General features: G+C 34.7%; 2 protein-coding genes across 2 annotated transcripts; both read right to left on the bottom strand.

The window, feature by feature from the left end:
* Positions 1–27,600: 27,600 nt before the first annotated feature.
* Positions 27,601–29,510, bottom strand: LOC141697904 (berberine bridge enzyme-like 2). Its single transcript, XM_074502458.1, has one exon. It carries the CDS (start codon positions 29,419–29,421, stop codon positions 27,835–27,837), a length of 1,587 nt encoding a protein of 528 aa, XP_074358559.1. The 5' UTR covers positions 29,422–29,510; the 3' UTR covers positions 27,601–27,834.
* An 8,190-nt stretch (positions 29,511–37,700) lies between these two features.
* LOC141698116 (uncharacterized) lies at positions 37,701–39,257 on the bottom strand. The gene is made up of 3 exons (XM_074502733.1): positions 39,035–39,257; positions 38,595–38,929; positions 37,701–38,218 (listed from the first exon to the last, which is right to left on the bottom strand). Exons 1-3 carry the CDS (start codon positions 39,108–39,110, stop codon positions 38,183–38,185), a joined length of 447 nt encoding a protein of 148 aa, XP_074358834.1. The 5' UTR covers positions 39,111–39,257; the 3' UTR covers positions 37,701–38,182.
* Positions 39,258–72,089: the final 32,832 nt, after the last annotated feature.

The following is a 72,089-nucleotide window of genomic DNA, read 5'->3' as shown; positions in this document are numbered from 1 at the left end:
TTAGCGTCTTTATTAAGATACTCATTTTATTTCAATTTATGCGCGATTGAATGTATTTTAGGTGTTTCCGGGTTTTTCTGGTAATTTAGGGATCGTTTCTGTTTTGTAAAAATCAACGGACCGGGACCCCACCGGGACGTCAAACCCCACAAAATCCGTGTTTTTATTTTTATAAAATCATTCGTATTTCAAATACCCTTTATTTTTGTATTTTCGAATTATTCACAATTTTTGGGAAATTTTAACATTAATTTTGTATTTTATCGATTTTAAAATTATTCCCCGTAATTATTATTATAGGGCCCTAATTATTATAATTAGGGGATAAAAATACCCTAATTTGATTTTAGGGATATAATTTTTAGGTTAATATAAATAGCTGATTAAAATTAGTTTTATTCATTTTATTTTAATAAAATTTCAGAAAATAAGATTATTCAAGAATAAGGTTCTTTGAGGTAAGATTTCTTTCTCAACTTCAATCACTGATTTCGATCGATTTAGCAAACCAAATCGGACACTCGAGTAGTCAAATTGAAGCTTGATTTGCGGCCGATCTTTCGGTATAACTATTTTGATTTAAGATTGAGTAATTTGTAAAATCGAAGTTTATGTAGTTTGATTCGATTCTTGAACTTTCTGGATTATTGGTTGATTGTTAGGTGATTTTGATGATTCCAATAGATTCACGGCCTTGTTTATAGTCGATTAGCATATAAATATATGATTTTAGTATTCAGATTCGTGCTCGTCGGAAAAAAATGTTATCGCCGCCGTGTTCTTAATTGATTGTTGGATTTTTGACCTTGGTTTTAATTATCTGTACAAACTATAGATATGGGTAGATTGTATATACCATTACCTTCAATTTCGTACCAATATGATTGAATTTGGCGTGGATTTTGTGCGTATCGGATTTTCGCTGGAAAATCACCTCTCGTTCTTCATTTTTGAACGGAGCTTTTGATTCCGGTGTTAAATCGAGATTATCACGTTATTATTTGGACTGCAGAATCTATGATGGTTGTGTTTGGGTTGAGAAACGAAGGGGAAAGAGTGTTTCGGGGGGGTGTTATGGTTCGCCGGAGTCTGGCGAAGGCCCGCCGGAATCTGGGGATTTCCCAGAAACCGGTCGGAGTTCTTCCGGACCCGGTTGAACCCTTTTAACCCGATTTCGACCCGGTCTCTTGACCCGGGTTCGATCTTTCCCCAGCCTGTTTTCTATTCTGAAACATGTTTATGTTTTTATTTCATTTTTAAAATCAAAATTCATTTTTTGTTTTTTTAAAATCATTTATTTTATTTTATTTTCAAAAATTAATTACTTATTATTTTAAATCCTAAAAAAAATTATTTATTTAATTATTTTAAATTTCTAAAATTATTTTCTTTTATTATATTCAGAAATATAATTTGATTTAATTATTTATAATTTATTTTAGTTAATTATTTATGAGTTTAATTAATTGATTAATTCATTTAATCAATTAATTTTATTTATAAATAGTTAAATAAATGTAAATTATTTATAATTAATTCAAATAATTCCTAAAAATTATTTTTAGGCTTTTAAAAATTATATTTTGGTATTTAAAAATCAATTAATATTATTATTAATTGATTTATTTCCATTTATTTCTTATTTTATTCATAATAATTAAACCGTTCGTCCGTTTAATACGAAATGAACGTGTACAGACTCAGAAAAACATTACGCTTCCAATAAAAATATTTTTGAGTCCTAATTTCTTTTGTATTGCAATGTCATTTAATTTGTGTATCCGTCTGAGTCGGTATTTGATCGGTAAATGCTAATATTGACCTGATTTTAATTCTGAACGCCCTAGGACGTATCTTTTAATGAGCTGACTTATGTGTTACATGAAATATGTGATTATGTGTTATACAAATACCATGATTACGTGCGATATGATATGCATGCTATCTGCTTACAATTTTAAAATGCCATGCTTAGTTATAAACGATCGGGTAGATGTCAAGACGTATATTTACGTCGATTGAGTTTGGTTCTGTCAATTAAGATAGTCCTTTTATTTATAGAATCGAGTAGCAAGGAGTGCGGTCAAGTGTTAGCCGGAGATAGTAGCCAGCAGCTATAAGCAAAGTTATAATAAGAGGTTATCGAGCATACCAGGCAAGTACCCCTAACTTCACTTATCGTTCAAGTGACGTTTAATTCGAATCATATTATGCAAATATCTCTATCTTTACTTATCATTCAAGTGATATTGACTCTGAACTTTATTCTTTCAATTTCCATACTATTCTAAGTTCAGAATAGTTAAACGTTTATATTTCGCTATAAATCACTCTATACAGTGGAACGTTGAATTGAGATTAGCGAATAACTAATTGTTCTAGTTATTTCGCCATTGATTGATGAGATAGCTCTGGACCATGAGAAATGGGGAGTTATATAGATAAGGATGTCCTTTGATTCGGCTCCTTTGATCAAAATGTTTTTTTGGATTGGATGAATTCGTAAGTGACCGGGACGGACGGTCCAGCGCAGGTCTATTTCCACGTGCTATATGAAATATTATGACACAGGCATATATATATCACCTTTTTATTTGAGTACTCATGTTTTGGGGACATGTTTCTATGAATCACGACCTTGTGCTATCACACGGGCTGATCAACATGTGATAGTACGTCCGTCGGAGTTAGATTCCAATCTAAAAAATTATCATTTATTGTTGATAGCTTGTGAAGCTTTTATCAGAATGTGGTTTATCATTTCAAGCACATTTTATACTACTTGCTGAGCATTTCTTTCGCTCATACTTATTTATCAATCTAATCTTTCAGCTAAGCTAGAGCAGGCTTGAGTTCCAGGTTTGATCAGAAGTCGAGTGTTTGTAAATAGTTTGGTGTGTATTCTAGGTAGACTGTTTTACGACGCTTGGATAGTCTAGAGGTTTGTAATAAAATTCGAAAAACTCATTAGACATTTGGTTTGTAATAATAGTTGATTTGTATTAGTGCCTGTTCCATATTATAACCTGTGATCGATCCGTGCATGCAAGGGGTCATATTTACTATATTATTCCGATGTCATTAGTTTATTATGGTTTATTGGCTAGTGACCCCTAAATCTAGACCCCGGGTTTGGAGGGCGTCACACGCGCTGCCCCTGAATCTGAAAATATATATACAGCTGGGAACAAGAGAAAATCGGGTGCTTATTCTAAAAATCAATTTCTACTTGAATTTTACTCTTCCACATCCCAAATTTCCCTCTCTAAATCAAACCCAGTATTCCCATTATTCCCATAATCAATTCCCACTCCTTTTCCATAACTAAATCTCTCCCAACCTCCTATATATACATACACTTATACACAAACTTCTCCATCACTTCTCAAAACTCTCAAACACACAATCTCTCTTACAAACTCATATTCTCTCAATCTCTTTCAATGTCAATGGCACTGAAAAGATAGCGAACTCAAGTAAGCAGCAGCACCACTGATTCTTCGAGTGCAGGTGGTGTGAGGCCAAGGTTTTCAACTCCTGAGGCTAAGGCTGAGTATACGAGGCTTCTCTCGAAGCCTATATCCAAGGAGCGTGGTTTTCAGCCATCAGGGAAAGATGGTAAGTTGTTGGAGATGATCTTAGAGATGGGTTGGGTAGCTTTTTGAGAGGCACCCGCTGCTATGCCCATAAGTGTGGTTCGTGAGTTTTATGCTAATGCTAAGGTGGAGAAGAATGGTTTCACGGTGATGAGGGGGATGACGGTGGAGTACAGTGTCGCGATGATAAGGAGGGTGATTGATCAGCCTGAGAGGAGGGTCGGGAAGGATATCTGGAATGAGAAGACTCCGAAGGAGTTTGATTTGGATTTGATAGTTTCTACTCTGTGTGTGCCTGAGACTCACTGGAAGTTCAAGAGGGGCATGACTGATTATTCCACATTTCCGACATCGTGCATGAACAGGTTTGCACGTGCATGGAATGCTTTTATTTTTGCTAACATCATGCCATCTTCTCATGTGCATGATATTACTGTGGAGCGTGCACGGTTGTTGTGGGGTATTCTTCAGGGTGATTATGTGGACCTTGGTATGGTTATTCATCAAGGGATATTGATATTTTTACGAGGGAGTACTACGGGTTCGATACCCGATGCGTCCATTGTGACAAAGTTGTGTGTGGTAGTTGATGATCATTGGCCAGTACACGAGCAACTCTAGATTCCGAGTGCTCCGATTGATAGTACCACTTTATTGATAATGCAAGAGTGGGATGGAGGCAAGCCTGATTTGAGAGGACTTGGGTATTCTTTTGATCTTGTGTGTGGTAGTTGATGTTCATTGGCCAGCACACGAGTAACTCTAGATTTCGAGTGCTCCAATTGATAGTACCACTTTGTTGATAATGTAAGAGTGGGATGGAGGCAAGCCTGATTTGAGAGGACTTGTGTATTCTTTTGATCATCTGCCAGGTGGGAGGCCAGCTGTTGGGGAAGCTCAGACGAGCAGAACCGCTTAGAGATCTCAGTTAAGTGAAGAGGCTGGTCCATCGCAGGAGCAGGACGAAGCAAGAGCAGATGTTGGAGTTGGTATGAGCATGGCACAGTATAGGCGTCTAGCTAGGAGGATGGATGCTATGCATGACATCCATAGTCGATTTGTACGTGATCTCACCCAGGCATTGGGGACTGCTTTCAGAGCCACAAGAGTTGACATCCAGTGGCCAGTATTCGGTGAGGACTCCGTGTATCCACCTCCAGACACGCCTGACACTCCACCCCTTGAGGGTGATGATCCTGGTTCGGATTAGGTATGCCTGATTCCTTGCTATTACCTTCACTGAGGACAGTGAATATTTTAAGTTTAGGGGTAGTAGCTAAGGAGTATGTGTTTTGTATGTGTCGCATATAGTTTGCATATTCATGATAGTTTAGTGCATATAGTTGCATTTTTCCATGTAGTAGTTTTTTCTTATTTTTTTGTAGTTTTTATGATAGTTGTTCATATAGTTTCATGCATTTGCATTATAACATGATCCCTTAGATAATTTTTCCGATTGATTTGTGATATTGATGCTAGTGTAGTGATATCGTATTTAGTGATGTTAAGTCGTATCGAATTGATTTGCATTGTAGAGACAATTGTATTTCACTAAGTCTTATACGTTGCTTGAGTGCTAGATCATGATCATGGTTTATTTGTTTGTCGAGGTTTAATCGCTTGTTTATATTTAGAATTTAGGATATTCTCTTAATGATAAATTAACATGGATATTTTAAAAATTGGAGAAAATTGGATTTCATTGCTAGTTGTTGTGGCTAGGTGTGAAGTGGCTAGTAGCTGACTCATAATTATATGAGTAGTCTAGGGTTGACCGAGATGGAGCGAAACGCACTCGTTCAGAAATTTGAGAAAAAAGAATAAAAAAAGGAAAAAAAAGAGAAAAAGAAAAAAATAAGTGTTATGTATAATTGATCACGAGTGGGCTCTTTAGTACTCGAGTTATTAAGTTCTTAGGGGACTTTGTGCCTAGTTACATAAGGCTTTTATAGTCTGGGATCCGCTAACTTAACGCTCGCTACATGGGTACTATTGTATAAGTCTTTTTTGGACCTCACTCATTGCACGGTCAAATAAGCATACTTTTGTTTTGTTGTGAATAAAAGCATGAATCCATATAAAACTCCAATATAAGAATTGAAGTGTTATAAGTTATTTTGAGTCTAGCTTTTATTTTATTTATAATCTTGCGATTTCTTTGAAGAGTAGTGAGTCATAATTATTGATCTAGTTGCGATGGTATATCTGTAAGTATTTGCACACATGCACGTCTCTAGTTTGTAAGTTAATTTGTGGGATTTGATTGATCTTTGTGCGAATAACTGCATTTGTGAGATGTTGCTTGTTGATTGGTTTAGTTATTCTATGGGGATCATTGCATTCATATAGTTGCATTCATGCATTTTTTATTTCTTGTTCTTTGAGTTTGTTTATGCTTGAGGACAAGCATCGATTCAAGTTTGGGGGTATGTTGAATGACATTTATAACACTTTATAACGCTCCGTAAAGCTTTGAATTGGTGTCTTTGTACTCAAGTTGTTGGTGTTTTAATGTGTTTTTTAGTGTTTTTGCATTTCAGGCATTAATCCGGAATTCAGGTAAATTAGCATTGATTTGATGCTAATATGGTGTTAGGATGGTGTATTAGAATAAAGGCTCATGAAGACCAACTCATTGCAGCAAGAAAAGAAGAAAAAAGAGTTTTTTTTCCAGAAGATCGGCGCACCCGTGCTGTCATAGTGCGCGCCCGCGCTCGAGTAACAGAAACACAGCGCACCCGCGCTGGTCAAGCGCGCGGCCGCATCGGGTCTGGATTTCAGAATCCTGATTCTTGTGGACTTTTGATTGGTGGATTTCTATTATGCATGGGCTGCTATATATACATAAATAAAGGTCGTTTTTTAAGTGGAGACGTACCAGAGCTAAGGAGAAGGCGTAAGAAGACCGTATAGCATAATTCAACCAAGGCGAAGAAAATCTAGTTTAATCTTTTGATTCTTTATTTTAAGTTGTAACTTTGGATGCTAGTTTTCTTATTCGTGAACCTATACTTTTGTTTCATACTTGGTTTTATTAAGTATAAAGACTACATTTATTATACCATGCTTTCATCGGAACCCACGTTGATGATGAGTCCGATTATGGGCTAATCATTATCGTGGGGTTCTAACGGATTTATTTATGGATTTCTTTAGTTAAATTGTTTCGATGTCTTAGTGTGTGGTGATTGTATGATAACCTAGTTTTGATTGCACTTATTCGTCTTATGAGCGTCACGAACTTATAAGATAGTATGTTAATCTTTAATGAAGCGAAAGTGAATTTAAAGGTTTAAAACTTGCCATGCTAGCATAGGTTCATCTATTCATTATCCATGATTTGTAGGTAATTTTAACCATCTTACTTGCCCTATGTAATCATGATAGATAACTTGTGCATTAAGCCATTATGTTGTCAAATTCTATAGACATATAGGGTCTCAATATAATTGGTGTCTATTCAGCTTCTATCTCTTTTGTTGATGTCTGGTAGTATGTTATTCATGCAATGAAAGTTGGCGATTAGCAGTTTTGTGTTGTCTGATTAGTGTCATCGCCATTACATGCTAAGGTTAAGAACAATAAGGCTATTGAATAAAGTATTTAATGAAGTTAGAATTCCATGTTTGTATAATACATTATTCAACTATCTTTAATCTCTTAGTTAATGTTCTTTAGTATAAATTCTCAGTAGTTAATTATAGTTATAATCAAAATCCAATTTGTTATTCGTCTTAGCATTGAATAATAGCCATATCATTGTTCCATAAGTGCATAAATCACAAAGTTAACCTAAACCAGTCTTTGTGGGAACGAACTAGAAATAATTCTATATTACTTGTGATCACGTATACTTGCGTGACTTATTAGCGCGTGTTTATCCCTAACACATCACTTGAAAAAATTTAAGTGTATGAAAGAAGGTATGAAAGAAGGAATAAGGATGGCACACACATAGAGAGAAAATCTTTTGAAGCTTCCTCATCTATTCCTCTTGAAGGAACAACTCCCCTCAAAACCCTAGCTGAAATTACACTTACAATTGAAGCTAGGAGTTCAATTACCAATGATCCTGTTATGAGGGAGTCAAGTACATCACATTCAAGTGACAGTACTTTGAAAGAAGTACAAGAGTTTGAGGCCATGGTACATGACAGTAACCTGGTCAAATCCCCTCCAATTCCAAATGGAGGTTCCCACCACAAGTGGAGAACAACACACTGTCATAACCATAGTTCAACCTGTGAGTCAAATTGTGGCATCTGTCACAGGTGATTCTGTTAATTCTCTACCCTTCACCTTTAATCCAAATGACCAACCTTCCACCTCTAACCCTACTCAACCACAACCTCATTTGCTCTCTCAGTGGCTGAAGGAAGGAGAAGCTCAACCAACAACAATGAATGATCTATTGGTTGATCAGCTGTCTGGACTTGCTCAAATTTCTCAACAGCTTCTCACATCAGATATGTCAAATTAAGATTATCAAGCTATCATACTTTCCTATCAGACAGATTTTTAAGAACAACAAACAAAAATTGTAAATGAAGCTGAACAAGACGGTAACTGTGATGCCTGGTTTGATAAAGACTTCCATCTTGAGATGGATGAGGTTTTGACCAGATTTAGAGAAGAGTACATCACCATCCTTCGGAGAAATTCCAAAACACTCAGTCCACAAGAAGTTTATGATGCAGTCACAGATGTCTATAAAGCTCAACTTAAAGCCTTTCACCTCATAGGTAAGGCTCTAAAATTGACTCTGATTGATCATCAAGACAAAATAAGAAAAATGGTCAAGGACAAGCTAGATGAGATCATCCCTTCTCAAGTGGACATCAAGCAGAAATTCTTTAGATTTACAGATCAAATGGCCAGGTTTGATTTGTCATCTATGGACAAGAGTATCAAGAATCTAATAGAATCATTTCTAGCCTTACATGAAGTTGTCCAGCAGCAAAATACTAGTAATAATGACATCAGGTTCAAACTGGATCAACTACATTAGACCAGATTTGAACCATCTGCTCTTTTGATGGAAGAAATTAGGGAAGCTGTACAAGAAACATTTGGCACTTCTCTCTCTTCAGCATCTCAACAACCGGTGTCAAATAGCTACTTTTATGGAAGCATACCTACAACCAAGCAAGGGAGTGGTATACATCTGTCCAACCACCAAACATTGCAAACATTTCCAAATTTTGAAGCAATGTGTCATGGAAAATAAGAAGCTGATGATGATCAATGAGACTGGTTTGAAGACTAAGAAGAACAAGACATTTGAGGACATTGAGATGATAAAGATTTTGGGGAGATACTTAAGAAATGTTGAAACTATGTTGCCTAAAAAAATCAACACTAAGGATGATTTGGATGATGATGAGCAGAAAAAAAATGATCAAAAACCTTTTGGCTCAAATCCAAGTCAATCCTCTAAGGCAGCTAGAAGCAAGGTGTATGAAAAGAGGAGAGGTCAAGATGACAAGAAGGGAGATGGGAAAAGAAACAGGAAAGAGGGAGAAGGGGATTCTAAGAAGAAAGGTGTCAAATTCCAACAAATCCTAAATCAAACTAATCAGACCCCTAAACTTAAACACTCAAATATGCAACCATCTTTAACCAGTAAGCCCGAGTTTTTGTACAAGCCAACTGCAAACACCCTACTCAAAATACCTATCACATCTAGCCAATCTACCTTGAAGAAAATATCAAACCTACCTTCATTTAAGCCACCAATCAAAACTCATTACAAGACTGTTGGGAAAAAACCAAAGAAGCTACAAGTTGAGGAAAGGGCTATCTCGAATTGCTTTGATCAGACTAATTTTCTACCATTAAACTGGTGCACTGATGACTAATTTCAATAATTAGCTGAAGAAATAGTCAAAGTCTGGGTTGTATCTGTTAGGTCACACTTTCACTGTAGAGGGGGTGAATACAGTGTTTATTACAATCAAATCAAACTTCAAGAACTTATGTAACAGAAAACAAACTTTATTGAAACAATAAACTCTGTTACAATCTGGAACTGTTATCTCTCAGTGATGAACAAAATATCACGAGAGCTGCTAGGGTTATAGTAAATAATATTCTCGATAATGATAACACTTATAGTGTAAACCCTATGTCTGTGTTTATATACTACACAGTTACAAGATAATCGCTAATTGATATGGAATATAATTCTGCTTCCTAAAATATATCAATCAGATATCTTCTATTCCAAGTATTCCATTCTTTATGGAATTCCTTCTTCATGCATATCTCTTCTTATGTTTATCTTGATCTCCTTAACTTTAATCAGCTACTGTCCTTATCTGATCATCCTTCAACACTTAAGTTCTGATATCTATCTCCTGATGCTTATCTCCTGATAACATAAGTACTGATATCCTTAAGTTCTGACGTCCAGTATAAGTACTGATCAGTTAAGTACTGATTTGTTCTGTTCAAATAAGATCTGAAATCTAAACATAAAACATATTAGCCATGACATTATCAAATATATCTAACAATCTCCCCCAACTTGTAAATTAGCAAAATATACAAGTTTAACAGATATTTGATGATGTCAAAAATATTAAGTACAAATGCATGAGAAATAGACAAGATAACTACAACTTACAGTCCTTAAAGCTTTTACCAATTCAACTTCTGATAACAACTTTAGTCTGTATACACATCAGAATTTAAGTAGTTGTAGATCTTTGACTTGGCTTCATCATTTTCTGATCTCTCTGATGTCAGGAGTTGTTCTGAGATAATTCTTCAACAAACATTTCTCAGCATATCTGAGTTCATCAATCATTCTCCGTTTGACATCTTTAAGCTCTGCAGTATCTTCACCAGTTTGAAATATTGCAGCTCTGAGATCATTAATCTTTGCTCTTCTCAACTCCCGATCTAGTCTTATGACATAAGCTTTGTTAGACTCTAGATTGAATTCAAGCCCCTTAATACCAAGATATGTTCTGATCTGTCCAGTATTAGGCTTCATATCAACAATATCCCCATTGTGATCTCTGTACTTTGGAACATATCTGCTGTCAGACTTAACAGAATAAAGCCTTTTCTGTCTCTGAATCTGTTCTTTTAAGTAGTTTGCAGCAGTCTCTGTTATTCTGTTATCCACTTGAAGTAAGAAAAGTACATGCTCCAATTCTTCAAAATACTTCAAAGGAATGGCATTTTGTCTTATATGATAAACCCTACCATCTGTCATGAAATACAACATGATGTATTCTTTCAAGTAGGTATGGTAAACCATCTGTACAGATTCTAGTTGATTCAATCTCTCAGGAGTTGCTCCAATACCTGGTTCACTCAAGGAAGTTGGATCATCAGTAGTGTTGTGTACTCTTCTTTCATCAGCACTTCCCAATCCAGTTTTATCTCTAGCTTCCTTTCCAGTAACTACTCTTGCTTCAAAACCACTTGGAGTAGTCTTCAAAGATTGAGTCTATTTTGCTTTAGTGAATCCTGGTAGGAGTGTTTTAGATTTATTTTCTGATATCAAGTTAACTTGAGCACTGTCAGAGGTTACTTGCTTCTTCTGAATATCAGAACTTACAATTTCTTGACTCTGAACAACTTGAGCCATTTCAGAGGTTGTTTTAAGAACTTTTCTTGAAGTCAGAGCAAGATCATCTTTTCCATCAGTAATTTCTTCTTCCTCAGGAGGTACATAAGGCTTGATAGGTTCACCAACCTTTTCTTTACCCTTGGATCTTGGATCTATCTGTGGTTGTGATCTAGCCAAAGTTTCTTCAGTATGTATCCTTTCTTTGATCACAATGCCTTTAGGTTTTGGAAGTAACTTTTTACCAGAAGCTTCAGATTTAGATGTGACTTTCTCTTATTTAAGTCTGGCTTCTTCTTCCTTTAAACTTTCCAAGTCCATCCCTGGATTTTCTTGAAGAAATAACTGTCTTGACATTTCCTCATCAAGATCTAGAAGTTCATCAGAACTTATCCTTTTACCAGCAGCAGAACTTATTCTTTTCCCAGTATCAGAACTTGTTCTGTGACTAGCTTGTCTTGATGTAAACCTTCTACCTTGACTATGACCACTACCCATTCCAGAGTTTCCTTGGTCATCTTTTCCATCATCCTTTCCTTGCAGTGACTTGTTGGTTTTGCATTTGGACTTAATTACCTTCTCCCCCTTTTTGGCATCAGCAGGTAATAAAAGAGAGATAAGTAGTTCCACTGAGGTCTGGATTTCAGTAAGTTGCGATTGCTGAGAAGCTTGATTTGTCAGAATTTGATCAATCTGAGCTTGTTGCTTCTCTTGAGTTTTCTCAATATAAGCAACCCTGTCAATGGTAGGTTGGAAGAACTTTTTCTTATCAATTTTCCAAACTTGTTCCTGTTTGATAAAGTTCTCCTGAATCTTGTGTAGCTCTGCATGAGTGTTGGAATGAAGACCTTGTAGATGTTTAGTACTCAATGTAGTGACTCTAAGCTGGGTTTTAAAATCATCAGAATGTAACATTTCATCAGCTTTAGTCAAGTGCTCAGCAAGATGTAAAGCATTTGGAACACATGAAACTGAGTTCCATTCCTTAGTCCACTCCTGACCTGCAGGAGTTTCACTCCAAGGTACTGGTGCATCCCTGATAACAAACTCCTTTACCAGTTCAGACTTAGGAAGAGTCAGTGGAGGAGTATGTCCTGAAGGACCTGCTTCATCAGCATCTACAGTTGTAGCAGCCTCACCAGTATCTCCAACATTTGCAGCATCAGAACTTAGAGAATCAGTATCTTCTGATAAGACAACTGTGTGAGTAGCAATGGAGGCTTCAACATCCTCTAATTGCTGATCTGATACTAAGTTCTGATCAACAGCCATATCCTGATGCTCACCTAAAATCTGATCATCAGCATCTTGATGCAGAGAAGGTGTTAGTGATAACTCAGGAGTTTGAACAGCATCAGTAACAGGTGTTGTGGAAGGATTATTTGCTGTTGGAGCTTCTAAGAAAAGTATTTCAGGCACAACCAGGTTCTGAATATCAATTTCAGCACTTGTGCCTGGATCAACAAGAGATATAGAAGGTGAATTAGCCTTGTCAGATACAGGTTCCTGAGATGGAGTTGATGGAGAAGAAGTGACTAGAGCAAATTCCTTGTCTTGTGAGATCAGAGATTCCTGATCCCCTTCCTTAGCTGCTTCCTCCTCATCATCTGAAACTGGCCTTTGTGCCCTCTGTTTCTTGTACTTCCTTGTTGATTTGGATTCCTTGGGAGTTTCAGGAACCGTCATACGTCTAAGCCTCTTGAGAAGCCTAGAACCCCCAATTGCAGAATCCTTCTGAGAAGTTGCCTTCTCAGCTTCATTTACCACAGGTTCTGAAGAGGGAATCTGATCCTCAGAATCTGATTCATCTCTCAAAGTAATGCTTCTCCTCTTTTGAGGTGTTTGAGGAACAGTCTTTGTTCTCTTTGGCTTAGAGGATGTAGGCTTCACAGTAGGTGTTGAAGAAGAAGGTTGAGCAGTCTGTGAAGTGGAGAGATAGGATTTGAGATAAGTTCTGAGGGTAGGTTGAGTAGAATGAGAGGTAGGTACTGAGGTTGATGGATTTTGGTTATGGTGAGTTGGTTGAACATTTGAGTAAACAGATTTGTAAGTAGCAGGATCAGCATTTACCAGAATCTGTTTCACAGACTGAGGAATCTGTAATTGTCTCACCATTGATTTCTTTGTGTCAGCATTTATCAGGTCGTTAAAGTACCTTTTTGCAACCTTAAACGGTGGGGTTTGAGTGCTGACTAACTGGGGTTCAGCAGTACAATACGTATAAATAAGTTGACAGAATCTAGCAAAATAAACAACATCTCGATCCTCTGTCATCCTATCCCCAATAAAACCAATTATTCCAGTTGCAAAATCAAAATGAGTTTGATGGATAATAGCATAGTTGATGTGCTGACTCAGAATTGGGATGGCATCAAAATTTGAACACTTGTTGCCAAAAGCCTTGGTGATGCAATCGAAGAAGAAACTCCATTCTCTTCTGATATTAGCCCGTTTCAACTGTCCAAGTTTCGTCAGACTCTTTTCATATCCCAAATCAGTCATTAACCCCCGAAGTTCTGATTCCTTTGGTATAGAGAAGGTACAATCTTCTGGAAGATGTAATGCTCTTCGTACTGTACCAGGAGTGACTACATAGGATGAATCACCCACTTGGAAGATAATACTGGGAGTTCCTCGTTTACCACCATCATCAAAAACTCCAGTCCTCCAGAACCGCAGAACTTGTTGACTTGAAAATAATTCAGGCTGAGTTAAGGCGTACCCAACCTCACTATGTGCAAGAAGATCTTGCACAAAATGCAATTCAGATGGAGCTTCAGCATGATCAAGAATTGCAGCATAGTTGTTTGGAACAAACTTTGCTCCATCAATGATTAAATCCTTTGGTGCCATGTGAAAAAATATTGAAATTCAAGTATGCCTGTTAGGTGTTTGAGATAATGTCTGTATGAAAAACCAACGTGAGAAAGAATGAGAAAGAGAGTAAAAGTAAGAAGAGAGGTAAAGTATAAAGAAAATAAAAGATTAAAGAAATCTTCTCTCTGTTGTTCTTATACTCTGAAAAAAATGTTACCATTGGACACCTGTCAGACATGCAGTAATAACGGATAGTTACTGGGCTCGAGAAAACAGGAATGATTACTTACCCAGTTGCCTTGTTTCAAGGAAAAACCATTTCATTTAACAAGAGACACAGTTTTAATTCAAAATTTAAACCGTTAGCACTGATTGAATTATTTTTCACTGCAACATTAATATTCTGAAAATGAATCATGTTAAAAATGACCGAGATAATTTCGATGAATAAGTGCTGACAAAGAATCAGAACTTAAATAAAGACAAAATTTAAATGGTCATCAGAATATCAAGCAGGATTTAACAACACAAGATAAAATAACTCAGAGACAAAATCTTGAAGTAAAAATAGTTTTCATTAATATATCAAGTCAATACATATATGAAATAGAAATTACATCAATACAAGATTTTCCCTAAGCTTCTAATCCTAACATCAACAGCTTTAGTCCTAGCTAAGAAGCCTGAAAAAGCTGAGGATGAAGAAGAACAGGAAGAAGATGAGATTAAGTCATCTTCCTCTTCCTATCTTCGACAAACAAGATAGCGAGTCGAATGATTCGCTCTTGCTGACAGATAGCTTCCCGCCGTTCCGCCTCCAATCGATCAAGATGAAGCTGGTAGTCCATCTCGAAGAACAGAAGTTGGTTCAGCACCGCCTATGGGACAGAGCCCCATATCTCTTCAGGAATGGCAGTTACATGCCACTCCTGCTGCCAGTCGGCGCAGCTAAGCTCCATATGAAAATTTTGGTAATTCAAAAACATGTTATATCGAACCATGATGCTTTTGAAAAAGAATATGAAGTTACGATTGTGAGAAAAATTGATGAAAGGGCTAAAGTGAAGTGGCTGATTATATAGGCAAGAGAATGCCAGGAGACGCGAAGATATTTAATGCTGACAGATAGAGTTAAGTCTACCTCGTCTCCCTAGACTTGAAAAAGAATAACAGTCATTGGAAAGAGGAATCATGGTCTAGACCGCACAAGACACAAGAAACAGTGGACTGTTCAAGTACAAAACCATTAATCCTAATCATAGTGACTATTAATCTTCCACTTCAACATATGCGAGTACAAACTGAGACTGTTATTAAATTTCATTCAAAGATAAGCCAAGTAAAGGATTAGACTGAGAAATCAGAACTTAGACCTATACCAGAACTTAACAGTCATCAGAACATAATTTCTTAACTCGAAAAAGGAATGCTCATCTTAGTAAATACTCATACAAGTTCTTAGTTATGAACGTCAGAACTTAATCATCAGAACGTGTAACTAGAACTTGTCCTCAGAATTTGTGCAAAAATGACACAATGACTGTTTATCTAAAATAACATAGACCACCACAGAAATTTTCATCATTCAGATGGAGTGATTAGTGTGTTCATTAAGCTAAATAACAGACAAAGAGTAAAGTCTGATCTACTTCAGTACATCTTAGAAATAAGTCATAATTAAAATTTTGCTAAAGAGCTGTCATTATCCTGAAACCTACTGATAAATGGGTTCATGCATGAGTCCACCTCAACTATTTTTGTGCTAATTTTATGCATCTTTAAAATTCTCTTTTACAGTGGCTTCTCAGTGTAAGTGAGTCACGACTGCTTATCAGAATTTATGCTATTATCAGAGTATTTCTCCAGTAATCATAGAGTGTGAAAAGTCACCAAAAAAATATTTTGCTTTTCTAATGCATATTTACTTAATACCAGCAATGCACTTGGGTCGTCCCTTTCACATTTTTACTCTAGATCTCAAAGGAGTACCTGATTTTATTATTATTTTTTTTTCTTTTTTTTTCTTTTGATAAGTGAGGTTTATCAGCACTTAGTGCATTCAGCAGTTTTACTAGAATCAGAACTTAAACAGATGAGTAGCATTATTCTAATTTGGGACTTAGTAATAAGATGAATAAAGTAAACTAAACTAAGCTCAAGTATCAGAATTTGCTTGTGTCATAAGATTTCCACAGAAATAATTATTTCTTTCATGGGATCATTTGTTTATTGAAGATTACTAGATCAGTATCTAGCACAGTTATCCTCATAGGATAGAATAGTTACTGAAACAGACATATCACTTATCAGAGTTTAGAAACATATATCAGACAACAGTCAGTACTTAAAGACATTTATCAATTAATGCACAGAATATACAAAGAGATTAATTCTGTAAATACTGATCATAAAGTCTGATAACATAGAACAAGTTTAAGCAGATTTAGAGAAAGAACCTGAAATCATTCCAAGTTCATTTACCAATTTTGTAAAGGTAGCTTCACACAGTGGTTTTGTGAAGATATCTGCTACTTGTTGATCTGTGGGAACAAAATGCAATTCCACTGTACCTTCATCCACATGTTCCCTGATGAAATGGTACCTGATGCTGATGTGCTTTGTCATAGAGTGTTGAACTGGATTACCTGTCATAGCAATAGCACTTTGATTATCACAGTAAATAGGGATTTTGAAATATGTTAACCCATAATCCAGTAACTGATTCTTCATCCAAAGAATCTGTGCACAGCAGCTTCCTGCAGCAATATACTCTGCTTCTGCAGTTGATGTGGAAATTGACTTTTGTTTCTTGTTATACCAAGAAACCAACCTGCCTCCAAGAAATTGGCAGCTACCACTTGTGCTTTTCCTGTCAATTTTGCAACCTGCAAAATCTGCATCTGAGTAACCTATTAATTTAAAATTTGATTCTCTAGGATACCATAATCCTAGATCAGCTGTTCCTTTAAGATACTTAAAGATTCTTTTTACAGCTGTTAAGTGAGGTTCTCTTGGATCTGCTTGAAATCTTGCACAAAGACAGGTAGCAAACATGATATCTGGTCTACTAGCAGTTAGATAGAGAAGTGAGCCAATCATACCTCTGTAATCAGTAATATCTACTGAATTACCAGTATCCTTATCCAGTTTTGTTGCAGTGGCCATGGGAGTGGATGCACTTGAACAGTCTTGCATTCCAAATTTCTTCAGCAAGTTTCTGGTGTACTTAGATTGACAAATAAAAGTTCCTTCTTCACTCTGCTTGACTTGAAGGCCCAGAAAATAACTAAGTTCTCCCATCATACTCATCTGATATCTTGACTGCATTAGGTTGGCAAACTTTTTGTAAAGTTTGTCATTTGGAGACCCAAAAATAATATCATCAACATAAATCTGAATCAAAAGTAAGTCCTTGCCATGGTTGAGATAGAACAGTGTTTTGTCAATAGTTCCTCTGTTGAATCCACTTTCCAGAAGAAACTGAGCTAAAGTCTCATACCATGCTCTAGGAGCTTGCTTGAGTCCATAAAGTGCTTTATCAAGCCTGTAGACATAATCTGGATGTTTGGAATCTACAAAACCTGGAGGTTGTTCAACATATACTTCCTCTTCCAATTCTCCATTGAGAAAAGCACTTTTCACATCCATTTGAAAGACAGTAAACTTTTTGTGAGCAGCATAAGCCATGAATATCCTTATGGCTTCTAACCTAGCAACTGGCGCAAATGTTTCATCATAGTCAATTCCCTCCTGTTGAGAATATCCTTTTGCAACCAGCCTTGCCTTGTTCCTTACAATTATGCCATCACTGTCAGTTTTGTTTCTGAATACCCACTTTGTACCAACAACCGATCTATTCTTAGGTCTTGGCACTAAGGTCCAGACTTTGTTTCTTTCAAATTCATTCAACTCTTCCTGCATTGCTTGCACCCAATCAGCATCTTGAAGAGCTTCTTCCACTTTCTTTGGCTCAGACTGAGAGAGAAAAGAATTGTAAAGACATTCATTCGAAGTACCTGTTCTAGTTCTGACACCTGCCTCAGGATTTCCAATTATCAAATCAGGTGTATGTGATTTTGTCCACTTCCTTGTAGATGGAAGATTTTCTCTAGAACTGGATGCTCCCCCATGATTCATGCTGTCTTCGGTTTCATTTTCTGATGCTCCCCCTGAAAATATGCTCTCTGAGTTGGATCCTTCAGTATTTAGATTTTCAGTACTGTCAGTACTTGGCTTATCAGAACTTGACGAATCAGAATTTGAAGAGCCAGATGTATGTTCTGATGCTTCTTGAGATGTGATAATATCTTGAGTATGCTCCCCCTGCATTGGTGCATCTTCCTTTGACGTAGTCACCACAGTTTCAATAACATCAGAGTTTAATCCATCAGAATTTACAGTATCAGGACTTAGACTGTCAGGACTTGAGGTATCAGAATATGAATCTTCATTTTCAAATCTCAGCTGATCATGATCAATGCAATCTTCAAGTCCAGTGATCTTCTTGTCATCAAAAGAGACATTGATAGATTCCATGACCACTTTTGTTCTCAAATTATAGACTCTGAAGGCTTTTGTAGAAAGTGGATATCCAACAAAGATTCTCTCATCAGCTTTTAGATCAAACTTGGATAGCTGTTCAGGATGAGTCTTGAGAACAAAACACTTACATCCAAATACATGAAAGTATTTGAGATTTGGCTTCTTGATCTTCACCATCTCATATGGTGTTTTTCCATGCTTGTTAATGAGTGTTGCATTTTGAGTAAAACAAGCAGTCTGCACAGCTTCAGCCCAGAAATAGGTTGGAAGCTTTGCTTCTTCAAGCATTGTTCGTGCAGCTTCAATGAAAGTTCTATTCTTCCTTTCAACAACTCCATTTTGCTGTGGAGTTCCAGGAGCAGAAAATTCCTGCTTTATTCCGTGATTTTTGCAGAACTCTTCCATTATCAGATTCTTGAATTCAGTGCCATTATCACTCCTCAAAATTTTCACAGAATCTTTGATCAATTTATCCAGATGTTTGACATGATCAATCATGATAGATGCAGTTTCACTTTTTGTGTGCAAGAAATACACCCATGTGTATCTGGTGAACTCATCTACTATGACCAACGCATATTTCTTCTTTGCAATAGACATGACATTCACTGGACCAAATAGATCAACATGAAGTAGATAATAAGGCTCAAGAATTGATGATTCAGTCTTGCTCTTGAACGAAGATTTTCTTTGTTTAGCCTTCTGACATGAGTCACAAAGACCATCAGGAACAAACACTGATTTTGGCAGTCCTCTCACAAGATCTTTCTTGATCAGTTCATTTATCTCGTTGAAGTTTAAATGAGAGAGTTTCTTGTGTCAATTCCAGCTTTCTTCAGTTGAGGCTCTACTTACTAAACAGATTGCAGAACCATCAGAACTTGTTGAAAGCTTAGCTTCATAAATGTTACCACGCCTGAATCCCTTCAGAACAATTTTTTCTTTAGATTTACTAACTATTTCACAATGTTCTGCAAAGAAATCAACATGATAACCTCTGTCATAGATTTGACTTATACTCAGTAAGTTGTGTTTAAGTCCTGAGACCAGAGCTACATCTTTAATGATGACATTCCCAAGATTGATATTGCCATATCCCAAAGTTTTTCCAATGTTGCCATCTCCATAAGAAACACTTGGGCCAGCTTTCTCCACAAAGTCTGATAGCAGGGCCTTATTTCCAGTCATATGTCCTGAACATCCACTGTCCAGAACTAAAATATTTTTCCTGTTGCCCTGCAATCAAAAGACCACTAATTATTAGTTTTAAGGACCCAGACTTGCTTGGATCCTTTGGCCTTTTTAGGTTTGTTAACATTTGCAGCGGATTTAGCATCAGATTTTATGTTAACAGTTTTCTTATCAGAACTTATACTACCAGACTTTGAATCAGAACTTACACTAGAAGGAACAACAGAAACTTTCTTTAAAGAAGGTTTTATTTGATAATAATCATAGTACAAACTATGATATTCCTTACAAGTATAAATGGAATGCCATAAACTACCACAATGAAAACAAGGATCTTGTGGTTTGTATCTAACAGACTGACTCTTAACTCCTGATTTTGTAGATAAGGAGTTAATATTCTTATTCTTCCTGCAAAAAGAAGTCAGATGGTTAGAACTTCCACAGTTATGACACGCTTTCCTAGGAGCATCAGGAACAGATTTATAGTTATTGCTTTTATTCACACCTTCCTTTCCATTCCTGTTTTTTCTAGGTGATTTTACCTTGTTTGCATTCTTAACATCTTTCAGCTTATGCTTAAGCTGCTTCTTTGTCATTAAGCCTATGTTAACTTCAGCTGTCTTTTCCTGTTTTAGTTTGTCAGAAGCTAATACCTTTTTAACTTCTGATTTCTCATTTTCAGATTTTTCAGTTACAAACTTAACAGGTTTTAACTTCGGCTTTTGCTTATCAACAGGCTTAATTTCTATAGTTCCTTTTTCATTTTTATTTTCTCCATAACCTAAGCCCTCTTTCCAGTTTCCACTGCTTAGCAAATTTTGAGTTGTTTTGCCAGAGTTAGATTAAGTTCTGATAATCTCTCTCTCCTTTTCTAACTCAGTTTTTAGAGATTCATTCATTTTTAGCACTTCATCCCTAACATAAAAAGCATCATCTCTGTCCTGCTGAGTTTGATGGAACATGACTAACTCTTTTTCTAAGAAATCATTTCTTTTCCTAAAAGCAAGATTTTCAGAAGTTAATCTTTCACATGTTAAAGTTTGATCTCTATAACTAACAAACATGGTTTTAAGATATCTTCTCAACTCATTAATATCATCAGTATGAAAAGCATAAGTAGTCTGAGGTACCTTTATTTCAGTAGCTTCAGAACTGCTCTCAGAACTTGATTTATCAGCATTTGCCATCAATGCATAGTTCTCCTCACTTTCAGAGTCTGAGGTGTCTGTCCAGCTTTTCTGCTTTGTGACAAGAGCTTTGCCTTTGTCACTCTTGGTCTTCTTGCAATCAGGAGATATGTGGCCTTTCTCACCACAATTATAACATTTAACATTAGCGTAATCTCCTCTGTCAGACTTTCCTCCTCTTCCTTCAGATCTTCTGAAATTCTTCTTATCAGAACTTATGCCTTTTCTGGAAAACTTCTTTCCCTTCCTGAACTTCCTGTATGCAATCTTTGTGATTCCTTTCACCATAAGAGCACACAGCTTCATCATCTCCTCATCAGCATCAGTTTCAGGCAAGCTTTCAGAATCTGAGTCATCATCACTCTCAGAACTTGATGACTCAGTATCAGACTTTATGATAAGAGCTTTACCCTTGTCTTTCTTTGAGGAAGGTGGTTTGGGGGATTCCTCTTCAGCCTTGAGAGCAACTGTCCTTGACTTTCCTCCTTTCCTCTTGCTTCTTTGTTCCATCTCAAGTTCATGAGTCTTGAGCATTCCATAGATTTCATCAAGAGTTGTTTCATCAAGATTGTAGTTGTCTCTTATTGTTGTTGCCTTCAAATCCCAACATTCAGGAAGAGCTAACAGGAATTTAAGGTTTGTATCTTCAAGATCATACTCCTTATTTACTAATGACAAGTCATTCAAGAGTTTGACAAATCTATCATATACATCAGTCAATGACTCATTAGTCCTAGAGTCAAAGTGTTCATACTCTTGAGTGAGTATTGTCTTCCTGTTCTTCTTAACTGTTTCAGTTCCTTGACACCTTGTCTCCAGTGCATCCCATATCTCCTTAGCAGTCTTGCAGTTGATTACCCTGTTTGACATTACATTATCAATGGCACTATGCAATAAGTGTCGTACCTTGGCATCCTTAGCAATAGATGCTATATCTTCAGCAGTGTAATCACTCTTTTCCTTTGGTACGGTCTTTGCTGCTTCACCTGCAACTACAACAGCGAGCTTGGTAGGTTTGTGAGGCCCTTCCTTGATTCTATCAAGGTATTCTGGATCTGTTGCTTCCAGAAACATGGTCATCCTTACCTTCCATATGGGATATTCAGATGGTCTCAATATGGGAACTCTGATAGTCTCATATCGACTCTGAGTTGATGTCTTTGATGATTCCTCAGTTTTGGTAGGCTTAGTTGGAGTTTCTGTGTCAGACATGATTGTGTTTGGATCTTTAACTGTATGTGTGTTAACAGAAGGCTCTGATACCACTTGTTAGGTCACACTTTCACTGTAGAGGGGGTGAATACAGTGTTTATTACAATCAAATCAAACTTCAAGAACTTATGTAACAGAAAACAAACTTTATTGAAACAATAAACTCTGTTACAATCTGGAACTGTTATCTCTCAGTGATGAACAAAATATCACGAGAGCTGCTAGGGTTATAGTAAATAATATTCTCGATAATGATAACACTTATAGTGTAAATCCTATGTCTGTGTTTATATACTACACAGTTACAAGATAATCGCTAATTGATATGGAATATAATTCTGCTTCCTAAAATATATCAATCAGATATCTTCTATTCCAAGTATTCCATTCTTTATGGAATTCCTTCTTCATGCATATCTCATCTTATGTTTATCTTGATCTCCTTAACTTTAATCAGCTACTGTCCTTATCTGATCATCCTTCAACACTTAAGTTCTGATATCTATCTCCTGATGCTTATCTCCTGATAACATAAGTACTGATATCCTTAAGTTCTGACGTCCAGTATAAGTACTGATCAGTTAAGTACTGATTTGTTCTGTTCAAATAAGATCTGAAATCTAAACATAAAACATATTAGCCATGACATTATCAAATATATCTAACAGTATCTTATATAAAAGTCAGAATATATTACCAGGATGGTACCTTCACTCTACTTGGCAGGAACTTAATGGATACACTTTCAACCACAGAATTCAAAAGAGTGATTGGCTTGATGAAGGATAAGGACACAATTACAAGGGTTAGGAAGGCTGTGTTGTGTGTATAGGTGAGAGAAAGGGATGAAAGAAATGCAAGAAAAAGGGCTGAAAAGGAAGAAAAAGACAGAAAGTATGCAGAAGAGATTGCAATAATTGAACAAATGTCAAATGAGCTCAAGGCAAAGGGAATGAGTAGAGTTTCAAAGGATGGATATTTTCTGAATATCAAGATTGGTAGTTACTCAAGATTCATAGTTAATTACCTCAATGGATACAAACTGGATGATTGCCTCAAACTGGTAGAAGCCTTGAGAGGGACTCAAATTATTGAAGAACTCAATGTACTTATAAATCTCAAAGACCTCATCAGGAAGGAACCAGGATATGAGGATTTTACCTAGTTTTTGTTCTATTGAACCAATGTAATTGCTCAGAGTTTAAATGTTAAAAATTATTAAGCCTGTCAATTTTTGTACATTTTATTTCTTTTTTAACTTGGGGTTAGTCTTGTTACCAGGCATGAATTTGTGATAAACAATCTTCTCACAAATTGGGGCAGCTTGTTGTGCAAGACATGCTTGTACTATAACAAGACTAAGTCACATTGACAACCCCTAATATTTAGTTGAATGATAATATATATGTATTTTGTATTGTATTACTTGAGTCTGTAAAAATGTTAAAGATCAAACTGGAGTATTTTTCTGTAAACAGTCTCAAGTTTAAGAACAAACTCTAGAAGAAGATCAAGAAGATCATGCCTCAGAGAAAATGTGAAGAAGTTTGGATTTGAATAAATCTGTTTTAGGAAAAATGCTCTAAGTCAAGATATCTACAAGTCAGAGATCAAGTCATATAGGGAAGTCATTCAAGAACTTCCGAATGACTTATCTAGAAGTCCAAATTGGCTTATAGAGAAGTACCAGAGATATCGATAAGTCAAAATGAAGATATGATGATTGGAGATATCGACAAGTCAATTTCTCATTAGAGATCTCAGAGATATCCACAAGTCAAAATGTATATAGAGATCTCTGAGATATCATCAAGTCATTTTGTATATAGAGAACTTAAAGATATTGACAAGTCAAAATAAAGATATGAAGATTGAAAATATCGACAAGTCAATCTCTCATTAGAGATCTCAGAGATATTGACAAGTCAAAATGACTATAGAGATCTTAGAGATATCGACAAGCCATCTCTACATACAGAGTTTTGGAGACCTTGACAAGTCAAGTTCACTTATAGAGAACTCAAAGACCTCGTCAAAGACACTTATAAAGAACTCAGAGATCTCGATAAGCCACTATACTCATCGAGATGCCGGTTATCTATAAAACAAACTAGAAATCTCGATATGAACCTCAAGTACAGAATGCAGACCAATTAAAGATTCAATATTATCAATCAATAAATGATCTAATCAATTAGATTGAAAAGTCTAGAAAAGCAGCTTGAAGAGTGCAAGATCAAAGGCCAAGATTAACTGACAAAGGAAAGTTACATACCTACACGATTTGCAAAGATTCAATAAGCCAGAACTGGAAAGCTTTAGAGATAATTTAAAGTAGGGTCTAGTACATCTTATTGCATGTTGTGTAAATCTGTGTTTACTAATTTATAAAATAAATAGTTGTCCTTTGTTTTTAGTTGTAATAAAAAATAGATCTAGATTTTCTTTTAACTCTCTCAAGATAGAAGCTTAGTTCTTTACTAACAAAAGAACCCAGAAATTTGTAGCATGACATACTTAATTTTAATACAAAGTTAAGTGAGTTTTGAAAATACTGTGTTTGTTGTGCATGCTTTATTATTTCTATTTAAACACAATATCTCTACAAAGTAATCTGCTTTGTTCACCTTCCAAAATAGTTTGAAAAAGGCAAAAATATCCAAAACACATTCACCCCCTATGTGTTGTATTCAATATCTTACAATCTTTCTTTCTCTCGACTCTCTTAAAATACAAGCACGCCCATATATTTTGTATGATATTACAACGCTTTCTTTATTACTTATTCTAAACTGATAATTGACATCGTTTAATATCTTAGTATGTCTACCCTGTTGAATAATGATATATCATGCAATGTTTATAGTTTTATTTTTTTAGGCTTTGATGATTCCGATGATGAAAAATTTTTGGTTGTCTGTGATCTCGAGTTAAAGAATTTTCATATTAATCATAACTTGGGTAGTTTCAATATGTATGGATATACATTGATTAAAAATTGTTGTGTATGAATCGATGATATTTCATTCCAATTTCAGTGTTCCTGTGTTAAAATGTCAATACTATGTTCTTAAGTACATGATGACGGTGTGTAGTTAACAAATATATGTATGTTTATCATTATGCATAATGTATGCATTCATTGTGTTCTGGTATAAGTACTAATGTAGCGTTATTTGAATCGTTGCTTAGTCTTGTCCGTGTATGAGTTCAACTTTTTTTTTCGTATACTAACTTAATAATGATATATATTAATTTTCCAATCAAGATTTTCTAAATTCGTTTAAAGGGTAATAAATATTAGTTTAAAATTATAATATTTTTAAATCTCTATGAAAGAATTCATACAATAATTTATATGAACAATATAATCATTGTTCTTTAAATAACATAAAAAGGAACAAATCAAGTTATATAATTGAGTGAATTTATAAGTTATATTCATATAATGAAATTATTTAATATTAAAGTAATTTTAAACATATTCAGTTACCTAATCTTTTCATATCTCTGATAAAATATGATTTGATGATTTATCATGATTTTTTAAAACATGAAATAATTTATATCAATTAAACAATTGTGTGAGATTTAATATTTCATTCACAAAGTTTTGAATAAAATATAATGTTAATTATATCAAACAATTATATTTACTTATTTGTTTATAAGGGTAATGTATAAAATCGTTAAATGTGTCCGCTTGGCTCAGTTGGTTAAAATGGGGATAACTATCCTCTTGGTCACATGTTCGAATTCCACGGGAGGAAAATTTATGATTATGCCTCATGAGTCAGTGGTACCCAGTGCGCACCCGAAGGGTAGCGGCTGCGGGTTAACTACGATAAAAAAAATCATTAAATGTATAGTTTTCAAATTAAATTAACCGTGCCATTTTTTATAATTATAAAAATTTAATTTTCTTCTTCTAATTTTGAATAAAATAAATTAGAATTTAAAATCCAATTATTTTATAATTTACCATTATTAAAAAATATCAAATCCAGATTTACACATATTTTAAAATTTGATTATCATGCATGTTTTTCTAGCAAAATGGAATAATGAGAAAAAAGTTGATTAAATACCGCACTCATACTTTTACCTGAACGTGCAATAACTTGAATCAAGTTTTGGGTATTTTTCTAATAACCAGGCTAGGTCCTTAATAACTCACCAAAAATCAATCTAACAACTCAGATCTACGTTTTTTTATTAACATGAGATTTTAAATGCATCTGACGCACTAATTCATGTAAATGTAGAACGTTAGAAATACCCAGTCTCATTAAGATACTGTCATCATCAAACCAAAAAACAAATATACTAAACCTGAGAGTAAAAAAATATTTTATTTCGATAAGGCGTTGACACCTTTTATAAAAAAACGATCAAATTTTGAGTCTTTTTTAAAAATTAAGTGACATTCTGACACTGAGTTCAAAATAAGTTTAAATATATTAGTCCGAATAAATATTAAAAATAATTTTACTTGTGGTAAAACTTATAATTATATCTCATAATTGTTGACTTCTTTCACCTTTTATGGTTAATTTAACCAAATGACTAAAATATAATATTTTTCCTCTAAGAATTAATTTATAATTAATTTCTAACAATATAATTTTAATAATTAGTTTTTATTGTATATGTGTAACCACTTTAATAAATTTTCATATAAATTTATGATTATTACATGTGAATTTATTAAATAATTATAAATATCTAGTGAATATATTATAATAAACCATATATATAGAAATATTTATTACTAATATCATATCATTAAGTTGAATGATTTAAAAATAATAAGTTGACTATATACCATACATTACTAATTTATATTATGTAACGATATAGATACAAAATATTAATGTAAAAAAATGATTAAAAGTTATTTGTTATTCTCAATATATATAATTCCATATATTTACTTAAAATCATACAATATTTAATATGTGGATGATTAACAACACATGGTTTAATAGTTTGATGGTATGATAGTGAATTGAGCAATAACAAGACCTAAATTCGATCCCAACCAATAAATTTTATGTCATAGATAAAGTTTCTATGTGGCATTTCAAAATTAAGATTTATAAATAAAATGAAAACCTTCAATCGTACGAAACCTTTGTCTATAATTCTATGTGGCATTTCAAAATTAAGATTCATAAATAAAATGAAAACCTCAATAGTACGAAACCTTTGTACATAAAGTTGATATAAACTATATTTGTCGAATCTCTAGGGACGTGTAGTATAATTACACATCATCTATCATCGTATAAAAATAAATATTTTATTTATAACAATTTGAAATATTAATAACATACTATTTTTAAAATACATCAGTTATAGCCAACTCCATCAAAGTACTTCATGGTTCAACAAATTTTACATGTTCATTATTTTATATGATTTTAATCCATCATTTTAGCTAAAAATGCTAGAGATGCTTTGCGAGGACACAAAATAGAAGGAAAATTTGGGCTAAATAATTCAGGACAAGTTTTGCCAAAATTTATTTTTTGTAAGGAGGCTATCAACTCCCTCACAATGAGAGGCAAATAACTTTAAGAATACAACTCTTGCACCAGACTCGACAACTTTCTCCGTTTATTCATAGTTACACGACATGATGTTATTGGCATATACTCTTATATCCGGTATGTATTTACTATTTATTGGAGAATGTTTCACAGCTCTTTTAGTTTGTTCCCTGGTGGTGAACCGGGATGCTTTGCTCGTTTCTGAAAAAGTTTTCTGGATCAACTGCAGTTTTAATTTTAACAAGTCTATCGAAATTGGGGCCGAAATACTGCATCCCGTAGATCATACCCTGATCAAAACTTTTAATACCATTATCTGTCGTACCAATGTCCAAATCTCGGTAGCAAAGAAATGCACCTCTTGGATGCTGGGAGACATACGGGGTCATAAATTCATGTAAACTTCTAATGTTACTCATATACTTATTATCCGCGTCAGGCCCAGGTTCACTCCAACTAGTTGAATACTGAATTTTGTAAAGGTTGCCTGCTCGGTGAGGCATTGGCGTATCAGTGGCAGCAGGTTCGTTCATTTTTCCTCCGTAAGAATTGAAAACAAATCCAACAGTTCCCAGTTGAAGCATTTTTTTCCAAATTGCTTCCAACCCTTCTTTAGGAATCGGAGTTTGAACATAATCTGACTTCCTCTTCCCATAAGTCACTGATGAGTTACGTACAAGCAATGCTTCAGGGGCAGTGTTATTATCAAAATTCGCCCACCACAGCTTAGATTTGATCCATGTTGATTGCATGCAATCTGTATTCTTGAATCCTACTTGAGGAATTTCTTGATTCATAATTCCAACAAGCCTATTACAGTCACCAAGAAACTCACCAAGCAACGTCACTTTAACAGTTTTATCACCTGGTTGCAAAAGTAACCGAATAAATAGATCTGGATCCATCTTGTCTACTGCAAGTTGATACTGATAAACGATATCAGTTCCATTTTCCTCCAATGTTTTCATTATCTTAAAAGTTGTCACAACTTCAGGTACTTTCACCAAATGTATAGTGTAGGACAATATTACACCAAAACTTCCGCCACCACCGCCTCTAATTGCCCAAAAAAGATCCTCCCCCATTCCTTTTCTATCCAAAATTTCACCATTGACATTAACAATTCTAGCGTCGATTACATTATCAACTGTGAGTCCATATTTTCGTATCAACGTTCCATATCCACCGCAACTTATGTGTCCGCCAGCTCCTACAGTTGGACAAACACCAGCTGGAAACGCATGGATTTTACTCTTGTTCCAAATATTGTAATAAACTTCACCTAGTGTGGCTCCGGCTTCAACCACAGCAGTTTCAGTCTCCGGAAAAACATCAATTCTCTTCATGTTAAACATGTCGAGAATCAAGAAGGTCTCGTTGGACGTATATGACCTTCCATCATAATCGTGGCCACCACTACGAGTTTTTAGTTGAATTTTCATTTCCTTGGCACAGGCTATCGTGCTTTGAACATGCGAATCAATTTTAGGTGTCACAATAACAACAGGCTTAGGAGTTTCGGGTGTTTGAAACCGGAGATTCTTGGCAAGAGAATTCAAAACAGACGTGAACATCGGGTTGTGGGGACTAAAAACAATGGCTTTGGTGTCTTCATCAGATACGTTGTTTCTCGCTAGGCATTGGAGGAAGGCGTTTGGGTCTGGAGGTGCAGATGAGACATAACTGAGTGGAATAAGAAGCAGAGAAACAAGAAACAATGATGAATGTAAATACTCTGTTTTCATCTTTCAGAGTTTTTTCTCTGCAATAATATTGTACAAGTGAGACAATATTTAAATAACAGCAAGTTTCAGTTATGCTAGAAAAGTTAAGTTCTTAAGGGCCAAGGAATCCATTGAACGAATCACACACAAAAGTAATGGAGTGAAAAAAAATCTCCGATTGCCTTGTTAAATGTTAGAAAAAGTCACAACTTCCTTGTCCTGTTGGATAGTTTTACTAAAAATAGAGTGATTTAAAGTTTACAACAAAAGGGAGATCCCCTATGTATATGCAGATCACCAATAGTCCCTATACAAACGGAGATCATCAATTAAAACATCACAATTGATTCCAGAGAACATTTTTTTTTTGACAAATAGAACAATTTATTTGATCACTTGCATTTTTCAATAGTTATTATTCCTCCATTTATTTAAATTACCATACAAACTGTATATAAAAAGTTCTAAATGTTTCTTTAATTCATTATCATATAAACTTTTAAAACAATCATGCGACTTTTTTGCCAAAGTCATACACAATTATTATAATTTAGATTACTATTCCTCCATTAATGTAAACTACCATACACACTGTAAATATTTCTTTAATACATTATTACCATATGAACTTTTCAAACAATCATGGGTTTTTTGTGAAAGTTATACATAATTATTATAGTTTACGTTTCTATTCCTCCATTAGTTTAAATTACTATACAAACGGTAATATAAAAGGTTTAAAATGTTTCTTTAATACTTTCTCATACGTGCTTTTAAAACAATCTATGCGATTTTTTGTCAAAAGTTATACATAGTTATTATAATTTACATAAGTTGTTATTGTTTCTTTAACTATATTATTCAATTCTTTGATTATATTATTCAATTCTTTGATTATATTTTTCAATTGTTTCCTTATAACTCTCCTATCACTATTTGCGTAAGGATTTTTCTAAAGTTTGTTATTTTTTTGACTAATATGAAAAAAATTCTTGAAATGAGTAAAAGTCGAATGGGGACCTTGGCCTTTGAGATCCGGAATAAAGGAGTTGACACTGCGACGGGGATACGAAATCCTTCCATAGAAGAAATAAAGAAAATAGATAAAGTACGGACACTGTCCTCCCAAAAGCAAATAAGAGAGGAAAACGAACATGTTTGTTTGGGCCATCGAGACGCTTTCTTTATGCCCATTAAAGCACTTTGAGATGCTAATCCGCTAAAAATGATATGGAAAATTCGGAAGAAGTCATATACACAATGAGGGCGGGCTGTGAAAATACATCGGTTTCTTACTCTTGCAAAGGAATTCTTTCTTGGCAACTTGGACAACTTACAACGATATTTATCCCGCATCTCACTAGAGACTTGTTTTTCGAAAATTTGTAACAATGTCCACAAAGCCCTCCTCCCTCCTATCTCAAGAACAACTATACATATTCCAAGATGACCCAACAAAGCTACACCTTATTCCAAGGACAGCTATACTTTGGATCGGACCTCAATTCAGGTAGTTGTGGCAGGACTATACATTCGATAGCGATTGCCTTTCCTGACTATCGATCGGGTGTAAGAGAGCTGACCTTGAAAATAATTCTCACGAGAGCAACAACATTTGTTTCTCAGATGACCAAAAAGTAAATGAGAAATTTCAACTTCCAGGCCCTCACTAGGACCATTCCACCTCATTTTGAGATGGTTAAAATGCAACAAATTCGGGCTGTGTCAAGCTCAGTAGGGCTATTTCAATTATGGAAATTAATTGAGCTGCTAAGCATGATCACAGAGGTGGGCCTGTTGCAAAAATTATAGGTACTAGTTTTACATTAGAGTAGTGCTACATGTCCCATCCGTTTCCAAAATTCGTCCCAAATGACGTGACATAATATTTGTCACATTTTAATATGTGGACGCATATGAATGCATGCGGGATCTCATCTCATTATCGAGAAAGTTACCAAGTATTACTCTTCCACATCAGCATTTGGGAAAAGTTTTGAGAATCGTTTTGGGAACTCTAGCATTTCTCTTTACATTAAGGTATTCTCTTATTAATATATTGGCAAACTAGTCTCTGGATATTGGTAAGCTAGCTTGTATAGCGGCAGGCTTGTTATCTTTCTTACATAATTATGTTATCAATCTTGTACGATAAAGACATTGTTATATATATATATATATTGAATATATAACTACTTCACAAAAACATTGTTAATTCTTAAATCACATAAGCATATGAGAATTAACAATTAAATTAGGAGAAGGGTTTGAGAAAACAAACAGAGATTGGATTTAATCTCGAGTCCAGAAAACTGTCTCCTTAAAGCAGTTTCGCCCCGCACCATCCGTGTTTAGCGACCTGCTTCCCAGGATAAAACGAGATACTAGTATAATCGATAGATCGAATATACTCTCAGCGAACTTGAACTGAGCCCGAGAACTATCACCGGAATATTGGAAAAATTTAATACTAAAGAGACCGAGAATGAAAGAGATGACTCTTATTTCCTTGACTTAATAAAACTGGTGCCCTAAGACTCTATTTATAAAGAGAGGCTTGAAAGGACTTGTTTTTCTTTTCGATGTGGTACATGGTATTTATAAGAAAAACTCAGGAATAGGTTTGTGCTACTCTCGATGTGGTACAAAACCACTTTTCATATTAAAAGGTAAAACTTTGGAACATCAGTTCTCATTCACCTTTTACTCATTTTGAGCGTGTTAATATGCGTTGGAATCCCCTCGAAGAGAAGAATACGTTCCAATAAATACACACCACTAACACATAATGTGTCTCACTCATATAGAGTCTCAAAATGATTCACAACTTAGTCTAAAATACTAAGTTTGTCCAACAATCCCCCACAAATGAGATTGATGGTCCAGTAGCACGCACCACATAGACACCACATAGACAGACAGACGCGGAGCTTGACTTGGTGATAGTTCCGGCGGTCGGATATAGCATACGATAGGTAGAGAATGCTCCTTGAACCTTCGCTCGAATAAGTATATCGACTTTACTGGTAGACAGTATGACGCGATGTCCTTGAACTGTTCGACCGTTTGTGTAAACGATGACATACTCATCACTATATCTTTCCTGACTCATTCAGTTCTCATGATTATGTCCATTTTGGCCCTGGAACATCGTCCTGGTTCTGCAAGAGTTTCTAAAGAATTATGCCTCACAATTCTCCTTTGAAGCGGCCATACTTCTCTCTTACATAGGTGATCTTTATCTTATAGAGTAACCCGCGTTTACTTAACCGAATATTATGTATTCAAACTTGAAATCCCTGTATTCGTCAAAGATCATTAAAAGCATAAAGCTTAGCCTCGTACCTTACGGGTCTCACTGTTTCATCATCATAGAAATAGGCCAGGGGTTACCCCCACAGTGATTTGGTCATCATGATTTAGTTGTCCCATTGAACCAAGTTCTTGGGATCTCCAGTCAGCAAGGTTGGGTGTCCACCATGACGCCGTTAAGCAATAGGCAAGGCCCATTCCTCTCAATGATTTGACAACTATCTCTCGGTCTAACTAGATTCCCTTGACTTAAACAGATTCGCTCAGTTTAACCATCTGGTTAGTGGATCCAAACATTATCATTTAACTTTACATAGTCAATCATGATAATTCTCGTTGAGAATAGTTGTTTAATGGTATTATGTCCTCATCATAGATGTGAGACATACCATTTCATACACAATAATGTGATCTCCCAATTTGCATATTGATTACACGATATATGCATATTGAAGACACATTTTCCTTGTCATTTAGGAATATCCTTACAAAGTGGCTACTCGGCCTTTTAACTGCATTTATTTTATGCACCAGACTCGTATTCCATCATGAATCGAGCTAAGTTTAGGATTTCCATGACACGACTGCTAAGTATGAAATGTATTCTCGAATGACTTTTAAGTTCTTAAAGTCAAATATCTAATTTACATACTATATTCACATAGTACAATTAGATATCTTTCGTATTGAAGTCCAAGCTCACGAGCACATATCATACACCTTAAATCTCATTGCAATCACTTCCAAGTGACCAATTTCCATTGTACTCGTGCATCTACCCAGTTTACCAACTGTGTAGCCTATGTCTAATTTTGTACAATTTTAAAAAGTACAACAGACTTGCAATCCTTCTTGAGAGATCCTTGTTCATCTACGCTTGGATATATATAAATCCATTCCAGCTATGACAACTTTAGCTTCGTTGACCTCTTCAAAATTCACATCACCAACATGTGACATGTATCATCTAAAACTTTTAAAGTCACGAAGATTGTAATCTTCAAATCAAAACTTTTCAATCTCATCAAGATTTTCAGAGATGATCCTCTTGTCATTACTTCTCGTAATGATCAGATCACTCACATGCAATCAATTATGACTTGCATATCATGTGTAAATAACACATGCACACTTGTCAATTCTCTGATTTTGAATCAGTTTGACATCTCATATTGACATATTTCATATTTATGAAATAACTTTACTAGTTATTACTTAAGGCTTCACTTGTTATTGATATTACCAGCTTTTAGCGTCCCAAAAAACCAGCAATTTCAGTTTGCATCATTACCGAGTTTAAGCGTCCTTAAACTGGCAATCCTTATTCACATAGCAACCAATATTGAGCGTCCTCAAAATGGCAACCATGTCATTTATTTGAAGCCATTGCTTATCATAGCAATATCAAATTTAATATGCCATTATTTCGTGTCAATGTTGTTTCACTCAACATGATCACCGAAAATACAGATTTTCTACTCTTGCTTTATCTAGAGCAACCCTCGGGTTCATGTAAATAGATATTTCTCCAAATATCTATTTAGAAAGACCATCTCAATGTTCATTGATGCACTTTTAAATTTCACTATACGATAATTTTAGTATCATCTTAATGAACCTTATTCTCAAAACTCGAGAATATTTCATAAATTATATAAGGTCATCACTTTCGACTGTAATATTTTTTTTTTGTATCAGTCTGACCTTATACTTCCTTCAGACCCAGATATATTTTCCCAATTTAAAAATTCATCTGGGTCCTAATGCTTCTATCTCGTAAGAAGATCTATATATTTTTTTTTAAACAAGATTCTGTCAAACAGAACCACTCTCTCTATTTCTTAACATCCTTTCCCCCACAAAGGACATAGAGAGAACATGCACAATCCATTTTCTAGTACACGTGCTAGAAAATCTTGATTTATTGACTCTCAGTAATAGTCAAATTTTCTCTTGATATATTCACTTATCAAGAAATTATACGTGAAGCGCATTGCTTCTATTAAATTTACGAGTTCACCTTCAAGCAAATTATCAAGACATTCGGGACTAGCAATTATCCAAGTCTTTTGCTCTCTGCAGGTTCATCCTCACATTCATCCAATAACTCGTAAGTTCATTTAGATGACTTTTAATTACAGATCTACTAGGATCTACTAGCTTATCGCATAAGCATTCCTAAACTCTGTAATAGTATTATTACGAATCTCAAAAATTAGATTCATATATCGGATATTATTAGACTCAACCATTGTCTATGTATCCATCCAAAATATCTCAATTGATTTTGGATCTCATGCTACCAACAGAGGTATTGGTATCAAGTTTCGAGATACCCCCACATTTCAATTATTTTCAAGAATGTTTCATTACATTCCACTATTCATAGAAAATTCAATAATTTTCTATTTTAGATACCCCCACAATTTTAATATTTTACAGAATGTCAGAAAATATTCCAAAACAAATAGGAAATTTAATTATTTCCTTCTGTGGTATCATGTTTAAGGAACGATTAGCCCTTCGTAACTAATATCCTCAAATTCAGTGATAGTCTGAGCTGATCACAATCGTTTTGCATCTCTCTCAAAGCACAACTCAAGCCTGCATCTACTCCATTTATATAATGCGAGTAAGGTGCAACGACCTCATGAATATTCACGTTGCAAACAGAATTTGCCCGGTGATTATTCATCATCAAATTTATTCACAACCATCTTAATTATCTGTATTAAGTTGGATTTACCCTTGAGTTTATAGAGCACACATCTCTCTATTTAGCTTCAATATTGACTCGACTACGAGTACGAGTGACAAATGTTTTACTATCAAACTAGACAGTAAACACGTATCGTGTCACTACCTCTCATCTGAGCAGGTTTTACGTTATTCATTAAAACCTATAAGATTTTAATATCATGTTAAAAGAACTTCCCGTAGTTCTTATCATTAAAAATTCAATTACCGAATTTCTCGAAAATATTTACATGGTTCACACGAACCTACATTTATGGCTCACCTACTGGTACAACCAGAAAAGGCCCAAGGAAGAACATAAATCTTCAATAAACCCACATTCAGTGATCCTTGATCAACTGATGCGTTAGGGTTAACAACTTTTCGGATTCTCTCCGAAGTTCAGCATAAATACTGATATCAATATTCGCCGTATTAAGTATCACATGGATCACTATAATAGGCTCGTGTGTCACTGCCGCAGCAGACCGACACCAACACGTGAAATTACTATTTAACTGGAGGAAAAATCCAACCAGAAAAATATAATTTATGTGCCGACCCATAACCTGTACTCCAGGCCCATTAGGTTTTTTAATGTGGAGAATCCTGAGCAATTGTAAATCTGGTTCACTTCAGCTGCCCACCTCGTCACATTATTTAACAACAAACATGTTACTGCATTCTATCCAGTATTACAAGTTTGTGATATAACTCCATTATTAAAGATTAAACAATAATAATTGATGCCTTATCATCACTCAACAATGATTAAAAAATTAATCACCAAATAATCAAGTTCCATCATGAAGGGTCACATTTATGTAGCCATATCATTTAATTGCATAGCAATATCATGTTATGAACTTGCAAACATGCATGTAAACTATAGCATATATGATTCTTGTATCAGTGTACTAATAATTCCAAAATCAATTCAGAATTAAGAAATCAATCACCATGTTAACAAAACATAATAAGCTATCCATTAATAGCAAAAACATGGACGAATTATAAATTTGGGTTTAATCTACCAATTTATAATGATCAACCCGAAAGAGATGTCACCAAATATGTCCACTTGAATATAAGTTGATCATAAATCAATAACCATTAAAGCATCAATAGCCTTATAAGAAACCAATTATCCAACAACTTTGTGCTTACTTTTGCCTCGTACCTGTTATGCTTAAACAAAGCACCACTTAAAATCAAATTTATATTAATTTCAAGCACATGGCAACAAGTGATCAAAGAAATTAACGCACTAAATTTAATTTAATTAATGAGGCAAATAATGGCCACTCATATACCCATAAATAAATCCAATTTAAACAATCAAATTGACTTTTGCGTCTACTCACAAGAAAGTATGAAAATTGAAGAAAACTGCTTTAAGATTGTTATCAATCTTGTACGATAAAGACATTGTTATATATATATATATTGAATATATAACTACTTCACAAAAACATTGTTAATTCTTAAATCACATAAGCATATGAGAATTAACAATTAAATTAGGAGAAGGGTTTGAGAAAACAAACAGAGATTGGATTTAATCTCGAGTCCAGAAAACTGTCTCCTTAAAGCAGTTTCGCCCCGCACCATCCGTGTTTAGCGACCTTCTTCCCAGGATAAAACGAGATACTAGTATAATCGATAGATCGAATATACTCTCAGCGAACTTGAACTGAGCCCGAGAACTATCACCGGAATATTGGAAAAATTTAATACTAAAGAGACCGAGAATGAAAGAGATGACTCTTATTTCCTTGACTTAATAAAACTGGTGCCCTAAGACTCTATTTATAAAGAGAGGCTTGAAAGGACTTGTTTTTCTTTTCGATGTGGTACATGGTATTTATAAGAAAAACTCAGGAATAGGTTTGTGCTACTCTCGATGTGGTACAAAACCACTTTTCATATTAAAAGGTAAAACTTTGGAACATCAGTTTTCATTCACCTTTTACTCATTTTGAGCGTGTTAATATGCGTTGGAATCCCCTCGAAGAGAAGAATACGTTCCAATAAATACACACCACTAACACATAATGTGTCTCACTCATATAGAGTCTCAAAATGATTCACAACTTAGTCTAAAATACTAAGTTTGTCCAACAAATTACACATGGCAGGACTCGTCGAGACAGAATAACTGTATTTTGCCAATTGGTCTTCGCATTGGTGAAATATTGGTTTTCACTTCGAACATGCTGTTGTGCATTGGTCTATCAGAAAAAATCTATAAGAATCTAGATTTTTGTTGAAATGAATTGAGAAAGAACACAAATTTTTAACACAACTCTATAACTAATAACATTTGTATCTTTAAACAGAGAAATGATACCTGGCAAATAGTTTGATATTTGATTCTGCAGGGGTCCAATTGTTGTAGCAGCAAAATAATCTAGATATTGAGCTAAATACATAGGTAGCACAGATTGATAGTACTAATAAAATGCAGATACTCATGCATAAACCTTTGTATGCATGACAAAACTTTGCAATTCCTTTTGACTAAGAAGGTATTGAAGAAATTGTAAAACATTTGCACCATCTCCAAACATGGTCATCCCCAGTAAAATTCACAAGGATCATCAGTTTTTAAACTAAAGCAGGGGCAGAAATCCACGACATTTAGCATAATCCATTGAATGAAATTTTAAACTGTGATGAACAGCATCACGTCATGTTCATCATGAGTTTTCAACAAGTTGTCAAAAACTGATGCTTATTTCTTTCCCGCAACTCCTTCATTAATGTCGATCTAATAAAGAAAACAAATAAAATTATATTAGAGGCATCTCTAACAAAAAGTTGCAAGATACTAAAGAAAATTCAAGGTGACAAATTGAATCTTCACAATTCACAAATGTGCAGAAAGATTTAAGTTCCCAGAAAATGGACAAAACAAATTTGCACCAACTAAATGTATATAAAAATTGCAAAGGAATTGTACATGTGCTCTGTTGAAAGATGTGTTTAGGCTTTACCAGAAATGGTGAAGTGAACTTCTTTGCACTTATGCAATTCACGGTTGTTTTCCACAGAATTTGATTGATGCATGGTTAAATTCAATAATTGAGCACAATTACTAGGTGTGTATTCCAAATTAATAGTTGAATATGTATAAAAGAGCCTACCTCTGTCATAGCATGTTTGCGTCTCCTGATGCGTAGGTTACTGCTTTCTTCTTCTACTTCTACTTCTTCTTCTTCTTCTTCTTCTTCTTCTTCTTCTTCTTCTTCTTCTTCTTCTTCTTCATCTTCCGACTTGTAGTCCTCAATAACATTGACAACCTGAAATGTCGTAGTACTTCTTTTTTTTACAATAGGCTTTCTATTTTCATAAATATCAGACAGCAGCCGAAGCTTTCTCCTCTTCATCTTCCTACGAGAACGTGTTTTTGTGCGCACAACCGAATTTATGGTGACACCAGGATGAGTATTCTGAATTTCAGTAGCCACAGGGTTTTCTTCTGAAATTTCATATTTAGCAAATTCTCAAAAAAGAGAGGATTTATTTCTATTAAGAAATGTCAGAGGTTCAAAAGGAAATCTAAATGAAATGTAGTATCAATTACCTCTGATATGCACATCATCTAGTCCTTCACTCAATGAAAGAGCACCTTTGGGGTCCTCCAAAGGGTTTGTTTCCATCTGCCGGTTTTCTTCACCGAGTCCTATTCACAGCGTTAAGTTAAGTAAATAAACAAATTACAAAAAATTGTTACATAATTGGCCTAATTATACAATAAAATATTTAACAAGTTTGTGTATACGCGGGTGTTTGTCTGCGTGTAACATGTAATAATCTTTTTATATGTAGATAATTAGATAGTGTCTCATATACTATATATCCTGTACCAGTAGTGACATTTGGGTTCTGAATGGATGATGGGTTTGCTGTGACAGATTTATTTGCACAAGTAAGCGACAATTCCATATTGGCCGGAGCTTCATTTAAGTTGGGCAACACATCTATATTATCCGGAGCTTCATTTGAGTTAGGACATTCAATCATATCGCCCGGAGCTTCATTTATATTTGGAGAGTCGTCTATATTGGCTGGAGCTTCATTAGACTCTGGCAACTCATTCATATTGCCCGGAGCTTTATTTAAATTTGGGGAGTCGTCCATATTAACCAGAGACAAATCGTCCATATTGTCCGGAGCTTCATTTGAATGTGGCGACTCGTCCATATTGGCCAGAGCATCATTTGAATGTGGCAACTCGTCCATATTGGCTGGAGCTTCATTTAAGTTTGGTAACTCGTCCATATTGTCTGGAGCTTCATTTGAATTTGGTGAGTCATCCATATTGGCCGGAGATTCATTTGAGTTTGGTTGTAATGCAAGGAGCTCACCACGTTCCGCGTATTGCTCCCTAATTCTCTCAGCAACATATCTCCTGCATTACATTGAGAGTGTTAAATAAATAATATCAAAAAGATACATCCGGCCATTAGTAGACTTATGTGAACTAATTTTACAAAGGTTGCAATTGGATTGCCTCTGCCTCTAAGGGATGCAGGTGGAAATGAAATGCAACATGGCTGTAAATAAGGGTTTTTTCTACTTTTCAATATATATTCTTATGTGTGTGCAAGTAACTGATCAGCTTTATTTTTGCGCTAAATGTTTGATCAAACACTATTTGTCTATTAGAATGGCAAGAGTACCATAAACCTGTAACTGTTTTCTAATATAATCTTATTGTTTCCTTCAGTTTTAGCTTATTCAAGCGCTTGAGAATATGACGTTGATATTAGAAAGTTCACCTCAAATTGAAATCTCCTCGAATTTTTCTATGGGTTTCCTTTTTATTTGCACTGTCATCCTCAGATTCTGAGGATTCCCCTGAAGTATTCCTGCACACATGCATGCAGTATTTTTCATTTTTTTTTTGGGGCAAGTACACATGCATTCTTATTGCTGCAATAACTTAATTAAAAGATGACAAACCAATACGAGTTTGCGCTAAGTCACAGCAGTGCGCAATGGACAGCAAGACGGATCTATGTAGAGGCTTACGAGGACACGTGCTAGCTCCCTCAAAAAAATAATAAGTAACTTGTTTTATAATTCCTGGCATAAACGTGTTCATTTTATTGAGTATATATCCACTAAAAATGTTCAGTGTCCCTATATTTTTAGTGATCACATCCTATTTTGAATTATATTATGTTTCATTTACATTTGTGAGTGAAGATTAACTGGATGAAGAACCAAATTTTTTAGCATTTATTTATTAAAAAAATATAAATCTATACTAGAAGAGGTTAAAGAATATTACATAACTATATCTTGCATATGGTGCCTCCACAGAAAAAAATTCCTGCATCCGCCGCCAAGAAGACACAAAATATTTAAGTTCATAATATGGTCACCTGTTTGGCGAATGATCTTGACTGGTTCCACCATCTTGCTGTTTTGTATAACAGCGAAAATCTATGTAAATGGAGTCAATCTTAATAGGTGTTACTCTTGGTCTCGAAACACTTCTTCCAGGGTCATTCTTGTCCATGTCAAAGAAGAAATACCTGCAACATACAGCCGAATACAAGGATTATCAATGGTATACTGTAGTTAGTAGCACATCTGAACTAACAGATCTCATTTTTTTTAGTCAACCGCAAATATTCAAGTACCAGCGGAGCTCCAATGCCACAGAAATTTGTGGACTAAAGGTTCGTGAAAACATGTGAAATTTTGGGTAAATGACATGGATATAGTAGCTGCATGCAGCGATAGTGAGTTGGGGAACAATTGCTTTGTGTTGTGACACACATTTTATCGTTACTGGCCTCTTTATTAGTCCTTGGTAGGGCTGTTCACGAACCGAGCTGTTCGTGAACAAGCTCGAGCTCGGCTCGTTAAGAGCTCGTTCGGCTCGGCTCGTTAACGAACTCGAGCTCGAGCTTGAACAGAAAAATATGTTCGTTAAGCAAATCGAGCTCGAGCCGAGCTTTGGGTTGTTCGGCTCGAGCTCGGCTCGAGCTCGGCTCGAACTCGGCTCGGCTCGGCTCGAGCTCGGCTCGGCTCGGCTCGAACTCGTTCGTTAAAATTCAAAAAAATTCTAATATATCCTAAATATTTTTATATAGGTATGATTTTTTTTTTAAATCCGACTTAACTGTATTTTTTTTTATCTTCCAACGATCATTTTGCATACCATATGTGATATATTTTGAGGTGATTTAGAAATTTTATATTTTAGTTTCTAATTTTAAAATGTAGCTTCATAATTATATTTTAGTTAAGATTTTTTTTAAAATATTTTTCATCTATCCAACCGTATGTATGTTATAAAATATATATTTCAATGATATAACCAAAGTTTCACATCAAAAACAATTTTATTTGATTTTCTATTTTATGCTCAAGCATTAGTTTGACTATTAACGCTAACTAGGGTTTAATCCGGATTTGTTGTTTCGATTATTTTAAAAATACTTTATATCGATCCAACCGTATGGATGTCATAAAATATATATTTTATTGATATAACCAAAGTTTTAGATCAAAATAATTTTATTTGGTTTGCTATTTTAATAGTCAAACATTAGTTTGACTAGTCTTGGTAACTAATGTTTAGTCTTGTATTGGTGTCTCGATTTATTTAAAATTATTTCTAATTGATCCAACCGTATGGATGTCATAAAAAATATATTTTATTGATATAACCAAATTTTTAGATCAAAATAATTTTATTTGGTTTGCTATTTTAATAGTCAAACATTAGTTTGACTAGTCTTGGTAACTAATGTTTAGTCTTGTATTGGTATCTCGATTTATTTAAAATTATTTCTAATTGATCCAACCGTATGGATGTCAAAATAAATATATTTTAATGATATAACTAAAGTTTCAAATCAAAATAATTTTATTTGGTTTGTTAGTTTAACAGTCAAGTATTAGTTTGACTATTACCGCTAACTAGTGTTTAGTCCTGATTTGTTGTTTTGATTATTTTAAAAATACTTTATATTGATCCAACCGTATGGATGTCATAATACATACATTTTATTGATATAACCAAAGTTACAGATCAAAATAATTTTATTTGGTTTGCTATTTTAACAGTCAAATATTAGTTTAACTAGTACTAGTAACTAGTGTTTAATCCTCTATTAGTATCTCGACTTGTTTAAAATTATTTTTAATTGATTCAACCGTATGGATGTCAAAATTAATATATTTTAATAATATAACCAAATTTTCAGACCAAAATAATTTTATTTGGTTTGTTATTTTAACAGTCAAGTAGTAATTTGACTATTACCACTAACTAGTGTTTAGTCATTAATTGGTGTTTCGATTTTTTTAAAAATATTTTTCCTCGATCCAACCGTATGGATGTCAAGATATATATATATTTTAGTGATATAACCAAATTTTAAAAAAAAAATAAATTTATTTGATAAGTTATTTTCACAGTCAAACATCGGTTGACCAGAATTTTTTCTGGCTCGGCTCGGCTCGGCTCGACTCGGCTCGGCTCGTTTATGTTCGCGAACAAGCTCGTGTTCGGCTCGTTAGTTAACGAGCTCGAGCTCGAACACGTTTTTTGTTCGATTAGAAAGCTCGGCTCGGCTCGGTTCGTCAGAAAAAAAATTAAAGCTCGGCTCTGTTCGATCAAAACTCGGCTCGGCTCGGTTCGTGATCAGCCCTAGTCCTTGGTCCCCTAAAAAACACTATTATTATCGAAATAGAATAAATCCAACAAGACCCAGTCCATGTTATGTCCACCTTACAAGGAAAAAAAGCAACGTACAATAAACAAGCCAGGTTAAGTAGGCACAGCAGCCATCGGCTTGAGTTGGCTCACACACAACCCAGGATCGGCGATGAGAATGTACGATAAGTATGATAAAGTACATAGGGAGAAAAATAGTATTTTAATATAATATGACTTGATCTCAATTATCATAATATAAAATGAACTTATATAGTCAATAATCAAATAGTAATTAAAAAATCATTACAAGAAAATTAATATAATAATGAATTATTTAATAATATTATTATATATATGTTAACGATCCCTTCAAAATCACGATAATAAATCCAAAGTTTACCAAACAAGAAATGGAGCCACACAGTCAAACAAATCCAAATTACCAACAACAAAAAGAAGAGCATCAAGAAACATAGTCATCCAAAATATCAAAAACTTCCAAGCAAATCCAAAATTGAGCACACATGGTGCAAAATAAGAGCAAAGATGCAAACGCAAGACAAAAGAAAACAGAGTATCTAATCAGGAACACAGAAAAGAACCATTTTATATCACCCAATAATCAACCAAAACGACTTCAAAAGTAAAACAAATTTGCTACCACCAAATTCGAGTCCAAAACCAAAATCAAACCCAGTAACCAATCCAAACAAACTCCACAAAATCAAATCTAAGTCAACAAACTGTATTCAATTCACAATCAATTAAAATTGTATTCAAATTCTAACTATATCCAGGTTAAATCAAGTCCCGTGAAGGACCAGTATGTCTAGAGCACTATATAAACTAAACCAGTGTGTCTCGAACACCAAATAAACTAAATCCATCTCGTGAAGGGGCAATGTGTCTAGGACACCAAATAAACTAAATACGTCACTCGAAGGGTCAATGTGCCTTGAGCACCAAATAAAAACTAAATCAATCTCGTGAAGGGCTAATTGTGCCTTAAATACCAAATAAACTAAATCAATCCCGCAAATAGTCAATGTGCGTAGAGAACCAAATAAACTAAATCAATCCCTCGAAGGGCAAACGTGACTAGAGTACCAGATAAAATAAAATAATCATACGAATGACCAATGTGCCTAGAGTACCAAATAAAAAAAACAAAGAAGATATACATATGTGCCTAAGGCTACTCTCATCCTAGATTACGAGAAAGAGAAAAGGAAGATAAAAAGGAAAGATAGGGAAAAATAATATTATTAATGAACCAATATCATCAAATAAATGCAGAGTGTGTTTATAAGAGTCCCAGCCATAACCTGCAGAAAAAATTTCAACCAAAATAAATATTGTTTGCCCAAGAGAAACCCGACCAATTTGAAGAAAAAATAATAATCATGATCAAAACTCAAAATCATCCAAGAACAAAAAAACAAAACCGATTTAGAGAAGAAGACGAGAAAAAACTAAAAAACGAAACACATATTTTAAACACAAGTGGAAGCCACTACAAACGACTCTCCATCAATCTATCCCGGACCGAATCATAGCTTTCGAAACCATCAAAGTATAGCGAGAAAAGTATGATTTTATTATAATACGATTTTTTCTCGATTACAATATAAGGGAACTTATATAACCAACAATCAAATAACAATAAAGAAAAATATCCTAACAAGAAAACTATTATAATAATAAAATTATCCAATAATAATAATATTATATATATGTTAACAAAAGAGACAAGGAAAAACGAGAATGTAAATATAATTGAACTTTATTGGTAAGCAAGGTATGCATCCTGTTATTGAATATGTATTAATCATAAACATTTTGTATCAAACATCAATATATAAAAATTTAAACCCGATTCTCGTTAAAAATACCGTACCCTGAGCAAAGAGATAACCAAGGTTCTGCGATTTGATTTTTCATAATCCAAAAATTATTAAAAAATGGATAAGGCTATAATAAGCTTAGAACTTACTAAAAACACTTATCTGAGTTCAAATATCCCCTAGTTAAGTAATTAGTGTTAAGATAATACAAGTCCACAAACAACTAATGCAAAGCACATCGAGTTGACATGTCTACTCATGCTTCCAATTCCTTTCAAATCAGTAAGTAAAGTAAACAAGAACACAAAATGTAACGTAGAAACAACAATGTCTCAACTTAGATTTTTAATTAAAATACTTATTAATAATACAATTAATCAATAATAAATCAATGATATTCTGACCCATACTTAAGCTTTACCATACTTAATTATCTCATAAACTATACGTAGTACATAATTACATAACTTATATAGGTGTCCCAAATTACTCAACATCGCCTATGATATATATCATGTTTAATAATTATCTATAATTATCTACACATACAAATAATATTACTCATGTTTGTCTTGTAATCTAAATCTCAAACTCATACTACCAATAAATCATAATAATTAAATCTCGAGGCCTTGGAGTGATTACGTATTACCCAAGTACAAGTTGCATATAGGGAAGAATACACTGGGATTTTGAATAGTTGAATATCACGATAAACCCGAATTTTTATTAATACTTATGATTATACCTTGCTAGTCAAAAAAATGCTGAAGAAAATTTCTACTTTTTATTATTAACTATTTTTCTTTGAAACTTAATTAATTAAAAAGCAGATGAAAGTTTTTCAAAAAGGTACTCTAAATAAAAAGTTAGGGAGCCACTTCAACTTTTTTTGATAATGTTCGGACCTACCAATGCATGTTACCTTTTTAGAATCTTATATTGCATTCTTAAAAAAAAGATATAAATTGAGACATTGATTAATCATTTAAAATAAAAAATATTTTCCGAAATTCGAAGGTCACTTTAGAATTTTAATTCAGGGAATACTCAAATTCTAAGAGCAAATCCAATTTTGATGCTAAAATAAGTATAACTATTGCTATATTTTAAAATCGAAAAGTTAATCTTAATGTTTAATAGAACTTGTGCTCCAACATATTATTTTAAAATTACACTAAACGCATACAAATAAAGTTATATCTGAATAACATAAATCTTAAAGTGCACAAATTCTATTGATACATTTGTTCAGTTACATACTTATGTGACAATTTTAGCAGTATCTATACTTGGTTCTAAATTTAGCATCAATTAGGGGTGTAATCGAGCCGAGTCGAGCCGAATATTGTCAGGCTCGGCTTGAGCTCGATTAAAATAGATCGGGCTCGAACTCGAGCTCAAACTCGACCGACCCTTTAATTTCAAGTTCGAAACTCGGCTCGTAAAAGGTTCGGTAGACTCGAGTTCGACTCGAAAGCTCGAATTAATTCACCAAATATTAACAAAAATTCAAATTATGATCGGTTCGACTCGAGTTCGGCTCGGGTTCGACTCGAATTCGGCTCGAGTTTGACTCGATAAAAATAAATAATATATAAAAAATATTAAATATTTATATAAAAATATATTTATAATTAAAAAATAAAAATAATAGAGGCTCGATAAGGCACGCGAACCTTACGAGCCGAATAATTTGAAACTCGAGCTTGGCTTGGTTAAAAATTAGAAAAACTCGAGCTCGAGCTCGGCTCGACTATTTTCGAGCCGAATTCGAATTTTTTACGAGCCGAGCTCAAATAGCTCACGAACAGTTTGGCTCGTTTACACCCCTAACATCAACTATATCACTTTTCTATTTTTTCATCCATGTATAAAACTTCATTAGAGTGTAGTTTTTTTTGGATGATATATTATCGCAATAATACCACTTTTAACACCGTCATTGGGCTTAATCTAAATAGGCATAAAATAGATTACAAAGTGGATCATTGCTAGATCAAGCTAATAAATCATTTCAGTGGAATATCATTTACGATTTCATAGGTCTAGACTCAAACACGTAAATCCACATAAATGAGTAAATTATGATGAACATAATATATTTTTTAACTACAATCACCTGATTTGATAAAGTATTCCAGACGAAGTAAGTTGAGCAAGAGGAATGACGTTTGATACCTTGAAGATCTATTAAAAAAATTTGAATTAAAAATCTTACACAAAATTTACAAGAATCGTCAAATTTAAATTCAATGAAACAGTATTAACAAAAAAAAAGAATACCTATGAATGTAGAGTATAAGATCAATCTCTTCTTAAGTGATCGATCGGAGCCACTAATTGATGAGGTAAAATTGATGAGGTACAATCTTCAATAAAATTTATGTAATTGGATAATTGTAAATGTTGGGCGAATCACGAGAATTCTTCGTCCTACATGTAATGATTATTATACTGCTAATGGGCCTTATACGGTGCCCGTAAGTCCAATACTTAAAATGTAATTATGATCAAGAGAAAATATGCACTCCTTAAATAAAGGCCCAATAAATTTTTTAAAAAAAACCTGTAAAAATGTTAATTTTATGAAAAATATATATTCGCGGAAGAGCCTTGTAATGTATTTATATTATCATAAACTTAGAATTGTTTTCTTGTGGGTTCGAGAAGTTATGATGTGATCTAAGATTGGTTCGCATCACTCAAAATATGTCTTAATTTTTCTATTTGATCTAATTTTATGTTGACAATATTAGGAAATGTGGATGCATCTTCCAAGAAGAAAAAAATTAACAGGGGACACAATTTTCTTCCCTTAAGGTCCTCATTTAGTCAACAAGCATGATATGGGCTAAAAGTAAACCTTAAAGACATAATTAATATTTTTTATTAGACCTAATTTGGTCTAAAAACCTAGGCCTAGTGTTATATATTGAATTCTCAATGATCAGAAAAAGTTTAAGATCTGGCTGTTCGGATGTCATCAGGATCTGATGTACCGTCAGGATTTGGTATGTTATCAGCATTTGCATGACATCAGTATTTGAAGACAGTCAGCATTAGAGGATTTGTTCTGTTCCTTATAATGTGAAGCATATATAAGTTATAAGACTTTATCTGTTTAGTTTAAGATATGTATCAGTTTCAATTAGTTCTTGATAATGCATATCTTAGATTAATATGTTGTAGCTGTGTAGTATATAAACACAGTTTAGGTCATCACTTAGTGTACAACACTCGAGGATCATTCGACCTAGCAGCTATCAAGAACATCAGTATTTCTTGAGAGAATTTTGTAACAGTTTTTATTAGATATATAAAAAGCTGTTATATTTTATTACTTATTCGAAATATTTATATAATTGTATCCAACCCCCCTTAAACAATTGTATCTTTACTAGACAACAATTGGTATCAGAGCACACTGATAAATTTACAATCAGAAACGATCTAAACATGTCTCTGAATAAGTATGAAAGCATTAAAATTCCCATTATGAAAAAGACTGAATATCCAACATGGAAGGTGAAGATGCTCATGTACCTGGAAGCTACAGATCCAGATTATCTAGACGTAATCAATGATGGATCCTTCATGCCAACAAAACTAGTGCCTACAACTCCTACTGTTGATGAAACTATCAACTGAAGGAGAAGACAGAATGGACACTAGAAGAGAAAGTAGCTGTGCTGAAAGATGCAAAGGTAAGAAACATTTTGCATAACAGTCTTGATTCTGTGATGTCAAACAGGGTCATAGCCTACAAGACTGGCAAAGAAATCTGGGATGCTCTTGAAATGCAATGTCAAGGAACCATGGTCATCAAGAAGAACAGAAGGGTTGTTCTGATTCAAGAATATGAACACTTTGAGGCCAAGCCTGATGAAAGTCTCACTGACATCTATGATAGATTTCTGACTCTGCTAAACAATCTGTCTTTGGTGGGAAAGGTGTATGATCGAGAGGACTCAAACACCAAGTTTCTGAGAGCCTTGAGTGAAGAATGGGAGACTCAGACTTCAACCATTCGACATCAGTATGATCTGGACGTAATTACTCTGGATGAAGTCTATGGCATGCTGAGAACTCATGATTTGGGAGGTTTAGCAAAGGAGAGAGAGGAAAAACAATAAAGGGAAATATGTTGCTTTGAAAGTTAATGATAAAGCTTCAAAAGAAAAGTCTGTTGGAGCTGTAAGAAAGAAGAACAATTTGCCAAAATTAGATACTGATGATTCATCATCAAATCCTGATGATGATACTGATTCTGAAACCAATGAGAACATGACAGATTCTAATATCATGCAAATGGCCGCATTGCTGGTTAAGGGCTTCAGGAGAGTGCAATTCAAGAAGTCTAGGAACAACAGAAACTTTAGGAAGAAGTGCACTGGAGGTGAAAAGAAGTCAACTGGGAGAAAAGATGGAAATGACTCTAAAGCTGGGAAGGTAGACATGACAAAGATCAAGTGCTACAACTGTGATGAACCTGGTCACTTTGCCTCAGAGTGCAAGAAAACAAAGCATGATAAAGGGAAGAGAAAAGCCCTGATCACTTCAAGCAAGAATTGGATGGACTCCTCTGACTCTGAAGATGAAAACACATGCTATACACTGATGTCCAGTCTTGATGATCCTGCTGCTTATGAGCCTAAGGTACAAACTCCTTTCTTCTCTTTTGATACTGAAAATATATCTGAATTGAAATCTATTCTTAAATCTTTGCATGGTAGTTTAAAGAATAAGACTTTAGAAAATGATAGACTTATAACTAAAATTAAGACTTTGAAATCTAGGAATGATCAGTTAGAGTCTGACTTAATTCATCAGATAGATTTGAAGAAAGAATGAGAGAGAGCTAAACATACAGTTAATATTCTTGAGTCTAGATACAGTATATTAGAAGAGGATCTAGAAAATGAGAGAAAAACCTTTAAAGCCTAGACTGATTAGGGCAAAAAGGGTTCAATATCAGTATCACAAGAAAAACTGGTAAATGATAAAACTCAAAGAAAGAAAAGCAAGGAAACCATTAAGTCTGTTAAGAAAGAAATGAATATAGGACTTTTATCAGCAAGACAATTGAAAAAGAAAATATCTGAGGTTACTGACAAACCTCAAGTAAAGAGTCCTAAAAGAAACAGGAATGGTAAGCAAGGTATTTCTAAGGATTCAAATTACAAGGTTATTCCCAATGCTCCTAGGAAAACTTGTTTTAACTGTGGAAATACTAATCATCTTGCTATTGATTGCAGAAGGAATAAGAAAAGGAAAACTGCTATTCCTGAGTCTGATTTTAGGGGTAGATCAGTATTTTATAAATCACAAAATCCTTGTTTTCATTGTGGTAGTAGTTGGCATTCGATTTATACTTGTAGTTCTTATCACAAGTTGTATCACAATTACTATGAACCTTTGCCTAAGTTTAATAAAGTTGTTTGTGTGATTAATTCTGTTGGTTTTACTAAACTTGCTTCTGACAAGACAAATCCTGACAAAGGAAAGAATGTCAAAAGTACTCCTGACACACAAAGGCTTAAGTTGTCCAAAAAGAGGGCCCAATAAGTGTGGGTCCTTAAAAATCCTTCGAATTAATTATTCTTCTGATTGCAGGGTAACAAGAAAAATACACTTGTCTTGGATAGTGGATGTTCAGGACACATGACTGGAAATAAATCCCTGCTGTCAGAATTTGAGAAGAAGGTTAGCCTAGATGTACCTTATGGATATGGAAATGTAGGACATACTCTGGGATATGGCAACTTGATAATTGGAAAGGTAGCAATAGAGAATGTAGCTCTGGTGGAAGGACTAAAGCATAATGTTCTGAGCATCAGTCAAATCACTGACAGAGGTTATCATGTTGTATTCTATGACTCACACTGCGAAGTGGTTCATAACAAGTCAAAGAAAATTGTCTTGATAGGATACAAACATGGTAACATTTATGAAGGAAGGCTACATGAAAGTCTTGAAAAGAAAGCTACTTGCCTTATCTCTAAGGCATCAGTAGATGAGAGCTGGAACTTGCATAAGAAGCTCTCACATCTCAACTTCAACTCAATCAATGAACTTGCCAAGAAGGAGCTTGTAAGAGGATTGCCAAACATGCTATACTCAAGTGATGGTCTTTGTGATGCTTGCCAAAAGTCTAAACAAAGAAGAGTGTCTTTCAAAAGCAAAATAGGATTCTCTATCTCTGATCCATATCACATGCTGCACCTGGACCTTTTTGGACCAGTTTACATAATGTCCATCAACAAGAAAAGGTACACACTTATAATTGTTGATGATTTCACTAGATATACATGGGTCTATTTTCTACACAGGAAAGATGAAGCTTCAGAAATTCTTCTGGACCACATAAGGAAAATTGAAAATGGTTCTACTCACAAAGTGAAAGTCCTGAGAAGTGATAATGGCACTGAATTTAAGAACTCAAAGATGGAGGAATTCTGCAAGTACAAAGGCATAGAGCAACAATTCTCAGCTCCTGGTACTCCTCAGCAAAATGGTGTTGTTGAGAGGAAAAATAGAACCTTAATTGAAGCTGGCAGAACTCTGCTAGAAGAAGCAAAACTACCCACTTACTTCTGGGATGAAGCAGTAAACACAACATGTTATACTCAGAATGTCACTCTGATAAATAGACATGGTGTTACTCCTTATCAAATGCTAAAAGAAAAGAAGCCCAGTCTCAAACATCTTCATGTATTTGGATGTAAGTGCTTTATTTTGAGAACTCATACTGATCAGCTTGGAAAGTTTGAATTAAAGGCTGATGAAGAAATCTTTGTTGGATTCTCACCATCAAAAGCTTACAGAGTGTTCAATCTAAGAACACACACTATAGTAGTCTCCATCAATGTATCTTTTGATGATAAGAAGATTCCTGGTTTTGAAGAAGACACTCATGAAAGTTTAATCTTTGCAAATGAAAAGGCATTATTGGAATCTGGATCAAACTCTAATGAACTGTCAAATCCTGATGATCCAAATCCTGACACTCCTTCAGATTCTGAAGATAATCATTGCGCTAATGAGCCTGCACAAGTTGCGGGGGAGCAACAACAAAGGTCAGCTGATGATACTAACACTAAAGAATCATCTCAAAGTTCTTCTCAATCTAATGCTGATTCAACATCAGAAGAACATGAGTCAAGTCCCAATAATTCATCAGGAAATAACCCAACAGATTCAGGGGGAGCCTCAAATGCATTTGACGAGGCATATAATTCAGGGGAAGCATCTAGTTCCAGAAGGATACTTCAAGTGCCAGAAAATGGACTAAGGATCATACTCCTGATCTGATCATTGGAAATCCTGATGATGGTGTAAAGATAAGAAGTACAACTCAGAATGAATGTTTATATCATAATCTACTTTCAAAAGAAGAGCCAAAGAAAGTAGAAGATGCACTCAAGGATGCAGATTGTGTCATGGCTATGCAAGAAGAATTGAATGAATTCGAAAGAAATGAAGTGTGGAAGCTAGTGCCTAGACCTAAGAACAGGTCAATTGTGTGCACAAATTCGGTCTTTAGAAATAAGACTGATTCTGATGGAACAATCATCAGAAATAAGGCAAGATTGGTGGCAAAAGGATATTTCCAACATGAAGGTATTGACTATGATGAGACATTTGCTTCTGTTGCTAGATTGGAAGCAATCAGAATCCTCTTAGCATATGCTGCTCACAAGAAGTTCAAAGTCTTCCAGATGGATGTCAAGAGTGCATTTCTCAATGGAGAACTTGAAGAAGAAGTCTATGTTGAACAACCACCATGATTTGTGGATCCTAAACATCCTGACTATATTTACAGACTTGATAAAGCACTCTATGGACTAAAGCAAGCACCTAGAACATGGTATGAAACCCTTGCTTTGTTTCTACTTGAAAGTGGATTCAAAAGAGGTACAATAGATAAAACCCAGTTTTATCTAAATAAAGGTAAAGATTTGCTTTTAGTTCAAATTTTTGTTGATGATACCATTTTTGGATCAACTAATCAAATACTGTATAATAAGTTTTCAAAGTTGATGCAATCAAGATATCAAATGAGTATGATTAGAGAGATGAGTTACTTCCTAGGCTTGCAGATTAAACAGACAGAAAATGGCATCTATATCAATCAGTCCAAGTACATAAGAAATCAACTAGAAAAGGTTTAATATGCAAGAAAGTGCAACTGCAAGTACTCCTATGGCAACTGCTACAAAACTTGATCCAAATGAAGGTACAGTAGTTGATGTGACAACTTACAGAGGTATGATTGGATATCTGTTATACCTAACTGCTAGCAGGACAGACATTATGTTTGCCACTTATTTGTGTGCAAGATTTCAGGCAAATCCAAGGGAGCCACATCTTATTGCAGTAAAGAGAATTTTCAGGTACCTCTAGGGTACTGTTTCTCTTGGACTTTGGTATGCAAGAGAAGCTAATTTTGCATTATGTGGTTATTCAGATGCTAATTTTGCTGGATACAAAATAGACAGGAAAATACATCAGAAAGCTGGCAGTTCTTGGGAGGCAGATTAGTCTCATGGTTCAGCAAGAAGCAGATATCTATTTCTACTTCAACTGCTGAGGCTGAATATATTGCAGCTGGGAGTTGCTGTGCTCAGTTGTTATGGATGAGAAATCAGCTCATGGATTATGGATTATCATTCTAAAAAATTCCTATTTATTGTGATAATCAAAGTGCTATTGCTATGACATGAAATCTGGTGCAACACTCTCTTACAAAGCACATCAGTATCAGATATCACTTCATAAGAGAGCATGTCATGGAAGGAACCATAGAGCTTCATTTTGTTCCTACTGAACAACAGCTGGCTGATATCTTCATAAAGCCATTACCTGAAGCAACATTTATAAAGCTTGTGAATGAACTTGGTATGGTTAATTGGGATAAGTAAATTTTTATTTTATCTATTTGATTAAATCCTGATGTATATTGATCAAATCCTGATATGTCCTAAATGCTATGATTCTTAGATATTAAGCTAGAAATATTTGATGTATTCTATTTTATATGCATGATAAATTAAGTGAATTTATTTGCTAATTGTGCATGTCCGATTAAATATATCATTGCCATCATTACACATCGGTCTAGGGAGACGCGCCTTAAAAAGAAATCTTTTGGTTAATTTATTAAGTTAACTCTTCAGTCTCTTAGTCTCTTGATATTCTTTTGGTTATTTAAATGACTGCTCATCCTTCAGTAAAAACACATCCTTTCATTTCTCTCAAACAATGGCAAATCGCAGCTGGTTTTACTTCTATGGCACAAGTACTGTGACCATTTTTTGAAATAGAATCCAGACTTCATATCCCATCAACAACATTCCATACGACATTTGGCTTCAACTTCCAGACAGCATCAAAAATGATCTTTTGTTTTTCCAAAGAGAATTTCATCTCCACTGTCACACCCCGACTTAACAATATATATAATACAAATTGTTACAATAGATAACAAAAGAAAGTAAATACAACTGAAATATAAGATCTTACAGTTTAGGGTTTGAAACAGCCCAACACTATTAACTATTTCAACCTGATTTCTAATATCGAGTCCTCACACAAAATGATCACTAATCTACCTGAGCTCGAACATATGCATCGGCATCACAAGTCTTACGCATTGTCTGCTTGAATCTAACCATATTTTCTAGCAGAAATATCAGGGTGACAACAAGTAGTGAGCCAAATGCTCAACAAGTGCTATACAATACAATACAAAACATAAATTGATAAGAATAACAATGTGAAGGTAGAGCTAATAATAGCAAGGGATAAACTTTTGAGTGATGGCATCATTTATTTGTAACAAAACCATTCAAACCATTTCCTTATCAAAAACCATTTTATGACGCTACAGATTACAACCGGTGATCAGCCGCGAAGTAATCCCGAACCTCGCTGGGTTCTAGAACATTAATGAGATCCCTAGACAACTTTTAAGCCTACAAATTAAGAGCGGAAAGGACTTGCGTCTCAGTCCAGATCCACTATTTAAGAAAACATTTGTCCCCCTTTGGGACTCGAAGTCAAATTTTAACCTTTTTATTTTAAAACTGATGCCAATTGCTAATTACCTACTAAAATAGTAAACATTTTTTAACAAGGTTTTAGATTAACTTTGAAGCACTGGATTTCAAGGTCATGATCCACTAGACTATACTTTATCAAGAAAAATTGCAAGGTTTCCATATACAAGCATTTTGACAAGGAGATTTAGCAAGGTTATCGGATGGTATGAAGGAACAAAGTCAAACTAGGTACAAGGTAATGGTTCCAGATAAGACATAGGTGTTAAAATATAAAGAAGGTGATCATTAATGGTTCCAGATAAGACATAGGTATTAAAATATAGAGAAAGTGAGCATCAGCTCAAGGTACAACATAGTATCATACTTTAGGGTAATGATAGGGTTATCAAACAATTATGAACAATCGTTAAGGAATAACTGACTTTTAGGTATCAAGATAAGGTTACTGAGTATAAATTGCACATGGTTCAACATACAATTACTTTGGTATACTAGCATGATAGGACTTTGGATTTACTTGCATAACAATCTTCTAGTAAAGTTAAACTACTTGAAATAAATACTAGAGGGTTCATGTCATTTTTATATAATACAAAGATAGATTTGAAACCACTTGGTTCATGTATATCAAGGTGAATTAGAATACTCACATCATATATATAAGAAATGGTTATCACACACTTGCAGTGTATACGAAAAGACAGGTTGAATCACTTGCCTTGAGAAAGGCTGGACTTGACTGGCAGGTTGAAGCAACTGGAAGCTTTACTCGACCTTAATGGCAAGTTTACCCTCGTATCGAGATCCTACATCAATAATAATAACCTTATTATAATATATTCTTACCAACTCAACCTATTTATAAACCAAAATTTAACACAATGGCACTTAGGCCTATATACACACAATTTACAATCACCTTATAATCATAATAGCACACATAGCCACATATGCTCACATACCATATTTAAGTACCAAATAATATCACACACACTATATTGCATCACTAGGCTTGGATGATCTCACTCCACTTACTTAAGTCACTTGGTCGCTAACTAGACAAAAACTCCAAATTTTGACCTCCTAACTCGAAGTGCCTTTACTAAACCATCCAATTCCTATTGACCGACTTGGGCCTTTCACTCTACTGACTTTATGATATCTTGCAACTATGGTGGTCAACCAAAACTTCACTCCTAAGTGCTCTAAAACTATGTGGTAAGTGAATATGCTCATCATAGTAAATTTTAGAGTTACATCTATGATTTCTTGGGTGCATTTGACACTCTTACACTTCAAGTTTACCTCCAAAACTTCTACACTAGACTCTCCTGATCATAAGCCAACTCCAAACTTGGTGTGGCTCAAGGGCCTAGCTTGGGCCTTTCTAGGCCTAAGCTTAAAGTCTACGCTTCCCTGTTTTTCTGGGCAGAAAAGGGTCATAATTTGAACTAACTTATGACACATGATTCTAACTCATATCCTATGAACTATGGCTGAAAAAGCTCCTCTGACACTCCCTCTAACTAAGGCCCAACAGGGCCTAATGAGGGCCTACCTATAACATGGTCAAAACTTCCTATTTCTAAGTTGCAACAAAACTGTCCCCTACTGGACATATTTTGTGTTTCTAAGAGCTTCACTCTCATGACTTGGCATTTTACCATTCCTTGTAGTTCCCTCAATAATGCAACCTTAAATCCATGAGAATCAAGATTGTATTTTGAGTTCTAGTTAAACTATGACATGCAAGATAAAAAATCAAACTTTTCACTCTAAACTTTTTGGAATATATATGAACAACATGTAGGGAGTAAGATTACTTGAATATAAGATGGATGTTTGAGTGAAAGAATGAAGAAAGAAGGGGATGGGGGGCTTCAGCTATGGGAAGGGCCGAGAGGGGGGTTGAGCCGAGAGGGGGGTTGAGCCGAGAGGGAGGGGGAGGAGAAAAGAGTGGGTGGAATGGTGGAGTGAAAAATGAAGTGCTCATGGTACTTGTGTTTGTTTTTATGCCTTTGATTTGACTAAATTTGAGTGGATTTAGTAAATGACAAGGACAAAGAGGTAAATTGGCTAGTAGAATGAGAGTGAGTGGGGTTGGAATTATCTTTTTAGCCCTTTAGTTGAATAGGAGGGTATTTGCATGCAAGGATATTCATGTAATTTGCTAAGTACTAAACAACTAATTTTCAAAGATCTATTTTTATAAAATAAAGTAAAAGTTCAAAAATTATAAAAATTATACCATAAAATAACTTGGATTTTTAGAAATTTTATGAGATCACTTTTGAAATTTTTGAATGAAATAATTTTTAAAAGATAATTTTCCATGGTAAAGAATAATCTTTATAAATCAAAAATAGGAGCAATTAATTAAACTTCCGCTATGAAAAATTTATATTCTAAGTAAAGCAATTTATAATGCAGAAACTTCATTCACACAAGTGTATAAACAAATAGGTATATTTATAATCGATTCAAATATTATATAAAATTCGCAAATAATATTACACAAAATGCCAGTCGTAACATCCTCTCCCCCTTTTAGGATTATTTCCTCCGAATCTAAGAGAACAAATGAGGATACCGGGAACACATATCAGACTCTAATCCCAGGTTGACTCTTCGACCTTGGGGTTCCTCCAAAGTACTTTTACTAACTTCACCAACTTATTTCTAAGACTCTTTGCTTGCCAATCGAGTATTTTGACAAGTTGCTCCACAAATGATGATAGATCTGCCTGAATTTCTTTAGGCTCATATTCTATCACATGGTTGGCATCAGGATTGTACTTCTTAAGCAATGACACATGGAACACATTATGCACATGTTGATACTGAGGTGATAAGGCTAACTCATAAGCCACCTTCCCCACTTGACTCAAAATTTCAAAAGACAAATATATCTAGGCGCTAACTTCCCTTTCTTGCCAAATCTAGACAATCCTTTCTTCGGTGATACTTTCAGCAAAACGGCTTCACCCACTTCGAATATGACATCCTTACGTGCTGGATCCACATACTTTCTTTGCCTATCTTGAGCAGCAAGTAACCTCTTCTGAATTAATTTGATTGTCTCATGCAATTGTTGTACCAATTCTGGGCCTAGAATCTTTCCTTCTCCCACTTCATCCCAACTAGTTGGTGATCTGCATTTCCGTCCGTATAAAGCTTCGTATGGTGGCATGCCAATACTGGAGTGATAACTGTTATTGTAGGAGAATTCTACCAATGGAAGGTGGTCGTCCAAACTTCCCGCAAAGTCAATTGCACAACTGCGCAACATGTCTTCGATTGTTTGAATTGTCCTTTCTCTTTGACCATCAGTCTGCGGATGATATGCCGTACTCATGTTTAACTTCGTGCCAAGACTTTCTTGAAATTGCTTCCAAAATCTCGAGTTAAATCGGGGATCTCTGTCTGAAACTATCGATACGGGCACGCCGTGTCTAAATATGATTAAACGCACATACAAGTCGACCAATTTATCCAAAGAAGACCTCTCGTTAATTAGAAGAAAATGCGCCGACTTCGTAAGGCGATCAATTATAACCCATATAGTGTCATGTCCGGATTTCGTTCGGGGTAATCCCACTATAAAGTCCATTACAATGTTTTCCAAATTCCATTCTGGAATCTTTAGGGGCTGAATTAATCCGCTTGGTCTTTGATGTTCTGCCTTCACTTTCTGACAAGTATAACACTTCGCAACCCATTCTGCCACTTTTCGCTTCATGTTTGGCCACCAAAAGTTCTGTTTCAAGTCCCGATACATCTTGGTGCTTCCCGGATGGATTGAAAATCTTGAATTGTGGGTTGCTTGCAAAATCTCATTCTTCAATTCAGGTACATGAGGAATCCAAATTCTTGAGGAGAACCTTAATATACCTTGCTCTTCTCATTGAGTCCCCATCTCTTCTCCCGTTAGCTGATTATTCTCTTGCTTCATTACTTCTTCCTGATATTTCTTTATCTTTTCCAATAATGTTGGATGAAAAGTCATAGTACGATAAACCTCTTCAACTATTCCACAATCATAAAGTTCCAATTCAAATCTCTTAATCTCTTCAGATAATTCTTTTGGTATTGCTATCATATTCAACCTTTCCTTCCTACTCAAAGCATCGGCTACCACGTTCGCCTTTCCAGGATGATAATTTATCCAACAACTATAGTCCTTAATTAATTCCAACCATCTCCTTTGCCTCATGTTGAGCTCCTTCTGAGTGAAAATATACTTTAAACTCTTGTGATCCGTGTAGATCTTACACTTTTCTCCGTAAAGGTAATGTCTCCAAATCTTAAGTACAAATACTATGGTTTCTAGTTCCAAGTCATGCGTAGGATACTTTAATTCATGTGGTTTTAACTATCTTGATGCATACGCAATCACCTTATTGTGTTGCATTAGCACACATCCCAGTCCTTTATATGAAGCATCACTGAAAATCACAAAGTTTCCTTGATCGTCTGGTAGTACTAACACCGGAGCGGTAACCAACCTCTGCTTCAACTCTTAAAAGCTATCCTCATATTCTGCATTCCATTCAAACTTTTGATTCTTCCTAGTTAACTTAGTCAATGGCGTGGGGATTTTCGAGTAATCTTTGACAAATCTTCTATAATATCCCGCCAATCCTAGAAAACTTCACACTTCCGTAGGTGTCTTTGACCTCTCCCAATTCATAATCGCCTCAATATTTGCCGGATCTACTTAACTCCTTCACTTCCAATAACATGTCCCAAAAATTGAACCTCCTTTAACCAAAACTCATACTTAGAAAACTTGGTATACAACTTCTCTTGTCGGAGTATCTCTAATGCTATCCATAGATACTGCATGTGTTCTTCTTCCATCTTTGAATAGATAAGAAAGTCATCAATAAATACCACTACAAACTTGTCCAAATACTTTTTAAATACCCGATTCATCAGATCCATAAATGCTGCCGGAGCATTAGTTAACCCAAACGGCATCACTCAGAATTCATAATGTCTGTATCTTGTCCTGAATACTATCTTCGGGATGTCTTCTTCTTTGATCTTTAGTTGATGGTATCCTGATCTTAAGTCAATCTTGGAAAAGCACTTTGCTCCCTTCAGTTGATCAAATAGGTCATCTATTCTCGGTAGCGGGTACCGGTTCTTAATCGTCACCTTATTCAACTCCCGATAATCTATACATAACCTCATGCTTCCATCTTTCTTCTTTACGAATAGAACAGGTGCTCCCCATGGCAACGTACTTGACCTTATCACTCCTTTTTCCAACAATTCTTGTAGCTGGCTTGCCAACTCTTTCATTTCTACTGGTGCCATCCTATATGGGGCCTTCGAAACTGGTTCCGTGCCTGGAGCTAGGTTGATCTCAAACTCGATTTGTCGATCTGGCGGTAAACCTGGTAGTTCGTATGGAAACACATCTGGAAATTCGTTGAATACGGGCATATCTTCTATGCTAAGGCTGTCTCTTTCTAAATCTACTACATAAGCTAGGAACGACTCGCAACCTTTTCTAAGCAACTTCTTAGCCTGAACGATTGTAAGAAACAGTCGCTCTTGCCTCTGACTCTTAAATACTACTTTCTCTCCACTCTCCATCTTTAAGTACACCTTCTTGGACTTACAATTTATCTGAGCGTTGTTCTTTCCTAACCAATCCATGCCTAAGATTATATCAAACTCCCCTAACTTGAAAAGTATCAAGTCGGCTGAAAATTTATATCCCGAGATATCAATCTCACACTTGGGACAAAGTTGACTCACAGGAATCTTCTCTTGATTCGCAATTACGACATTTACTACCTCGTTCATAGCCATTTTATCACATTGAAGTCTATCAACAAAAGTTTCTGATATAAAAGATCTCATCGCTCCAGAATCAATCAATACTTTAGCTAGGACATTATTTAATAAAATGTACCTGCTATCACCTCAGAATTCTGAATAGCATCCTTCATTTTTAAATCGAATGTCCTTGCCGTTGCTTGCGGAGTTGTTGTTGATGGTGGAGGTAATGCCGATACCTCAGCGGGCATACTTGCACTTGTACTTGCCATGCTCATCAGAGCTTTAACTGGTCCGGTTGACTTGCACTTCCTAGCTATGTGTCCAGTCTTTCCACACTTGTAGCATGTAACTCCCGGCTTCGGTATCTTACACTCGTTATCCAAATGTCCCTTCTGGTTGCATCTATAACATGTCATGTTCATCTTATTACACACTCCTGGGTATCTTTTTCCACAATGCTTGCACTCTGGCCTCTGAAATCTATTTTCTCCAACTTGCCCTTGGCTTGCCTGGTTATTCCCTTTTGATTCTTGTCTTTTATTCAAATTTCCCTTCTTCTGAAAATTTCCGCCTTTGTGGAATCCAATCCTTTTCACACTCCTGTCTTGTGAGCTTCCAGCTTCAGACTTCTCTCCATAAAATGGAACCTTCCTCTTCTTGTTATCTCTTTCCTTCCTTGACTGCATCCCATTACTCTCAATCAAAGCAGCTTTCTGTACTACTCCTGCATAAGTATCAAGCTCAAATATAGCCACTCTATTTCTGATCCAAGACTCTAATCCTTGTTGGAATCTCTTTGCTTTTTCCTCCTCACTGTTGGTATACTTTGTTACAAACCTTGACAGCTCGGTAAACTTCTTCTCATACTCCAATACAGTCATACTCCCTTGCTTCAGTTCAAGAAATTTAAGCTCCATCTGATTCTACATGTACTTAGGGTAATACTTTTTCCAGAAATAACTTCTTAAACCTTTCCCAAGAAACTTGCTGATTTGCCTCCATAGCTTTCACTGAATCCCACCAATAGATGACTTCGCCCTTCAGGAAGTAAGTAGCATATGGTGTCTTCTGTTCTTCTCCTAACTGAACCAATTCAAAAACTCTTTCCATTTCCATGTATTAGCTATTACTGGGTCAGTGGTATCATGAAATGTAGGTGGATTCACATTCTGAAAAGCTTTGAAAGTGACAACTTGTCGAGGCGGTACTGGTGGATCAGGTGGTTGGTGTGGTTCACGGTTATCTTGGTTTTCAAATTGGTGTTGAAGAGTTCTTTGTTGTTGAGCTATATCATTTGTTTGATGTTGTAAGGTTTCCAGTAATCGGAGAATATTAGGATCTGTGGTAGATGTGGTTGTTGGGTTCTTCTTTTTGGGTGGCATGATCCTGAAATAAAAGTTTTATCAAAACATGTATGAACAATAAGATAATTCGAGGGTAGGGTGTCATATGGCATTCTGTTCACATATGAGGTCGAGTTTTAAATTAAACAATAAGGGTGATGCATATAAAGGCGTAAAAATAATTGAAATCAAATAGAACGATAGTGCATAATAATTGAAATTTTAAGGTCAAGGTACATCGAGATTAGAATAAAGTCTGAATCTAGGAATAACATGCTTATTTAAAGGAAGCAACAGGGAATTCTATAAAGTTCGATAATACAACAACATGGAAAGTAGATAATGGAAAGAACTCAGGCTCCACTCCGTCAGAATGGGGTTTGGTAGTCTTCTCCTCTCAAAGCGTCTTTACAATACTTTGGAGCTCATCTGGATGGTATTCTGGCTGGTACGGTCTCGGTGCGATGGCATCTCATCAATCTTAGTGTTGACATACTGAACCAAAGTCTTAAGTCTCGCAGTCATCTGCTCCTTAGGCTTTCCTTCATAGTTTCGGTTGTTCGGATACACATTCTTCAATCGGTCTAACAGTCGATCGTACTTGCCCTGAAGCATGTCGAACTCACGCCTCAACTCAGCATACACAGAGAAAACAATTGTGTCAGTCGGCCCAGAGGATGATGAGAAATGCGCCCTTTGCTGACAAACAATACATAGATATATATAAGAGGAGTATCAATAAATTCGCTTATCCTACTCTATCGCATAATATCCTATAACTTATACATATATCTTATAACCTATTTTGGCTGTCCAAGGACTCTAAACCGTAGCTCTGATACCAAAACCTGTCACGCCCCGACTTAACAATATATATAATACAATTTACACAATAGATAACAAAGGAAAGTAAATACAACTGAAATCCAAGATCTTACAGTTTAGGGTTTGGAACAGCCCAACACTATTAACTATTTCAACCTGATTTCTAATATCGAGTCCTCACACAAAACGATCACTAATCTACTTGACCTCGAACATATGCATTGGCATCACAAGTCTTACGCGCTGTCTGCTTGAATCTAACCATATCTGTTAGCTGAAATATCAGGGTAAAAGCAAGTAGTGAGCCAAATGCTCAACAAGTGCTAAACAATACAATACAAAACATAAATCGAGATATAAGAATAACAATGTGAAGGTAGAGCTAATAATAGCAAGAGATAAACTTTTGAGTGATGGCATCATTTATTTGTAACAAAACCATTCAAACCATTTCTTCATCAATAATCATTTTATGACGCTACGGATTACAGCCGGTGATCAGCCGCGAAGTAATCCCGAACCTCGCTGGGTTCTAGAACATTAATGGGATCCCTAGGCAACTTTTAAGCCTACAAATTAAGAGCGGAAATGACTTGCGTCTCAGTCCAGATCCACTATTTAAGAAAACATTTGTCCCCCTTTGGGACTGGAAGTCAAATTTTAACCTTTTTATTTTAAAACTGATGCCAATTGCTAATTACTTACTAAAACATTTTTTAACAAGGTTTTAGATTAACTTTGAAGCACTGGAAATAGATTTACTAAATTTCAAGATCATGATCCACTAGACTATACTTTATCAAGAGAAATTGCAAGGTTTCCATATACAAGGATTTTGACAAGGAGATTTAGCAAGGTTATCGGATGGTATGAAGGAACAAAGTATAACACCCTCCAAATCCGGGGTATAGATTTGGGGCATTATTAACAACAATTACCAACTATACCTGCACAAGCGGAATATTAATATAATAATTACCCCGAACTATCACTACTCAGGATCTTTTAAGGGTTGAGTTTGGAAACAAGAATCATGCACTACACTTTATTACAAACCCAACTAAATAAAACCTGTCTCAAGAACTCTCTTTATTACAAAACTTTATTCTATCTACAATTTCACTACGCAATCCTTTATTCAAACTACACAAAACTTTTATTCAACCCAACATTACTACTTATCCTGCTACACCTGATCTGGCAATTCAAAGCTCTCTTCGGGAATAGGAAGGAACACTCTTGGTATAAGAGGGTCCCGCTGCTTGACTCGCTTCTTGACTATGCGGGTCCTGATGGGTTTCATTCTCTACCTTAACTGTAAAACAATAGGAGTGACAATAAAAGAAATGAGCCAAAATTGCTCAACAAGCCTGCAACAATTTATATATATATTATAAAGAGAGAGAAATAAAGAGAAATAAATGAACCAATAAGCTGCTGGTTTGAACAACCATCTGTATCTGTATATGATAATAATTTGCCAATGATGGCGAGTGCCAAATGAACAAGACTGGAAACAAGAACCAACATATGCACTATAATCTGCTGATCAGTCAGAATATAGCGCGGATCTATACCTAACTGCATAGACCCAACCAACATAAGGAGTACTCAGGCAACTATGGCCTATTAATTAATGGTCTGGGAAAAACCCAGCCTTTATAGTAACCATCCAGTCCAAGGCTGAGCATCCGGAACAATCGGTATGCTATTGATATATCCCAACACCAGGATATACCAGAATATATGTAGGGTAAAGGAATTGAAATATGAACAGGGAATTCAATAAATTGGGTAAATCAAGAATTGAAATGAAATGGAACAAATGATAATAAATGGGTAACAGTGTATATGAACAATAATTATCAAAGAGAATTGATATGATAGAAAAGAAATATAATTCACTATTCTGAATTTAGAATAGGGGAAAAACTTGCCTTGCGCGTACTTAACCTGGTTTAACTTACTGCCTTCTGACCCTAGCTTGCTCTGCCTTGCTAACACTGAACAAATCATGGAAAGATAGGTGTTTAGATAATTTACTACATACGTGTATCTTTAATTGATATCACGCAACCTTATCAGTCTACCCATACGTTTCTATCTGACTCGCATATATATACATATATTTACACAACACATTTATGCACATAATCACATATAACACGTAACACGTAAAGCACACAATTAATTTCTAGATTTATAATTATTTTTAGAATCAATTCTAGGCTTATACCTGCATTACTAGTCTTATCTGATTTTATTATAATTTTTCGGGATTTATTCGGCTCAATTATATCCCTACTAGGACCTACGAACTATCAGTTATCACCAAACCACTCTTTTTCAGAAGAAATTATAACTTACAACTATTTTTATTGGATTCGTCTCATTTTTCTGAGTCTAGGGGTCTTCGTTTCACTTAAATCGGACTAACGGTTGAATTGTTATGAATTAAACACTGATAATTCAATTTATTATTCCATATAGATAATTATTACAACCTTTTAAATCCTAAAATAATTTTTACATAATTATTTAAGAAAAATCAAAGTCAAAAATAATTTTTTTATAATTTTTGGAGTTAAAATGAAGAAGTTACGATTTATTGAAAATTATGTGATTAATTATCGAAATAATTAATCACTTTTTAAATATTGAATAAATAAATAACTAATAAATAATTAATAATTGCTTATTTAATAATCTAAAATAATAAATCTCTAATTATCAGGATTAATCCCAATTTATTATAATATTTATAACTTATCTATATTTATTCGATTAGATCGATTATTTACAAATAATCAATCGATTCTATTAACGGATACGCTATTTATCGAATATCTACTATGTGCTCGAATTATAATCTAACTCAACGATTAATTACTCGTATAAATACGAGCTACTCGCAATCCTCACATAATTATCGAACTATTACATTATTACTGAAACTTATACGATTCGTTAATCACTTAATTATCGGTATTTAATTATACGATACAAATAATCACTACAATATTATTCGAATAACTATCGCTCGAATAATAATTCTCATTATCGAATCATTACTCGTAATAATAATTAATTATCGAATTATTAATCATATTATTTAATTATTTTTAATCCTTATTTATTAATTAATTACCTAATTATTAATTAATTACCTAATTATTAATTAATTAGATAACTAATAAATAATTAGATAAATAATTAAATAATTAAATTCGAATTTATAAATTAATAAAATAATTTAGAAATTAATAATACTATTTTTCAGAATATAAAACTAATTTTTAATTAATTATTAGAATTTTTAAAATCTGATTTTGATTTACTAAAATATAAATAAATAATTAATAAATCAAAAACACAATTCAGGGAATTGGTTTCAGGTTTTGGGGATCAAACCCGGGTCGTTTCCGGGTTGCAAACCGGGTCGAACCCGGGTCGCGAAGAACGCTCCTGGCTGCCCAGAAACCCGACGCCGGCGGGGATTTTCCGGTGAAAATCCGGCGAACCAAAACAACGTCCAAACACCACGGTTCCAAGCTAGTTTTGCTTCGTTCTTCACCGAAAACACCACAGGGACGTCCTCCTCTTTCATTCGTCCTTCCTCCCCGTCGAACCAGACCGGCGAACACGAACGGCGGCGGCGGCGTCGTTTTCCGGCGATTCTAAAACGGACACCAAATCGAGTGAAACCGGTGCCAAACGACTCCCTATTCGACGATCTACATCCTCATGACAACGAAATCATCAAACAATCAACCAGAAACGAAACCCGAATTCAAGATTAAAACCCGAAAACACGAAATTAAAATCACTTAATCAAACAATAAAAATAGTTGCATAATCAGAAACTACGATTCACCAGCTTCAATTTGACTACTTACATGAACGATTTGGACTCCGGAATCACCTTCAAAATCGCGATTAATTATGCTGCCCTGTTCTTCACAGAAACCCTAACCCTAATTCCTTTTTCTTTTTTATTTTTATTTTCTGATTTTTAATTATAATTAACTGATTTAATTAATAGTAATTCAGGTATTTATATTTATGAAAATAATACCCCTAAGTAAAATTAAGGGTCTAATTACACTCCTAATAAAAATATTTGGCCCCAATTTTTATAATTTTTGGGTATTAATAATGAATTTTTAAATATCCAATAAATACAAAATAAATACTCAAAATTCCCAAAAATTGTGAAAAATACAAAAATACAAAGAAAAATGATATATGATAATTTCATAATCATATAAAAATAAAAATGTGATTTTTGTGGGGTTTTTGGTACCCGAAGGGGTCCGGAAAAGTCGTTTTTCGCGAAAAAGGTCAATTTGTAAAACGTCTAGGGGTTCAGAATAGCGATACGGTATAGGGCATTTTTGGCAAAATAGGGCCAATGATTTTGTTTGAAATACGGGCTTTTAAAACATAGTTTTGAGCTGTACAGGTTTTGATATAATATATATAACTGACGATAGAACACTCAATAAATATCCAAAACACGTTTGGATCAAAACAACCAACACATAACACATAGCAGTTAGGGTTCAACGACTTAACACATTTAATCACATAATAATATACATAATTTATTATTATTATAATATAATACAAGCGTAATTCCTCGGTCGTTACACAAAGTCAAACTAGGTCCAAGGTAATGGTTCCAGACAAAATATTGGTGTTAAAATATAAAGAAGGTGATCATTAATGGTTCCAGATAAGACATAGGTATTAAAATATAGAGAAAGTGAGCATCAGCTCAAGGTACAACAGAGTATCATGCTTTAGGGTAAGGATAGGGTTATCAAACAATTATGAACAATCGTTAAGGAACAACTGACTTTTAGGTATCAAGATTAGGTTACTGAGTATAAATTGTACATGGTTCAACATCACAATTACTTTGGTATACTAGCATGATAGGACTTTGGATTTACTTGCATAGCAATCTTCACTTAAAGTTAAACTACTTGAAATAAATACTAGAGGGTTCATGTCATAATACAAAGATAGATTTGAAACCACTTGGTTCATGTATATCAAGGTGAATTAGAATACTCTCATCATATATATAAGAACTGGTTGTCACACACTTGCAGTGTATACGAAAAGATATGTTGAATCACTTGCCTTGAGAAAGACTGGACTTGACTGGCAGGTTGGAGTAACTGGAAGCTTTACTCGACCTTAATGGCAAGTTTACCCTCGTCTCAAGATCCTACACCAATAATAATAACCTCATTATAATATATTCTTACCAACTCAACCTATTTGTAAACCAAAATTTAACACAATGGCACTTAGGCCTATATACACACAATTTATAATCACATTATAATCATAATAGTACACATAGACACATATGCTCACATACCATATTTAAGTACCAAATAATATCACACACACTATATTGCATGTAATAACCCCAATTTTGGGAAAATTTTTGAAACCCTTATGAATAGTGATTTTACAGATTATGCTGAATAAGAAAACTTTTCATGCCACACTATGTAGGGGTTCTGTTATTGATATTCTGAGATTTTATTAGTACTCTATATGGTATATAAGTGTATGTAAAGATCGTCAGAATCCAATTCCGAACACTTTGATTTTTTCCCGGAAATCCACTAGATACAGAAAGAATTGAGTATAAGGTAACAGGATAAAAATGATTTAAATTAAAGGATTATAAGAGAGGATCATAAAAGGAATATAATGTATTGAGAAAGGTTAAGGAAACCCAAGTAATAAGATCCCGGGTATGATCCCTCAAACGAGAAACGAGAACGAAAGTTAAGCGAACCGTATAACAGAACAGCGGTCATTAGCCAAACAATTAGGAGTTAATCAAGGAGATTAGGGATGATGAGGTCATCCAACCAATAAGAAGAGGGCAAGTGAGGGAGGATGACATCACAAGGTGACATAAGCATGACAAGTGGGAAGGATTGGTTGGTTGATTGTGAGCCACACATTTTTTACCATGGTAAAAATTTAATTTATTTCCAAGACAAAAGGAAGCAACCAACCAACAAATATCATAACACAAATACAAATTGAAAGTTGACTTTCCCATTTCAAGAAGAAAGCTCTCGGCTAAAATAAACCCAGCAACTTCAAACTGCCATATCTCCTTCAATACTCACTCAAATGTTGTGTTCTATAGCTTGTTGGAAAGGTATTGAGATGGCCTACAACTCTTGTTCACAATTCACGTCCAGATAAGCAAGGTAAGACCCTCATTTTTACAGTTCTTTCAATCGAACTTTTAGAAACTTTAAAGCCTAACTTTGTATTCTTGATTTCTTTGGAAAGATCAAGATTGTAGGAGACTCCATAAGGCTTCCTAGTAACTTTCCACCCTCCAAGAAAGGTATAAATCTTCACACCCTTTAGTAATAAGTTTGAATGTTGAAGTTTGGAGATGGTTTGGATGGATGAGTAGTAATTTGAATGATAAGCATGATTCGAGCTTAATTGTTAAGTAGTTTAGTTGAATTTGGAGATGTTATAATATATGATTGGATTGAGATCCTTGAGCTTATTATGACTGAAATCAGTAGCATTGATGTGTATCTTGAGTTGTTGTTGATTGGTAGTTGGATTGATATGATTTGGAAAGGTAAAAATTTGGGAAATCGCGTAAACATAGCCGTCGTAATGTCCGATATACTTTAGACTGTTTTTGCTCTTAACATCAGGACCCGAGAACTCCCTGTGAGGTTTTGACCATTGCCATGATTAGATAGTTCATGTTATGAGCTTCGTTTTAATATGTAGTTCGTTTGATTCCGATGTACGGTTTAGGAGAAACGACCGTTTTAAGTAACGACGTTTCGCGAACGAACCATCATCGCTCGCCTTACTTTGAAACCTTGGTTAAGCACTTTAAATGACTAATTGGGATATGAAACAATTATGTTAAGTGGATCAGGCAGTTGGTAAGGTACTCGCGAAAGAATCGCCTTAAAACTCTTAATGGTTAATTTATTTAAAAATGATGGAGTCGAGGGTACTCGAACGACTTAGGTGATTCGTTAAGCGTATGAGTGACCATAAGCGAACGTTAGGGTTCAATTGGTTAAAGTCTAGTTTCTTAAGCGACCGGGCTTTAATTCCAACTTACGTTGTTTTTCATAGGTTATCGGACCCATTCTAAGCTTAAGTCTATCCGGGAGCACTCAGGCAAGTTTTCTACCCGTTATACTGTTGTTGTGATGTATATGTGTATATGCATTATCTTGTGATAAATGCATGATTGTTATTAGCAAATTCTTGCGATATATTGGAGCATGTGATATGGTATATATGCATGTTTGTTTCGTAATCTTGATATATATATATATCTGTTGGTTCAAATGCTTATTAGTTGCATAATACCTATGCTAGAGATAAGCGGTAATTTGCATATACCCTTAGAAAAGGGGACCCCAAGGTGAACATATTTCTAAACCGGGAGTCGATGTTCCCGAGTATATTATATATATATATTTATATATATATATATATGGATATAGTTTTCAAAACTATTGATCGAATAAGGTTTATTCGATAACTTTATTTTATTTAATGAATATTATTTTGAATATTCATTTGAGGATGTATGACTCCGTTTATTTTATTTAATGAATATTATTTATAATATTCATTCGAGGTATTACGACTCCGCTTATTATTTAATAATATTCTTTATTTTATTAAAGAATAATGTTTCGATAATCAAACTTATTTTTGATTATTCAAATAAAGATTATACTTTCGTATAAGTATATCTTTGGTTATTTAATATCCATTTCAAGTATGAGTTTTAAAACTTCTACTTCAATTATTTTTATAAAGATTTTTCTTTATGGGAATATTATTTAAATAATAATATTCAGATATTTTCTAAATATATTGGGACTGATTTATTTTAATAAATCAGCAGTACTCCAAACATTCTTAAAAATGTTTTCGAGTCTTCAAAATGATTTTTAAAGTTAGAGTGGACCCCAAAACTCATTTTTATATTTAAGATCTTCCTTTTAAAGGGGATTTAAATACTCGCTCAAAACCTGGGGGATCCAGCTCTGTGGTGTATTTTACATTCGCAACGTGGTTGCTGTTTTGAGAAAACAATTTGATTACTTGCCCAACGTTCGGGAAGTAAGTCCATCTAATTGAGTCGGCATAAGCGACAGGCCGGGGTACGGTCTATCAAAGTGTAAGTGGCTGGGTGGCAGTCCATCAACACGTAAGAGGCCGGGTGGCGGTCCAGAACAAGGTCCTTATGTGGCCAGGGTGATGACCGGTGGGGGATTCATCCATCTACTAGTAGAAAAGGTTACTTAATGGGTATCTTTGCCTGATCAGCAAGATATCGGGTTTATGCCAAAATTCTTTTCTTTCCAAATTCATTAGATATTACAACTCTGTTCATACTTTACATGACAGAAATTTTCAGGAAATGTATGAGATATATATATATATATATATGGATATATATATCAGGACTTAATGAAGTATCTCGTAACTTCATTATTTATAATGATATTTCAGAGATTGAATCTATTCAAGTCTTATAGTCTCATCTGGGTGATGAACTTTGAGACTGATTATAACTTGAACGGTGGTAGTTCAAGTAGTATTCGGATATAAGTATATTGGAGTATCTTGTAACTTCATCTTTTAAACTTATATCTAGTAAATGATTATCTTATGCATGACAAAGATTTTCAGAAAAATGTTGAGACAAGGTTAGATATATGAGATCACCTTGCAACGATATTTTTATACAGTTATAAACTGGAACTCTGTGTATATTATGCATGGAAGAGGACTTCCAAGATTTTGAAAAGTATATATACATATATACTGAATATTTTGCGACTTGGTCGCATTAAGATATCAACTTGGTTCATTTCTTCTTGACCAAGACTTTCATGAGTACTATGAGAATGCTCATATATTGTAAATCACTATACATATTATTTTGGTGGGCTTGTTGCTCACCCTTGCTTTCTTCTTTCATCACACAACATCAGATAGACAAGATGAACAGGACCAAGCTCCCAATTCGCGAGCGGATAGG

This window comes from Apium graveolens, chromosome 11 (assembly GCF_009905375.1).
Source record: "Apium graveolens cultivar Ventura chromosome 11, ASM990537v1, whole genome shotgun sequence".
NCBI classification, from domain to species: Eukaryota; Viridiplantae; Streptophyta; class Magnoliopsida; order Apiales; family Apiaceae; genus Apium; species Apium graveolens.
Note: the sequence above shows the minus strand (reverse complement) of the source record. Positions and strands in the feature narration are given on the sequence as shown.

What these genes read in the sequence shown, in the direction of transcription:
- LOC141697904 (XM_074502458.1), bottom strand. Translation starts at nt 29,421, where the DNA reads ATGAAAACAGAGTATTTACATTCATCATTGTTTCTTGTTTCTCTGCTT.
- LOC141698116 (XM_074502733.1), bottom strand. Translation starts at nt 39,110, where the DNA reads ATGGAAACAAACCCTTTGGAGGACCCCAAAGGTGCTCTTTCATTGAGT. An exon ending in AGATGATGTGCATATCAGAG is followed by an intron (nt 38,930 to 39,034) that starts GTAATTGATACT and finishes ATGAAATTTCAG; the next exon opens with AAGAAAACCCTGTGGCTACT. An exon ending in GCAAACATGCTATGACAGAG is followed by an intron (nt 38,219 to 38,594) that starts GTAGGCTCTTTT and finishes TTTCTTTATTAG; the next exon opens with ATCGACATTAATGAAGGAGT.